This window comes from Haemaphysalis longicornis, unplaced genomic scaffold (genome assembly GCF_048455015.1).
Source record: "Haemaphysalis longicornis isolate Haplotype H1 unplaced genomic scaffold, Haemaphysalis longicornis Haplotype H1 scaffold_10, whole genome shotgun sequence".
Taxonomy (NCBI): domain Eukaryota; kingdom Metazoa; phylum Arthropoda; class Arachnida; order Ixodida; family Ixodidae; genus Haemaphysalis; species Haemaphysalis longicornis.
Window position 1 is genome coordinate 33,661,596 of NW_027526204.1, and position 72,089 is coordinate 33,733,684.

The 72,089-nt window shown below is 45.3% G+C and overlaps 1 protein-coding gene across 2 annotated transcripts; it reads left to right on the top strand.

The window, feature by feature from the left end:
• Positions 1-5,708: 5,708 nt before the first annotated feature.
• Positions 5,709-48,365, top strand: LOC144158366 (uncharacterized). 2 transcript variants are annotated; one of them, XM_077689216.1, is made up of 5 exons: positions 5,709-5,788; positions 32,353-32,535; positions 36,617-36,649; positions 46,035-46,121; positions 48,178-48,365. In XM_077689216.1, the coding sequence occupies exons 2-5, from the start codon at positions 32,440-32,442 to the stop codon at positions 48,262-48,264; spliced, it is 303 nt and encodes a 100-aa protein (XP_077545342.1). In that variant the 5' UTR covers positions 5,709-5,788; positions 32,353-32,439; the 3' UTR covers positions 48,265-48,365. The 2 variants fall into 2 exon arrangements, with proteins under 2 accessions (XP_077545342.1, XP_077545341.1); XM_077689215.1 differs by lacking the exons at positions 46,035-46,121; positions 48,178-48,365 and adding an exon at positions 40,076-40,915.
• Positions 48,366-72,089: the final 23,724 nt, after the last annotated feature.

The window sequence follows — 72,089 nt, forward strand, 5'->3', positions numbered from 1 at the left end:
TAATTACCAGGGGAGCATTTCTTTCATTAGGAGCACCAAAATAGAATATATTTATGCTAATAAACATTCAATGGAATGCAAATTACGGAAAAACAATGAATCAAGTAATCGTTGTCGGTTAAACGTATTCAGCCAGGAAATAGCGTTAGTACTTTGAACATAAAATTAGGGTTTCTCGCAGTTTTACATGCTGCGTAGTCTTTACAAATCATATTCCAAAAAAACATTGTCAACGTACAGTTGACACTTACCTTTATTATGTAATCATTGACGTCCACAGGCGTTCTTCACAGCTTCAAATGTCATTGGTACCTAAAAGATAACGGCCACATCAGCGTAAAAATACAAATATAGTTGAATAATTACAAACGCGCCATGAAAATACAAAAATACCATGGGAAACACTACAGGCGCAGTGATCTTCTAAAGTGAACGAAGTTTGTTTTACTACATTTTGACTAAATGCGGAAGGCATTCTTGCCCGTTTATGGACTTTGAATACTATTCTTGTCAAATTGGTGCGTAATTTTTAGGGGAATGCAACTAATCCTAAATAATGTTAGCAAAGAGCTTCTGCAATCTAGGATACTTTATTGAAATCACGGTGCAAAATTGAATATTGTGTAAGAGGCAATTAGATGAAGCCTGCATTTTTTTCTGGCACCTATTCCATACTAATTGCTTCTTCTTTTTGCAGCGGCAGGCAAATATAACAAGAATAACTTTTCTAAGCGTGTGATGCCCTGATTGGCTGAATTTGAACTAAAGAAGCGTTCATTTTTATGGTCGAGTTAGTATACAAGAATTTGATTTCGCCGGAATAGTTATGTACAACAATGAACATGTCCCGTTGAATCCTTAGAATTCATATTCATGCGGATGGCTGCGATGGATTTAGGGTCGCCACTTCACATCCTGGTTAATGTAAAAGAATCTGTGGTATTGAAGGTTTGTTAACCTAAAAGATTATATTTTTGGCTTTATAACATAAATGTAGCCACCGTACTATATGAAATGCTAACATTTGATCAAGCCAAGGCTATTGGGCACCCCCAAGCTACGGTTTTTGGGTCAATGCAGGAAGCTCATTCAGGATCGCTGGAAGAACCTACACCCTATGTTGAAAGTCACCGATCTCGAAATCACTTCTTGCGTCATATGAAACCTGTTATCAATCAGGAAAAGGGAACAAAGTTGAGATAAAAATTCAGTCCTGACGGTGCGGTTACAACTTTCAAAATATGGACTGGTTTATATCAGAGTAATCTGCATACAAACGGTATAAATAATCATCGGTAAATATTTCGGAACTCGTGAGCATCTCTTCTTTCTTCCCAGCATAAACTCCCGCCGCCTCTTTTGTGGGCGCACCTTGTTTTGGCTTTAAAAGTGCAAAATACAGGCTTCTTTCCCACCCCCTGCTCAGCGTGGATCCGAATCTATGCGTTCTAACCACTTCCGGGTGATGTTTCGGCAACCTAACAGAAAGACTACCTGGCTGTCGCTCCTTTTGTTGTCCATTAGTAAGTGTATTTTGCCACCGTTATAAACACGCCTTCATTTTTTGAGCGTACAAGAAACCCTTGAAATTCTGTCACACTCCAGTTTACAACGCCTACAAGTGGCTACAGGATGCCTCGTGAGGTAGAAGTAGGATGGCGTAGAGCAGGAAGTGGTGATAGACGTACAGCGCTTTGCTGTGACTAGGTCAGCAGTGGTATTAACTAAAAGGCACCGCAACTGATTCCACCACTTTCTTGGTGCTCGGCTGGACGTCCCCTTTTTCCGAACGCGCTGTCTCGTTTTCACTTCTCAGGCCCGCTTTCCTTCTGCGGATAACATCGTATGCTCCTCCCACACAAGAACAGGTGTGTGGTCAGCTGTACTTTGTCCTGATATCCTTACACGCAGCACTAACCTTGCGGAACATTCCCGGTATCAAATTCGTATATCCACCTCATCGGTTTTGTAGAAGATACGAACCTCTTTGTGATAGTGAAATAAATATATATTGAAATCTTCTTAATATTCGGCGCTTGTATGGAACGGGCTTAGCACTTTTAAACCAAGCTGATGCAAGGTTTTGACTAATAAAGATGGCAAGTTCTCGCATACCATTACCCTGTTTTCGTTAGCGTCGACGTGACCGCTGAAGTAGACTACGCATGCGAGCGCAGATTCCGTGAACTCTAACTTCATGACACAGGCGTAATAGCTAGGTGGCGGCTTAGCGTAGCCACCGCGCACTTGTGGATCCCTATTGTACCAGCGCGTCTGGACTTCCGCAAGCACAGTAGAACCTCGTTGATAACCTTTTAAAAAACGCGAACGAGAACCCTACTGCTGAGGAAAAGATACTATAGAGAAAGAAACTTACTACAGGGAATTTTTAGTGCTCACAATTAAGATTACAGTAACTGGAATATTGTATGAATCAAGAAAGTATCAACAGGGTCCTTCTGTACACTTCTCTCGACGTCTGGTGCCTTGCACAGAGCATATACTATTCTTATTTAAATTAGTTTATATTATTACTGCCGTAATCTGGTCTGGAAGGCACAAGAAACGACCAGCTTTCTCCGGTAAGGAAGCAACGTGCCCAGCCCTACTTGTGCTACGTCTCAGTTGCCTGAAACACTTCGGAAAGTTTAGTGGGTTGCCTTGTTGTCTAGGATTACCTGATTATTAAGCTTACTGCTGCTAAAACAATTGTCCAATCCAATCCAGTCGCGGTGGTGGCGGCTCCGCGGTACCAGCTGTGAGTCGTGCGACGTCACTGCTCCTCGCACTTGTGCAGCAAGGCTCTTCAGAAGCCACGCGAAACTGCTAAATCTCTTATAAATTTGTTGAGCACAGTAGAGAAAACACAAGACGAGGCATACAAGGACGAGCGCTCGTCCTGATATCCCTCATCCTGTGTTTTTTTTACTGCACTCAACAAAGTTATAACGAATTACCAACTCGCTCTTACCGACACGTTGCTCAATCTCGGCCAGTGTACCTCACGCTACAAAAACGCCTAGTTGTGATCAAGAAAGCTTTGTATCATTTACCGCAAAGCTCTCCGTCCCGGTGTCGCATCTTGCAATACGGCGGCCGGTGTGCATGAATAAGGCAACTGCAAGAGGTGGGCTAAAACGTGCCCTATCGTTTTCAGAGGTTACTGATAACTACGGCTTCATATAGCACAGTAAACGTGTACACTTGAAATATGATTTTAAACTCCCTGATGAGCTAATTATCCGACGCAAAACCGTTTTTTGTTGTACCACAAACGTCTTTGAATATACACAGAAGGCGGACGGCAGGTAGGCTGGTCAAGTTAAGAAAAAACAAATGAAAGAGAAATACCTGTGGAGTTGAGAACCAAAATTTAGGCATTGTTACGAAACGGGAACCGCAATCTAAAAGGCTGCCGGCGGGTCTATTAGCTACTCCGGCTCCTGCGTAGGGATACCGCATTTTTCGCTCACTCATGAAACGACTTTACCTTTAACAGCACCGGTGTTAATATTAGCGCAACCGTCTATGCTGTGTAGAGCCAGCGTTCGTCCGGCTCCTGCTGATAACGTTTAGCACAGTTACCGGGATCGGTTGCTCGGGTGACGGCCCAGGGCAACAAATAAATTCCTGCACTTACCTTTTCTGCTACTGGTGCGATTTCCGTGTCCTGCTTTTTGAATACAGAACCTAGATTTTTGGTTTGATGCAGTAGAGAGTGCCCAGCAAACATAAATTGTGCCACTTGGATTGCCACGTTTAGCAGGAGCTGGAGCTGGTAACCGCACAAAAATAGGACATTGCCGGAAAAACTGAGCAAATGACGAGAACATGTAACCTAAAATGATGCGCTTTTAATGCCGATAGGTTATATTTATTTTAAAAAAAAGCACAAAAAACTTACAACGCGTCAAATAAAGTTGCCGGCGACAATTAGCTCCATAAAAATCACACGTCACCAGCAAAAGAGCTCACTTAAGTCATCTTGATATCCGGGCCAGGGAAGGTTTCAAAGCTGGCTTCCTTTGGGAGAACTAAGCTACATTGAAAAAAAAACTCCATGTTTTAAGACTTCGGTACGAAAGTGCAACTTTCAAACACAGTCCCCTACAGCCTCAACTCCCGTCACTAACCCCGCGTTTTCTGACGCATGATGAGAAATGCCATAATGATGGCGATTGCTAATGTTGCCGATTTGTTTCATTGGGATTGTAAGTGCCATCTTACCTTCGTTTTATACGTTCTACTGTAGTAAAGTGCCTAAAGTACACGGCAGAAAGCTGGTTAGCCCATAAGCGTTTATTCCATGTCCCTAAAGATTATGCCATGAAATCGCGTGTTCGAAGAGCAATGGGTTGCGTGTTCGAAGAGCAAGGACAACCCTTTTATGAAATAACGAGAATAAGCACTTGAGGGAAGCACTTTGAGCTTGTTAGATCTCACTTTGACAACTAGCTACCATCTTTTCACCAACTGCTAAAAGCGGCTCTAGGTAAGACCGCTCTGTTCGACTGCATCACTTTCTTTGCACTTGGAACTACTATCGCCTTTGCCAGGGAGACTGCGACGTCAAACACTTTTTGTTGTGTCCTATTTCTCGCTGCACTTGCAGTGCTGATGTAGCAAAGATATGCCGCATTATGAACAAAAAGGTGAATAATATTTAAATACGCCTTGACTTTTTACAGGCCTCTGCGGACAGGTAGTAGAGGTTACTTTACTTACGGCCCCAAATAATGGCAGGGTGAAAAAATTTCTGGAGGTGGAAGCCCCATGAAGCAACCCACATGCCGGTTTTCAGACGAGCAGTCAGCCGATATGGGTGCTTAGTGTCGGTAACCACGCAATAGCATTCTAAAAACACAAAGAAATTATAAATGCTGTACAGATAATAACAGTAATACTCGGACGTTAAAAATGCTAAAACAATTTTCCAGCTTTGCAGGTCCTGGAATATGCCAGGAAAGCACGTTGCTTCTTCTGATGCAGGTATTCCAATCTCGCCTCAAGATAACACATTACCTTGATGAAGAAAACATTTGCGGGAATCTTTTGAAGGACATGTCACCTAAATAAGGATGCTTCGCTGGCTCGGCGCGGCCAGCTGTCGCGAAACATTGTTGGAATGAGAAACAGAGTAATATCTCAATATTTCTCTGACAGAAATGTCAGGCAAGCGTACAACCTTGTGGAAGGCTCGCAATCCGGAGCGTCCTTTCAGCCATCTTGATAACTGCAAATTGAGCTCACCTTCGTTTAAAACACAGCTAAGCCAATATTGGTCAAGGTGGAATGGATCTACGTAGTAACAAAACGCTTCCTTGTTACTGTGGGAAAATATTACTAAATAAATAGGAAGGATACCCTAAGCCCACACTAATCAAATCACTTCAGTAAAAAAATTCCAGTCCTTTGAACGATAAATAGTGTGCGCCAAATGAAGCCCATTTTGGGAGACAGATTAGAAGCATGTTTGACTGTGAACGTCGCAGTCGAGAGGGCAAGCATTGAAAGCCAGCAATGCTTAACGTACGCTTCATTGTTGTGCCTGTTTTTTTGGAATGCTATTTTGCGAATACCATATAGTACCTCTGAGGTCTCCAATATCCACGGGGGTGATAATTCGTGCTCTTGAACAAAGTATATTATTACCCAAACAACGATATTTCCTCAAGGTTATTTAGAATTTCTTTATTCTCTGTTCCTATGTTATGATTCTCCTGGTGGTCTCACCGAGTTGGTCCCACAGGAACATATTCAGAATAACCTGGATGCAATGAACGTCTATGTAGGAATACCTGAACTTACAGTTTTTCTTTTTCCCATTGCCACCCGCATTGAAGGCGAAATGTTGGCGACCTCTATGTAGCGAAACGTCACGGCGTTTAACCGTGATGTAAAGAAGTCGGGAGCTTATGACTCATTGTGTTTGGCACTTTTACTCAAACATAGACAGGAAAAACAACCTCATTTAGAGATCACCGGGAATATCATAAGGAGCCCGCTGCGATGAAAACGTCAGGAAACATCTCAACACGAAATTCGCCACGATGATCAATATGATGGACGAAAGGGCTAGCGCCATCCTTTGGCTACCGTTGCAGTCACTTCCGGTTTTGCTTGTTGAGCATGACACCTCAGCAGCTAGCAGGAGAAAGTACTGTTCAGGTTTTGTTCTGCGTCCATAACCGCAAACTACTGTGCGTTTCCACGTGTGAGTGAAATTTTCGTCCCAGACAAGTTTTGTGGTGCTATGCCGTCGTGACGGTGTGTAGCCGAGCGTCTCAAATTCTACCTGTGGTATGGGTTTATCGGTGATGAGGGGTGCTGCTAAAAAATGAAAAGTTGTGTCTCGTCGAAAAAAGCGCACAATTTTAAATGCCGTCACGGCTGCAGAGAAAGAAAAATGTTGCCTCCTGGGTAGTATGCCAGCTGGCGCCCTCTCAACAATATCCTGAGGACGCTAAAGAGCAGGAAGTTCTCGAAAAGACACCCTTTCAACATAAGTTCGGCTCTTCTAACGCGTTAAGATGCGTAAAATTTTCAAAAGGCAAAATGATGCTTAAGTTTCATTTGTAAACACGGGGGAGGCATCCTTGCTTTTTTTGGAGCGCAATGTATTGCCTATGCTCATGCAAAACCACGAGGCGCAACTCACGCAGTTTTTCGCTGTGAAATTAATACACGTTGTGAGAGTTAACTTTCACCAATGTGTAAAATTTCGGCTTTGCCTTTGTTTCTTAGTTTTGTCAACTTCGTTGCTACAGGTTTAACTGTATTAGTGAGCCTGTGCTTAAACCACATTGGTTTCACAAGCTAGGCGTCATGGTTGATCAGTGGCTAAGGTGTTGTGAAACTGAGGCCAAGGACACGAGTTCATTACCGGTGTCGGTGACTTTTGCCAAATCGTAGGTCGTGACCCATGTAAAGTCCGGGACGGGATCACGTTGTTCAGTGTTCTCTCCTCACCTCAGCTGACTAGGGTCGTTTACTATCTGCACGTCTTCCTCGTCAGCCTCCTTCAGCAGTTGTATTACTCGAACTTGCTAAGTGCGAAACCCTCAGTACTCTTGTTCGGCATTAAAATCACCAGCGAACACTGTTGGGGGAAGAGAATAAAAGGAGCGAAGGCGGCAAAACAAGGATACATTCTGGCGCATGGAATCATGTTGGGCCCATCGTCGTTCACGTAGGTGGGCGCAACCGAGAATTTCGGACGTCCAGCGTGAAGCCGAGCAGACACCAACTCATGGACGTCTGCACCAAAGCCGGCAGCTTACATCTTACAATGCGCTACTGTCGTAAGGACGTAAAGGATCGTCGGGCATTCTACCATAGTTAATTACGGCGCTCACCGGGATGAACGTGTTATGCTGGGCTCCGTGTAAGCGGTATCGCCATGTAAACTGAGGCAGCGGCCTCAGTTTATACCCTACTACCCTATACTGTGGTACCCTGCATTTCCTGAACCAAAATCGCCATTGGCTTGGTATTTATGCTTTTGATGCGCTCATTGTATTTCGCCAGCCGTACCACGGAAGCCCTGACAGTTCCACTGCAGCAGACGTTTATCGCTTTTGGACGTGGGTGTTGTTTCCGCTATGTGACTTCGAGCTGTGCACTGTTCTAAATGCAATTGATTCTTTTGGATCAGATATGACGTGTTCTCAAAATATGGATCTCACGGGAGTGGGAAGGTCAGTGCACGAAAAAGTTGAGGCTGTTTCACAGTGTGGCGTATGCGTTGGACAGGAAAAGCGGGCTCCTAACGACCGGCTCGTTTCATCTTCGTTCTCCAATTTATGCTAAGGAAGAGCTTGGTCAAGTTGCTTCTGAACAGATGCATAAAGGCGTCGCTGGGATGCGATCACTTGCTCTAATATGGTGGGGCTGTCTGGCAGGTGAGGTGCGTGGGCTGACGTGGCGACCTGTTGGACGGAAAAGCCTGCTTCCTCTAATCTGTGGTCTACGTAGATGCTGCCAACCTTTCACTCGTTTCCGCAGTAGGCTCTACCTTAATGCCACAGTGACAGGGGGGTTCTATTCCTTCGTGCACCAATGCTATCGACGTTATTTTACTTTCTAGCGGCGGAAATGCAGTCCAGCTAGCATTATCAGACGGTGGCATGTTCTTTGTTATAAGTTTGTTGCAGCTCCGCTGATTTTGTGCTCCATGCGCTCCCACACTTGCTTTAACGTTTTGATGTTTGCAGAGCATACGACAGCACGTGCCTTGTGTCCTTCCCTGTAAAATGTAAAAAAGGTTGCAGTATGGCGGCACTTTTAGGCAGGCCTCACTTTTATTTCCTTTCCCCTGGCTGCACTCACAGCTGCGCTGGGACCGTGTTTTGGGAGGCTCCTGTCCATGTAACATCAGCAACCAACCAATGGTCTCGGCAAATAAGGTTTAATGGCACCTTATTTGAAAACATTTCTCACGATTTCAGATATATAGCTAGTGTCAAATCTCCCGAAAGCACAGCTGGTCCTACCCAAGCGTTTAATGTGGAAAATTTTCGGACGATACACAAGTAGTATCAATTAGGAGGTCCTCATCTGTATAAGTCAGGACTACTCGCGTCACTGTGCTCGAGCAGCCGTGTGACCTAAGAACCTGGGCGTTGAACTCAATTGTGTGGCAATCAATGGGTGTCGAAGATATATCGCACTGGTTTGTCGTATAAGTGCCATTAAGTAACGTGACTGTCGGGCAGTTGCAGTGAAAGCCAACATGAGTCGATGCAGGCACGTTGAATAACCAATTCGGTGCTAATTTGGCCACGACCGCTGCCAGACAACGTCGCGAGATAGCGTAGATGCTGGCGTTGTTCTTAGGACGGAGCCGCACCATAAATTGTTCTTTTGACCTACGAGAGCAAGCTTCTTTTGTGTTGCATGGCAGCATTCTGGCGGGACAATTACTGTTGTCCTTGCGCCACTGTGATCATTTTTCTCCGGTGTCATCGGTGCTAAATGTGGTGTTTGGGGAGGGCTCTTGGAGCACTACATAACCGCTGTCACACAACTCCTGAAAACGCGCCTGATACGGAATTTTGAAATCACAGATTGCGACGCTTACAGTCAGCTTTGTAGCGGCGATTACACAACCTACGAGGATACAGCAAATCGGTTCACAAGATTCAAAGAGCACCTTGAAGCCGCGTCGAGATGCGTCAGACGTGCCTAGAGGTTAACCGCCTAGCCCAATTGGTCGAGGCAAAGGAATCCATCCTGGCTCGGTAAAAAACGCAGCGTTTAAACAGACGCCTACAAAAAAAGGTAGTTGAACTAAAGAGATAAGTCAACCGGCGGCACTCAGAGGAGCCTGCAGGAGAGCAGTGGACGGAAGTCTGCGCCTTACTGAATGGGAGAATGAGGGGAGGTGCCGATTGCGACCTCCTAAACCACCTCCTCAAAGTCTCCGGGTACCAATAGAACCAATAACTCGCAATTGACTGCATCATCCACAAGCAAAAATGACGCGTTTCGACGAAGCAGCTCTGGTACAGGATCAGGCTAATCGATATTGTGAAAGAAGTAGCTCTGCCTCTCTAGTGCCCCATAATCATCATCATGAGTTCACAGGATTAAAGGAATCATCAGGAGGGGTCTCAGCGGCTCGTCCCTTTGTCAACATATCTTTGGTGCCGAAACCCGGGACAAGGAACCTCGAGTGATGTGCCATAGTGAGCGGATTTTGCTTCTCTTCAGCCGCCCTTTCACCTCTTGGACGAAAGAACGAAGCCTCATATGGAAGTCGCCGATTCGAGAAACATCGGAGCAGCCTAAGAAGAAGAAGATCAAACAATCAGAGCCTTCGGAGATATCTGCACGATGCAAGACATGATGCTCCCATGCGGGGACGATAATAACACCGAGACGACGCCGACTTCTATCCCCGGAACCCGGTCGCCAGCCATTACGAGATTTGCGATGCTGGACCGGAATATGAAGGCCCTGCTCGAAAGGCGGCGCATCGTCCGACAATTGGTCGCGTCCATCCTCGGCAAGATTGAGGACCTCCTCCCAGTCGAAAGACCACGAATAAGTGAGTTGAAAGAACTGCTTGGTAATTTGATTCAATATTGTGACGCACTGAAAATGATTATTCGAGAAGTTCAAGACACCGTGGACATTGATAAATTAGAGGCCAAAGTTGAAGATGCGCTGAAGTTCGAAGAATTATTTTGCATGGCAAAGGGAAAGGCTGATTTTAAATTGGTTGAAGCGTAGAGAGCCAGAAAAAACCTAATTGCTTCTTACAGATGTCGAATCTACACAGAACTGAAGGAAGACCCACAAGATAAAGAAGAATACTTTGAGAACACCGATACTTTTGCTTCAGCTGTGAATAAAGGACCAAATATGAAGAAAACGAGCGTACTTTTGCAAGTTTCAACGTTAATAAATCCGGCTATCTCGTGTCTAATCCTAAAGAAACGAAATACGACGAGGTTATCGCCCACAAGAAAGTATCAGATGGAAGGTTACTTTTGGCTACTACGTTTGGACCAGCGCAAGCAAACGAGATAATTCACGACTCGACCATCAACCCCCTGACATCACCTGTAATACGCAAGAGCACGCGAAGTCCTGGAGCACTGAATGACCAAGAAAACCGCAAGAGTAGAGAGCCTAAGGCGCTTTCTAGCGGTTCGCCAATCGAAGACGGGAAGAGATCTTCGCTTCAACGTGACCTGCTTGGTGCTCTAGTGATAATATATATGGTTCCGAGAAAGAAGGTGTGCAAGCGAAGCCAAGAAATAACTGCCAAGAGAACACGTGCGGAGACGAAGGAGCTAAAAGTCGGTTCAAATGGCACTTCACCCTCACTTCAAGAAAATCGGCGCCGAAAACAACAGGTTGCGGAAGGGAAGCATATCAATGGGCGCCGGATGTTTTCAGCAAGAGGGCGTACAGGATTCCGCGAGCCAATGCAAAGAGCTGAATTTCACTCCAGGACACTCAATATATGCTGTGAAAACAAGCCTACTCCTAATATTCTCAATGTGCACGCGGATGCCACTAGGAAAAATGATGTGAGGCGGAAGCAGAAAGTAATACCTGCTATAAAGACGGAAAGAAGCTCAACTAGTATTCTCACTTGACTGCATCTAGTGGCCTCAGTGGCTTGGTTCATGGGTCCACAACGCCAAGACATCGTTACCATGGGTGGAGGTGGAACGTGCGAGGTGTCGAACTTTTTGGGCTCGCATAAACATGAAAGGAACCCTCCACGGACTAAAAAATTTTTTGGACGCGGAATATGCTTGTTCATTGTTGCGCGGGGGAGGATTTTGTAACAGATGTAGCTCTGCCTCTCGGGTGCGTTATAATCATCTTCATGGGTTCACAGTGTAAAAGGAATCATCACGAGGGGTGTCGGCGGCTCGTCCCTTTGTCAACAGATATATCCCCATGGACCCAGAATACGATGTAGATTACCCGGAATATGTGGTCACTGACATTACATACGTCGGCTCTCTTTTCAAGGAACAGGAGATATGGGCAGTCTTACAAGACATCTGGGATCACAATGCACACCACAGGGAGCAGTCATCTCGCCGCTGCGATTTAACATTGCAGTGAAGAGGCTGCCCGAGCAACTCGCACAGATTCCAGGGTGACCATGCCCTCTAATCCGACGACACTCCACTCTGAAGCACAGGCAGGTTCGATGCCTACCTCGAACAGAGGTTACCTCAAATACTTGAGGTCAAAGAGGGCTTCCTGGTAGAAACAGGACTAAACATCTCATCGTCCGAATCTGAGCTTCTTCTCTACCCATCCGCTCGAAAAGGCAGACGCGGCATGCCCCCATCGGAGCAAACGGACATGGACCTACATACAAAAAATGACCGACCCAACCCTAATCAGGAATGTATGTCCATCCTCGGACTCCTTATAAAGCACATTGCAGCAATATGAAAACCATCGAGAAGCTGCCCAGGCGGCAGAGAAAGTGTGTCCTAAGACCGGCTCGTCTATGGCCGCTTTCTGGCATGTCCGGCCAGAATCCAGGTTCTGGCAGCCACTGATGATACGATGAACGGCCAAAATTCGGCAACCAGCGCTTCGGTGTTTCTCCGACCGCCTGTGTTCAGACGCACAACGACACCTACCCGGCTGCCAGGTATTCAGTTCCCTTTCGGCTGCCCATGATGAGAAAGAAAACAGCCGAAGGACGGCTTTAGGACATCTGTTTTTACTTCGGGAAGCGGTGTTCAGCCGAAGCACGGCAAGCGACCGGCCACAGAATATCAGTATTCTTGTGGAAGTTGGTGTTCGATAGGAGACCGGCCGGAGCACGGCTGCCGTGCATTCGCTCTTTCAACGGTGAACCGCGCGTCCAGCGGCAGAATACGCGTTTTCTTCCGGCAGCCGGTGTTTTAATGAAGACCGGCTGATTTACGGCCCCAGAATGTACTTTTTTCAGTCGTTTAGCGATCCTCGGCCGAATTACGGCAAACGAACGGCCGCAGAACTTTCGGCGAACGGTGTTCAAGAGGAGACCAACCTTCGTAAGGTATCAGGGTATACGTCATTATGCGAATAACGGCGGGCGTCTAGGCGCCGAGAATTCATGCAAAGACGTCTTTGGTAGAGAGACCCGCCGATGTAGGACCGGTTTTTTCCTGGGTGAAGAAAGAGCCATTAGGGTGCCGAATGGCGCAGACGCGTTTTTCATCCGCTCGGTGTTTCTACGCTTTAAATGAACGAACTACGTTTGTCAAACAGTAATGAGGGTTCTAGGAGAACGGGAAAGGTGCAAGGACTCACTGGACATTACCAGGGAAAGGTTTAGGCCATCGAAATGCCATTTATTGCCACAAGATGACTGTGCAACACCTACGGGTGAGCTAAGCCTCGCCAGGCATAGCCGCTACAACGCCTCGCCCGTCAGCTTCGTCAACGCATCAGCTCGAGGCTATTCTCCCCCTCAAGAATGGATACTATTGGAGACATCGACGTGGCAGCGATGTCCGACCCGAGATGGCGGTGGTTCACCCAAATAAGTGGCCTTAAAGGGCGTTTAGCAAGCGGCGCCCCTGCAGGAGCTCAACTGGCGCCATGTCAAGGACTCCCCACCAAAGAAAGGCAAGGGCGCGCAAAAGCGCAAGCTTCCGGCAATTCTTCTTACAATAATACTGCGAAAAACAATGTTGCACTATATTGTTGGTGATAAACGTAGAAGAGGCTAAGCTCGTGCATTGGTAGGCTCATCTTCGTGCCCTGCACTGGGTTACTTCATGGGATTTTATGACTGCCTTTTTAGAAACAAGTGGTATTTTGAATTTGCCATAGCGACAGAGCCTTGTGAATGACGAAGCCTGGATATTAATTTAGTAGCGGTGTTTAAAATTGAGATTAGCTACACTTGGGGTATGACTGATTTGTTTAAACATAATCACCAGCAACCTAGAAAACGCGGTTTTCGTCAGGTTTTTCTTACTCAACGCAGCTTGTTGAGTTCACGCACGATTTGGCTTTAGCAATAGATAAGCTTAAAGTAACTGAGTATTTTCTTGTACGGCTAAAAAGCAGTTGACGTTGTTTCATATCACCTTCTTGTTAGTACATTGCGGGCAATAAACTGAATGAATCGGTTATTGCATGGATAGCCGAGTATACATCTCTAAGACAGCAGTTGGTCGCTCTCAATGATTGTTCGTCCGGATATATTCCCGCGACCTCAGGAATTCCCCAAGGCTCAGTTGCGGGCGGTCTTTTTTTTCTGTTATATATAAATGTTATTACTAGTGGCCTAAAATCTTTGTTCAGAATGTTCACGAATGACTGCAATTTACAGGACTGTAGCGAATGAACGTGATTCTGAATACTTGAAGCATCATTCAAATTTAATAACATCGTGGAGTGCTGATCCAGAAAAGTCATTGAATCTTAAAAAGTGTGTTAACGTCACCTTTACAAGAAAACCTTCATTCTATTTGAATACGTATACAGTAAATTACACTGCTTTAAGACCTACCGGGGAAAATAAATGACTAGGAGTTTATTTAACGAGTTTTTTAGAGAAATAAGCACGTTCACAACAAAAAAGTTAAGGATGCACGTGTTTTTGGCTTTCCGAGATAAAATTTGAGTGAATCCCCACTTAACCTAAAAGAAACCGTATTTTACTCATGTGCGCAAAATTTTGGAGTTCTCATGTGTTTTCTGGGATCTCTACACCAAAGCGCTGGTTCATACGCTCGAAAACATACGGAATAGGGCAGTGCAATTCCTATTAGGCAATTGGCACTGCCAACTTATCATGATGAAGAGTAAAAGTAAACTTGAATGGTAATACGGGAAAGATCAGAGACGAAACGTCGGATTGAATTTTTTTCGTAATATCTACTTTTTGAAAACTGGAATATAAGGGGAGAAGTATATCCAAGCGCCATTCAACAAATCCCGACGTGGGACCGCTAGCTTGAAATAATTAACTTTCCTTTAAAGGTGAAGCCTTGCGCGATTCATTTTATTTTAGATCAATGTGAGAGTGTAATTATCTTCCACGTATGATTTGTATCTACTGTTTATGATGACGGTTTTCACCACGCTTTGTAGAAATATTTTGTTATTTTGTCTCAAATTTGATGCTTAGTGTTATGTATCTCCCTGCTGTAACGTATGCAGGGGCAAGAAGGTATCAAATAAATAAATAAATAAATAAATAAATAAATAAATAAATAAGATCGCGGAGCCGCAAGCTCGCTTCCTACGGATTGAGAACCCTACGCATTAAAACTTGAGCAATAAATTATTTATTACTTTATTCTTTGCAGTAGGCAAGGTTTGCTGAATGAATACTACCATTGCTAAGTTGTTTGTTTGAAACAAAATATGAAACTCTAGTCTTACACCTTTCCTTGCGTGAACACAAAGGGATACAACTGCAGCCACCTGAAGCAGGGCGTCATTCGCAACACGTCTAGAATTTTGTTAACGTAGTACGACTTTAGAGAAAAATCAAGTTTTTTTTGACTATTAAGGGGTGTCCACGTAACTCACGAAAACAACATAACAAATATATTGAAAATGAAAGTACTTCTTTTATCTCTTTTATGGTCAGCCCTGTGAAAGATCGTCAGAAAAGTTGATCGAGTAGAACATTTCTTGCAAGAAAATTGGGAAAATACTGGACATACTTTTTGTGTGAAAGAAATCTTATTGAATGCTGCTGAGTGTTTTGTTTAGTACCGCACCGCTTCGTAGATCATTCGCACCGGTTTTATATGCAAAAAAACTGGTCAAGCAGCTGTTGTAAAAATAGTTGATTTAGTTAGAGCATGAAAGTATTGTATTAAAAGAAAGTGCCCTAAACCTAACAAAAAAGGCTTTTGTAGAAGTTGCCCAGCAATCATACCCCAGACCTTTCGCGATAGTAGCGGTGTACTTCGCACGGGACATTTTAACCGCAGTGGCCAGCAAAGCACCGCCCGCTGTCATAGCCAAGCAGGAGGTGATAGCTCAAGGAATGCAAGACTCGTCATGACCCTACGTATATAGGCACTCTCGCTTCGTGGCCAGGGTCTTTCTGTTGGGCAGGATTGCGACGGACGCACCCAAAATTCTCACCATACGCAATGAACAAGCCGTCCATAACATTACATGGTTCTCCGCGCACATGGGACACGCAGTACACCCACGAACTCCCAACGTCAATGAGTTAGCTAACAACCGTGCTCAAGGTTTCGTGTGCCGCGCTGGTCCCAATGCTACCCTTAGTGACGGGCTGGGTGATTACGGAGATTCTTTGCTCAGTTTCAACAAACTTACTTCATTCTATCAGCTTGAGCGCAGGATGCTCCCACGACTTAACCCGAAGGTGACACGATCACAATCCATAGGTTTCGGAATGTTAGAGGTGAATACGTTTCTCATTAGGAGCAGGTTCTGCCTTATCCTGCTTTCCATCGAACCTCGGTGTCTTAACTGCTCAGAGGCTTATTGCACTCTTAAACACATGCGTTGGAAATGTCCGCTGCTACGTATGGCCACCGACTACACCACCGAGCACCATTGCACGAAGGCTCTTTCGAGCGAAGAGCCTCACAGGCAACCCCTGGCTGTCCAGAGGGCATGTGAGAGTGCACGAGACCAGGGTCTTTGACCACCAACGCGGGTGTGACCCGAGACAACCTGATCAGAACCGTTAGCGGCTATCTAGGATAGTCTCACTGAATACTTAAAAAAGTTATTTGTCTGTCTGTCTGTCGGTTTGAGCTATATTAAATATTTCGGGATATTGATTAGTGAATATATTGGATCACGGCCGTTGGAGGCCCATTCAGAAAGCACCCCTTTTTAAGACGTTTCGGGAAAGGTATTTGCTTCGCAAAGTAGAGCGAGCGCGGGCCGTGGCCCGAAATATTGATCTCAAAACATAGGCACGCGATTCACTGGCTCACATGTTTTTTCGGCATGGTTTTCATGGATATCCTACAGCATGCAACACTACAGCAAAGGTAATACCCTGCACGGTGCGGCTATCCCCCTAACGTCATCTTACTTCTCCCTTGCTTTATTCTCCAAGAAGATAGGTATACATGCGTAATATATTTTATATGCGAAGCATCATATGCTCGGGGCTGTTTCCTCCCTTCCTTGTTGTTGTCCACCGTCCCCACTGTACTGCGCACGCGCGTCTTTTCAGCCCCGTCAGCGTTTGGGCTGATTTCAGCGCAGTGCACTATAAAAAGAAATAGTTAGGTGGCGCAGACTTTGATCCCACGACGCTCTTACCGCAACGGGAGGTACGTGGTGCTCTTCCTACTGCGCTAGAAACCGAGAAGGGAGCATCTGCTACGAACGCGCCTTATGTCCTGCCCTTATTGAAACTACGCCAAGAAGCTACTGATACAACGAAGGCACACAAAGCTGAGCGTCAACAGAAACGACGAACTGAAAAATTTAAATGATGATGTTGAATATCCTGCGGGAAACCACACGCCTTGCAGCTCAACCAGAGAAGAAGGCGATGAGGGCGGGCAGCGGGGTAGGAGCGCGAGCACACAACAAAAACGAGAAACAGTAGGTGTTCGATCAGGTAACACGGGTGTCGGTCTCTTCGCTGTGGCTACATTTCTCTACATTTCTCGGTCTCTACATGGGGGTTCACACTACGTTCCCGATCGGGCTCCGATACATGAAACAACATAACGGCAACACAATGGAACCTACACGGAACCCTCATGATGCTTGGCATCTTGCTCATGGTTCCCCACGGGAAGATGGTGTAATTTCTTCTACGGCAGTTGTAGCCCGTAGTGTTCATTTGGATCCATCAAATTTTTAGACGGGCGATTCACCATACATGTACTTAAGCTATTGGCCTCTTATGAGAACATTAAGCCTACTGTTTACTTTCTTGTGTATTGCATGACCCAGCCCTGGGTTTACAGTTTACGCAAGGGTTTTTAATAAAATATGTACTAACAAACGTCGTTTTATTTCGTCCTGCAAACACTAACTTAAAAAAAAACAGGCCACAAGAAGAAACAACCAAGCGCCGCTAAAACGTGATACCCTAGGTCCATGGGGTATCACACTTTTTGAAGAATATCGGAGTTAAGGCAGGAGTAATGACGGTTTTTTCAGAGCCCAACAAACTGGCGTCTTTGTGCGCCAAGGTCAACTGCAACGACAGCCCAAGAGCCGTATGTGAGAAGAAGCATAAAACCCAGTTTGTGAGTTGTGCCGACAAAGTGGTGTACGAAATCCCATTTTCATGCGGACGAGTTTATGTAGGTCAGACTGGTAGATGCCTGAATGATCGCCTTAGAGAACATGCCTACGACATGCGCACAGGAATGGGCAGCAATCTTGCGATACATTGCAAGAAATTCGAGAAAAGTGATTGCCACCCAAAGTAAAAGAAACGCGCCTTCTGAAACGCTATCGAGACGCTCGCTCACAGGAAATATTGGAGGCCTCCCTGATTTTATATTAAGGGGAACAATGCGTGAGCACGCCATCAATTGCCGTTTTGGAAAGAGAAGTGGCATATCTAACCAGGTGAACCTCACTTGTACCAGATAGCAAGCTTGACACCAAGTCTGATTGTTTTATCCTTAATGTAATCTTAAATTGCATACTTGGAGTGACATGTTATCCTTGAACGGACGCATGCTTGCAGTCACTGGTTTCAGCTGAAACGCATCTTATGCTCGCCCCTCTGCCCTTCCTGCGTCTGTCCGGCGTTGTCCGCACAGCTGCGCCTCTCCTGTCCTCTCTCCGATAGCGAACACTCTCTCCCAAACAGCTGCGGGTTGGCGCAGCGCGCTCTCACTCCGTTGCTAGGCGTCGGTGGGCGGCGCGGTGCTCGGCGCTGCGTGTGCTGCCCATGTGCAGTATTCTCTCTCTCCGCGCTCTCCTCTCCTTCGGGCGCTGTGTATATAAAGTGGCATGCCGCGCTCTGACGGTCTCAGTCGAAGGTCGTCCACATTACGCTTGCACTCTCTCGCAGTACTCGACGATTGCTTGATGCAATCGTTGAGCCCCTAACTGTGCACTTTACGGACCACAAGGCACTCATTCTCATCTGCAATTAAGACCGTACCTGAGCATACGTGTACTGCATGTGCATTGCATCGTGAAAATGGAAAATTACGCCCACCTCCCCTTCGTGTGAGAATCCCTGCTATAAGCGTAATCAATACGATGGGAAACGCCAATGGAACCCCCCATGAGATGCATTGCATCACACCAGGGTTCACGCAAGGGGAGGTGGGCGTAATTTTTTCGTGTATTGAGTGTCGTGTAATAAACCGCACTTAGTGTTTCGTCAGCTGTCAAGATTGTCACTTCTTCCGTCCACGTCCATGTGCTGTTTTTACTGCGAATAATGTGTAGCCAACTAGGCCAACGTCAAGCCTTAGTAAGAAAGGATGGCCCGAAGCCGCAGGGGAAGAGGAGGGCAGGAAGGACACCAAAAGAGGATTCGTGGCACTGCGGTTGTAACATGGGAGGCCGACAAATTTGCATAGAAGGCTCTTGATTCGTTGGCATTTTTTAGAAGATTCTGGATTAAATTTTCAAAGAATGCATGCGACGTAATTGTTGGAACTTTTAAACAACAGGCTGAATTTTTCACCCTGAGGAAGGTCTCAAGAATTGGTCTTCATGCCACTAGAAACATAGCAATTGTTGTCCAAGAAAGTCAAGTGCAAACACTTCTGCTACGTGGTATAAAAATAGGCTTAAAACTAATGTAGCAGAAACACGAAATAGGGACAACAAAACCATGTCTTCAATGGGATTTCGTCCTGAGACATGTGGCGCAAAATTGAAGTGAACGGCAGCAGGTGCAGATAACCTACAAGTGGAACGCCATTTAAAGAATCTTAATACCTATATGCCACCAACTTTAGGAGTACAGGTAAATATTGGGCGAACAGTACTCCGTATCTTTGATAGGGTGACAATAGATTATAGCGTGAAACTTCAGATTAGAAATTACAATTTTTACTGTACTCTTTTTATTTCACTTCTTTTGTTATCTTCTGCCCTTTGTCCAAAAACGTCGAACATGTACAACTTTGAAGGACGTTGCTACGCAACTGTTTCCTCTTTGAGCATTTCGCAAGGAGCTTGGCTGACAGCGCTCCATTCTGACGCTCAACTATAAAGTATTGATATGACGCCAGGTATTTTTACTTGTAAACAAAATAAATTTAGCGGTCAGCATATTGGAAGAGTTTTACCAAAATTAAAAGAGCGCTTTTTTGAAAATATGGCGTTGAACCTGTGATTCTTGTCAATTTTTCCCTCGGTATATAAATTTGGCGCAGATTGGTTGTTAGTGTGCAACATATAAATCAATGATTGAATCCATAGGGGGATCCTTTGCCTTGTGTACAAAGCATAGAATTTCTACAAACCTGACGGAAGTCGCAATCACAAGAGTACGTCGTTGACAGTCAAGGAAACAGGGCTCCTCTTTTGTGTTGTGCCCGCTACAGAAAAACAGTGATGCAACATGTTTTGGTGATAATGGAAGCACGTGGGAAGTCCCGCATCTGGCAAGACTTTCAGGAAAATTCAAGATGTTTTTTATAAGCGAGTGAACTTTGTGCATTGAAGTAATTTGTCAAACTGTCGTGCCTGTTGCATTTTTATCTTATTTTGCACACTTACAATTTACAGCGTTTTTTTTGAAGGATCACAGGTGAATAAAGTTTGAAGTTTGCTGCTCAAAAAATTTGAACTGTGAGACATGGTTAAATAGCGCCGTAAGGACGGGACAAACACAGAGACCACACAGGCCTAGCGCTAGATCTATACTTTTGTCCCCTCCTTACCGTGCAACTTAACCATGTTTCACAGCTGGAACCAACAAGCCCACATTTGCGCGCTAAAAAAATTTCTTTGCAATATTTAGGAACAATGTTAAAAAATTGCACTCTAAACCGAGTTTGACCTTTTGTTGCCAAAGATCTGTATTTCTTCTGAGCAACCAAACTTTTTTTTGAAAAGCACTCCAGTCTTGAATTGAGCAAAACTTTCCAAATTGCCCCTCCTAAATATTTTCTGGGATAGCCTTCGCTGGAGTTGGCTGAGGCGCACCGGCAGGCAGCGGCGGTGGTTCAAGTTGTCGCGTTTTCGAAAAATGTTACCGTAAGAATAAATTATTCCCGGCTAAAGTATTCATGAACTTGGACATCAACATAATCATTTAACAATAAAAAGTTGTAGCAAATTGAAGAGGCCCACCAGCAATTCCTTGGTCGATCTTATCTAAATCACTTCCACTGTTGACAGTTTTACACATTGTTACGATTTAAGGCATCCGATTCATTTTGGTGTTAATGAGACAGAGTAGCATCGCACGTTCGCCGGTAATGCGGTGATCTCTATTCTCTGCTCGTATATGCGTACAGGCCTGAAATGCGATCTGCAAGCCTATGACAGTAAACGGCAGCACTCTGGTTTCTAATCGTGTGGACTGGGGTCTTTTTTCTGCGGTACTTGATGTCCTTTAGACAAATTAGGAGCAAGATATTTCTGATTGAAACTTTGCTTCCACTAGGTAGATAGGTTATATGAGAATTTTACGTATTCAGTAAGGGGCTCTGGTGCGTGAGAACCAAGCATGAAGCATGAATAGAATTCAAGTCCGGTCTGCTATCCCGACGGTTATTTCAGATCTGGGCACTTTGCTGGCATTTGGGATATATGCGTTCATGTCACAAAATTTTTTCAATGATTTTGTTGAGAAAGTTATCTTAACCGGGGTATGCAACTCTTCTTCTGCTATATGTTCCGGTCTAGTAAAAGCTCATTAGGAAGGCTGTGTTAAGCTTGGCTTTATCTTCTGATTACCTATAAAGCGCAAAAATTACACAATCCACAAAGAAGGTCAAAAGAGACAAGCACTGATTCCAACCGACTTATATTTTTGAAAGCGATCACATATATTTACAAAATGTGCGCACCTCAGCACTAAATTACAATTGCAACGCATATATATATATATGTATTTCCCAGGCGATCACTGCTATTCCTTATACACTCAGATCACAATAGGCAGCCACCGATGACTATGTACCCCTGAGTTCTCAAATCTCCAAGAACACAACAAAACAGGAGCATTGAAAATGAATACTGATCCCCCAAAACAACACAATAACAGAGCAAGCCGCCGGTGGTCGATTTCCAATTTCTGAGGAGCAAGTGAGACAGTTTTCTTAGCCGACAATCCTAGCGATGGCAAGTTATTGCAAGCATCCGCTAGGCGCACCATTTCAGCCACCTACGATTACAGTCGCATTATTGCAAGGCGTGCATTTCCATCTCTCGCAATGTTGACCGAGCTGCCCTGTGTGCCCAGTCGTCACATTTCATACATACTCGCGAAATCGCACATTCAAACATCGTGAAAATTGTAAAGGGATGGCGGAGACCACATTTTCCGCGCACGCAGAAAACTTGTTTTTGTGGTTGATACTTCAGCTCTTTTTCCGTTTTTGCACGGGCGTTTTTAGAATAAATGTCAGTTGGAAGTAGCGCTTGTCTCTTTCGTTCTTCGTCTCTTGTGTTACGTTTTGCGCTTTATTCGTCAGCAATGCAATACCAACTTGTCCAGAAGTCCGCAATTTTCAGCTATGTTTTTAATTCACGGAGCAGTCAGAACATTACTTGGAAATTGTGTTATGGACCGCAGCCCTACAGTTTCTGCCTAATCAAGTAGCATGTAAATTGTGCAAAATGAGCTCTTCTTTCGTTTTCAACTTCCATGTTATACTTGGGACAAATTTCAGGGTTGTTCAAAATTCCCCTGCAAATGGCTGTAGCCCTGAATGACCGAGGACAAATGTTTTGGTTTGGGAAACACAGGTTTCTGATAGCTGCAGGTAGAACAATCTAAACAGTCGCCTGGAAAAGTCGAGACACCCTGGATATTTTATTGGGCTGGCCAGTGTATTAGTCTATACCACTTGCTACTAGTTAATTCTTCTACCTGGGTATAGGATGCAAAGTGTATGCACGAGTATTAAACTCGGCACATAGAATACTTTGCAAAATGCGCATTCGTGAAACAAAAGGCAACGTGAGTGGGCTTCTCTTTTTGGAGTGAAAGCTTTATTATCCCAGGAACAAACCCAGAAATCTCTTTCTTTATTTAGTATCTTGCAGTGTCAATCTGGCCCTCAAGTTCAGCCAAATGGAAACTAGCGTGTTTTATATTTTGACGGAGTGAGTCAAATCACTTGTTCGTTCCAAGGCGGTGTGCAGAGAGGGATACGGCGAGAGTGTGCGGCTGGCAGGAGATGTGCCATGGGAAAGTGACAGGAGGGAGTGGCTGCTTCGAAGGTCACTGCAAAATTCCATATAGATCGGTTGCTGCGCCAAGGAGCATTGCATTGCACTTGTTTAAACATTCCTGGGCGCACTTGAGAAAAGCTATGGCTACAAAAACTTCGTTTAACGTCCCTCATCCGAGGCAACTTTTTTCTATTTTGTATTGTAAAATTTATGCTTGCTGTCAACTTTTTATACCAATGTAGGAGAGCCACTAGGAACCAACAGGAGTGGCCCCTTCACTAGAGACACTGCACCCGACAGATTGTATTGCACGTTCAATGTGCAGTACACGCCAAAGTTTAGGCACAACTGCTTGTTTATGGAAATGTTACTTAGGCTCAAGCCAGGCGGCCAGGTGCCTACGGTTAAGAAGGCCACGACCAATATTTCGAAGTAATACGGTTTAATTTGCTTGTGTTTAATAGTTTATTGTGCCTTTTTTATCTCACCAGATCAACTTGTGTTTTAAAACTACAGGTAATAAAAAAACAGTGGGAATGTTTCATGCTGTTGGCTATGGTCCTCGTGTTTTTGTTTCAGTGTGTTTCTGTCCTATTTTTGTTATTGCCATTTTTTAAAATCATGGTGTTCGAAGATGAATTGCTTTAGTTTCAGATATTTGTTGAACTGCCTTTTTATTTGTAGATTGTTCTTCAATGTGTCCTAAATAAGAGATGCCTTTTCCTGAGACTCATGTGCATTAGGCCACTTTCTGGTATCTTTTTAGTCACAGTGAATAAAAGCGGAGAAAAACGCAGCACAAAAAACAACTGTACACGACGAGCGATTACACAAGAACGAGCGTAGTTGGTCTTTTTGTTCTTTGTTTTTCGGCGCGGTTCGTCAGTCTGACTTCATACAATCTTGCTCACTTATCGGGGCTCCTAATAATTTTGTGCGAAATTCTTGTGCGAAAATCTGTCTCTTATTCGTGTGTTAGTGCCATCTTAATGTCTGCTATTGTTCTAGTTTTATTGTTTTGCGTGGCCAATTCATATTTCTATGCATTGTTGCTTGTTAGGTTTTTCAAATGTGTCCTAAACAAGAGCTAGGTCTCTGTTCTGTGTAGGAGTGCAGCAAGGACTGTTTTTTTTTTATTTTGATATTTAGTGCCAAAAAATCTCTCTTCTGTGTGAAAGTGCAGAAGAAACAAATTTTGTCTTGCTATTGTCGTAGGAAAAAACGCCTGCGTTCATTTATCCTGCTTAGCACGTTTTAATACATCTTGGCCTTGCTGTTTTTACCGGTCACAAAAAGTGAAACTGCTTAGAAGCGCAAATGTTTCAAAGCATGATGCACAAACTTAGATCACTATCGAAATGGGCGGAAAAGTAGCCGCAGCCTCAGGGCACGCACGCTGCTTCGCTGGGAATAACGGAGTGAACTTGAGGCGCAACGCTAGAAAGTTTGAGTACTTTTCAGCTGTATCAGGTAAAGCCGCCGCATGTAGAGCTCACTCTCTCAAGGAGCGATGGAATACTGATTGCTTTGCAACTATTATACATCCGTGAGGTACTCCCTGTAGAAAGGAGTATTCAAACCCCGCAATGGGTATTTTGGCTCCCGCTATGCCGCAAGCCGCGCCACTGGCCGGATAGAAAGTGCGCTGCGTCGTGGAAGTGCCGCGGCTCTTCTGAAGGGAGTACGAATATTATGCGCATGAAAAAGGGCCTAATGCTTGAAAAAGAGTGAATCAGAGGACAAACGTTTTTACTCCTATACAGAAAGCCATGTGCACTATATGGCTTCTCAGAGTTTGTAGAAGAGGGCATGGGGGCAAAACTGCGATCTTGGAATAGGTTTCTTCACTACTACGGCTATGTTTAGCATCAAGATATGTATGTATTGCAACTGAAGGCCTTGAGACCTCGAGCGGTGAGGGGTTTAGTGAGGTTGGGATTTTCACTCACTGCTGGAGACTAGCATGGTATGGTTATTCTGATGTAGCACTTTTTCAAAATTTTGTTTAATCAGTTTGGTTCATCCGTTGGGTTGATCGGTCATGTTTCATCAGTTTCTTGACAATCAGCATTAGGTTATGTGCCCCCTCTTATTGAGGGCGACTTTTCAACATTTAAAACTAGCAGCATTGGCTTTAATCAATTTTTTCGGAGGCATTGATCTGATTGCGGAAGAAAAGATGGTAACACAGGTGACGCTGTGGTTGCTTTAGCTGGAATTCATTCGCTATTACTACGAATTAGGCCACTGAGGGTGAACCACTTGGCTTTTTTCAGTACGGGTCGATGACGCCACTGGTTGATTTTTCACTGTGTAATTCAGGCCCAAAGAGGGGACCATGTGTCCACAGGCCAAAGCAACGCCTGAAGAGCTTTTTCTCAGAGAAAACTTGTGAGTAGGCGTATTCTCCAAACATCACTCTTCCGTTGAAAGCGCAATTTCCGCTGAGCAGAGTGATGCCGTCAACGTCAATACATCCACCATGATTGGAAATCAGTAGTGTCGAATGAGAGGGCGAATCACTCCCCTGGAGATTAGTTGTGCACTGTAAAATATACTATCCCCGGGCGAAATAATCATCTTGTCATGCTCTGACGGGTGAAGAGTACGGGAGAACAGTAGAAAAAACCATTGAATTTTAACTGCCGCTTTGTGTAGGTGAATATTAAGAAGTACGACATGACATGTTTCGTTCCAGGATAGTGCATAAAGGTGAGTCATATCACTGGTTGTTTTTTTGACGCACTCCGTCAGACCACCTAATTTTGGAGAGTGAGCGGTTGCTGCCGATACCGAACTGCCTAAAATTCTGCTTATGATGAATTATGTATACACAATCACACCTTTCGTAAGAATTAGCGTAGCGCTGGTCCGAAGTAGACTATGTTGAGTTATCAAACCTGGAATTTCAATAGTATTTCAAGGGGGAAGAGCCTTTATTTCCAGACGTGAATTCGAATAGTCAGTTGTTTCTTTAATCCACCGTTAGTGAACGGCTTCCCATTAAACAGGCAGTAAAATACAGAATCACTGGTTGAAAAGTGGCCGTTGGTGTTCACGCTGGCTGGAAAAATGAGACGTTCTTTACTGGAACACTTTATGGCGCTACCGTTCCCGTGTGTTGTGGGGCAGTAAGAGCTAGATTTCAGAAGACGACGCGAATAGTAGTTCGTGCGCCCCCCCCTCTATGGTGTGTATATATAAAAGCTTTTTATTGATACGATGAGGTGGATGTTGCCATTCTCAGAAAGTTTGTTTTCAAAGTACGTTAGTTATGAAGCATAATGTTAATAAACGAGTGGCTGGAAGTTTAGAAGACACGTTTCGGTAGCCACAGCAGAAAATCATGTCGCCGTCGCACGGGTTTATCCGAGACATTATATACCACGGAAAAAATATGGTGAATGGTAGAGCACAATGCTTTGGCGGTTTGCATGCTGCTCAAACCAAGAAAAAGCGCTTACTGCATTTACAGCGTGAAATAGTGTGAGGGGGGAAATTATGTGGAAATGCCATCCCCTCCAACTGACCCACCCGGCTATGTTTAGAATAGCCGCAATCCAGCATAGCTCTTTGGTATCGTTAGTTACATTATGGCGTTTGCAAACCACAAAATAAAAATCTGATAAATACTGTATACCTAATACAAAAATACACGAAACTTCAATATACTCAAACAATTCACTAGCTCTGAAGGTCATAAAAGAATTCCAGGCGAGCATTATGATAACAATATTCCTTGACGAAGAAACATTTGCGAGATAAGTTTGAAAGACCTGCCAGAAAAATACGGCTGCATCGCATGCCAACGCTGCCAGCTGAATCGCAACGTGGTTTCAAAGAAGAACAAGGTAATATCTCAATCGTACCCCGACAGAAACGTCCGTAAAGCACGAAACCTAGCGGAATGCTTGACATTCGTAACGTCCTTTCATCCATCAAGATAACGTCAAACTTGGGTCTTAGGTCTTGCAATAAAAAAGTCAAACATTGGTCAATGTTGAATGCATGCAGCAGCAAAACGCTTCCTTGTTAAATTACAAAATATAATTGCTAAGTAAATATATCGGTATCTTCAGGCTGCTGTCGTAAAAATCGCCTAAAGTAAAGAAGTCCTGTCTGGTCTACAATAGAGGGTAGGCACCAATGCATGCAGTAATTTAGTGAAAAACATTGATGTACATCGAACCACGAATGTCGCATTCGAGATGGTGACCACTGAAAACCATCAATGCTTAAAGCATATTTCGGTTGGGTGGCTTGTTTATTGGTATGCTAGTTTGCTAACCAACTATAATGTCAAACGCACTATGATACTGGTGGTGTTGGAAGAAACTTCACCATTGCGGAAACAAAAAGATTTTATGAAAGTTTTTCGCATTTTTAATGCAATGCTGCGCTATGGTTACGATCATGCTAACATAAATCTCTGTTGTCGCTATGAGGTCGGAACAATCGAACATATAGTAGTGACGCTGTACTTAAACCATACTGAATTCCCCAGTTACCCGCTGAAGTTTGTCAGTGGTTAAAGTTACCCGCATATTTACTGAGTAATTATATTTTGTAATCTAACGAGGAACCGTTTTGCTGCTGCATGCATTCAACATTGACCAATGGTTGGCTTTTTATTGCAAGACCTACCTCAGTTTGACGTTATCTTGATGGATGAAAGGACGTTACAGATTTCAAGCATTCCGCTAGGTTGCATGTTTTACGGACGTTTCTGTCGGTGTACGAGCGAGATATTACCTAGTTTTTCTTTGAAACCACATTGCGATTGAGCTGCGAGCGTCGGCATGCGATGCAGCCGTAAACATAAACATACTCATAAACATAGATGTGCATCAAACCACGAATGTGGCATTCGAGATGGCGACCACTGAAAACCATCAATGTTAAAGCATATTTTTGTTGGTTGTCTTGCTTAATGGCATGCTAGTTGGCTAACCAAGTATAATGTCAAACACACGAATGATATTGGTGTTGTTGGAAGAAACTTCACCATTGCGGAAATAAAAATATTTTATGAACGTTTTTTGTATATATAATGCAGTTCTGCGCAAAGGTTGTGATCATGCCTACATGAATCTCTGTTGTCGCTATGAGGTCGGAACGAACGAACATATAGTAGTGACGCTGTACTTAAACCATACTGAGAATCCTCGTTACACGCTGAAGTTGGTCAGTGGGTAAGGTGTTACTCAGATGAGCCGAAGAATATTGGCTCGATACCGCCTTTCATGCTTTGTGTGGATGCGAAGAAGAAAAACGCCCTTTTGTAGGGATTTCAACACAAGATAACCACTACCAGGTGGTACAAATAAGTTAGTTTACCTGCACTTCGGCCCGCATCGTCACCCAGCTGGAGCGTTGGCACGTTATAGCCTTCTTCAACCAACTTTTTCGTGCAAGCGCGTAAAAGTGCTTATATGTTTCCAGAAATATGTAATTAAACGTTTTCGTCCTGCCGATCTGCAAGCAAACACTACTTATCTTTTTGGGCGGCTTCAAAGCAGCAGGTGAAAGCGAATACAAAATATTATAAGTACAACATCCGTCAAGTAACTCTCAAGTGATTTGTAATTATCGTGGCCTTATTTGCCAAAAATGAAGCTTGCATTACTAAGTGAAGGTGCAGAACCCTCAGGGTTCGTAAACGGGAACTTGTTGATTAGAAAAAAGTACCTCGAAAGTGGTATCCTACTCACGGCATTATCCTTGCCGATTTCCTATAACGTTTCTCTTGCGCTCACTGAAACGGTTGTGATCTACTGCGCCCACTGCGCGGATCGCTTGCCCAACGCCGGACTTTCGGTCGGCCTGTCCGCGAAGGATCGTTGCACTTGGTTTGGTGAGTTGAAAATTAATCCGCCTCCACAATATGAGCTACAGAACATTGGTGCTTACGTCGTTAGTAATTTATGGACAAATGTTTTCCCGCACATTGTTAATAACAGAATATGTAAGGAATCAACACATGTGTTGTATATTAGCTGTGATGATTAGTTGATATTTAAAACAGAAGAATTTTAAAATTATTATTGGAGAGCAGCAGGTTTAATAGCCTAGCATGTCAGGAGCCGTAGCATCCTAAGAAAATATAATCCAGCTTTAAGCAGAATTTTTCAACTTTAAATTTAGAAGCCAAATAAACCCTTTTTTCAAGACTTACATTCTGCTTAATTTCAAGTGCGGCATAATTAGATTGATGGGATGTACTTAGGCAAAAAGTCTAGCCTTGATGTTCGAGGATGGAGAGGGTAAATATGTTGTTGTTGGAAAGCTTTATTTTGGGATTGGGAGACAATATGTTGCCCAAAATGTTTCCCAAACTGTGTCACCTCGTCGGCTCTGTTAGATAGTAATGTCGAGTATATAGACAGTACCTTGTTTTCCTTTCAAGCCACATTGCGATTCAGCTGGCAAAGTCGGCATGGGATGCAGTCGTATTTATCTAGCAGGTCCTTTGAACTTTTCTCGACAATTTTTCTCGTCAAGGGAAATTGTTATCTTTAGGCTCACCAGGAATTCTTTTATGTCCTTAACAGCTCTAGTTAAGTGTTTGAGCATATTGAAGTTTCGTGCATTTCTGTTATTATGTGTAAAGTATTTATGAGATTTTTATTTTGTGGTTTCCAAAACTCCATAACATAATTTCCGACACCAAAAAGCTAAGTTGGCTTGCGGCTATTGCGTGGTTGATTCCACGTGGACACGCATTATTCTCTAGCCAATTGTAAGATATCTTACTACGAGCAATGTAGTTCGACACGCATTACGCCTGCAAGACGGTGCCAATAGCCCTCTTTGGGCACCCGCAAGAGCGGCTGACTGTATCTAGAATTTTTTTTGACATACTGGTGCTGCTTTTCTTGTTTACAGGAAGTTTTTTTAATATATATCACTTCAGATATACAGTGGTAGAAAAGGAGAGCTGGAAGTTTAAAAAACACAAGGCGTGAGCTTTTCTAGTGAGGAAACAATTTACACTCAGCAGAATCAAGTATCCCTCGTGCAGGCTTGTCTGAGATTCGGCGTATTACAATGAAAACGTGGTTAATAACACTGAAATTCAGATTAAGCTCTTAACATGTCACTAGAGAGGTGTAGCAGAGTTTACTGTTTTTACAGCCTAATTCAGGGTATAATGGAAAAAATCTGTAGAATGGAAGCCCCCCCCCCCCTCCAAGCAAGCTGCGAGGCTGTGTTTAGGATAGCAGCATGACAACACAGCCGTTTGGTATCGGTGACCACATAATAGGGCTATAGAAAACACAACATCTAAACTTGACTACATCCGGATCATAAAAACGTTACACATAAAGCTTTAAAAGCTGGAAACAAGTCACTAGCTTTACAAGTTCTCACGGATGCTAGGGAGGCGAGTTTGTGCTTGTCATGGAGGTTGTCAAGGCTAGTTTAAAGATAACAGATTACCTGAACAAATACATTACTGCGGATATCTTTTCAAGATAACTTCAAGCTAAATATTACTGCATCGCATGTCGACGCTGCACGCTGATGCGCAATGTTGTTCGAAAGAAAATCAAACTGATCTCTCAGTCATTCCACGAGCCAAAAGTTAGTAATAATGCGACCCAGTAGAGCACTTAGCCGAGCGAAGTGTCGTTAGAAAAACAAAGTGTTTATTGAATCATGCCACTCATACCACGATAGTAGCGTAATGCTAGCATGTCACATACTCAAATTCTTACCTGAAGGTAAATGTCGTTAAAAAAAACAAAGTAATCTCTCCAACAAAATGTCGCTAGAAAGATAAAAAGTAAGCAATCTCTCACTCATACCATGAGAGAAACGTAACGCAAGCGTGCCACCTAGTGGAATACTTAGCTAAGGGTAAATGGCGTTACAAAGAAAAAATAAGAATCTCTTATTCACACCATGATAGAAACGTAATGCAAGCATGTCGCCTAGAGAAATGCTTCACTGAAGCGAAATGTCGTTAGAAAGAAAAACAGTCATCTCTTACTCATACTTCGACAGGAACATCATGCAAGCATGCTACATAGTGGCATGCTTGTAATTTGTTACGTCTTTACACTCATCACACCTTCTGAAGTCGTGTGCGTTGGTAAAAAATACGCCAATATATGGCAATATTGAATGTATGTAGCAAGATAGCGCATCCTCGCTAGCTTGAGCCAATTGCAAAAAAAGGAGCTACCTTAAGGCTAATGCCGTAAAAGTAATTTACAGTAAAGTACTGCCCTGGGTACCGTACAGAGTATGCATCAATAGATGCTGCATATTTTTGGATAAAGGGTAAACCTGTGTAGAACTTCGAATGTCGCAGCGGAAAAAGGCAGAACTGAAAGTTTGAAATGCTTAAATCCGATCAAAGTTTTTTGCTGCTTTCAGGACATGCTGCTACCTGAAGACAGAATATCCCGCAGAACTGCTACGCGTAGTTGATTTTTGCTGCTCTGGAACAACCTCCCCTATTACCCAAAAAAAGATGTTCTGATTGTTATCACATTTTTTTTTATTTTACCATTAGTATGATCACGGTTGCCTCTGAGTACGGCACGAAGCAACTTGCAGTGAGTCTGTGCTTAAACCACATTGGATTCTTCAGCTACCCTCCATGGTGGCTCCACTAAAAGCTGTTTTGGAGTTGAGCCGAAACACACGGGATAAACTTTGGCCGCAGTGGCTTCTTTTTTGTTGAGGCGAAAGCGGGAAACCCTCTGTGTGGAGATTTCATCGCATGGTAACTATGCCCGGGTGGGTAAATTTATTGGTAACGTTGGTTGGCAACGTTTGTGTAAATAGGCTTGCATTAAAAAAGGTCTTCATCAGGCTACAGTTACGAGATTTTGCTTCCGAAATTCATGTAACTGTACTCTGATGAAGGCACGTCCCATTGCCACTACGTAAGTAAACCTTTATGATTATTGTTCTTGATGTGTATCCGACTCTTTGCTTATAGTAATTCTGGGCCATTTGAGAGTTCTCCGTTATATATATACATATTGAATCAGAATAGGACATTAGGGGCTCATTGAATCAAGACAAAAAACAGTAGGAAGTCAAGAAAAGCTCGGAAAGCAAAAGGGAGAATGTGGTAGGTTATTGAAACGCATCAAGAATTTAGAAAGACAGAATAAATGGGCAGAAAAAATGCCCGCAAGGTGGGATCCGAACCCAGGACTTCCAGAATTTTTAAAGTTTCCATAACGTTCAACATTCTTTCAAAGGTTTCCTTAACTGCCATCCCTTATTTCTGCTTATATATATATATATATAAGCCAAGTAGATATAGAGACACGCGAGAAAAACATAAAAAAAGAAATAAAAGTTTACTCACGTTTTAAGAAGATCACTTCCTTTCTTCTCTCCTTCTCTTCCTGAAACGTTAGTAAACATTCATTTTGATTTTTTTTATGTTTTTTCGTGTGCCTCTGTCTCTACTTACCTTATATAAATATATATATATACGATATAACGTTTCAACGTTTCTGCGGTTTTACAGCCTCCCCTTTACGTTGGGGCAAAATTGGTGAACTTCCCAAACGTTCAGTCGCATCGAAGTCGCATGAACTCATTTACCCGTAGGTGACCGTTCAACCAAGCCACACGAATGCACATGGTGCGTTCCACAGCCACGGTGGACGCTGAACTTGCAACAGGCTGTGGCAGGACATGCCGCCAGACCTTTTCACCCCCGGCAATGGCAGAACGCGCAAGGACAGCCGCGGGCCCCGCCAGATGGACAACAGTCAGAGGCCCCTCGCAAGGGTAAACGCAGCATCCGAGACGTGAGTTCCCCTTACAAGGGGAACAGCGCAGCAACCTTTAAACCTCTTTATGGCGCAGCAACCTTTAAACCTCAACTTCATCATCATCATCAACAATTTCGATAATCTCAAGCTCTATAACCTGCATTTAAACTTGAAGTCTCGAAGGGACCGGAAATACATAGAATTGTACTTATTCCATAAATTCAACTTGTGGTTGGGCTGGTTGAACTGTGGTGCTATTGCTACAGAGGCACTGTTAGGAGTGTCGGCCCCCAGTGAATTAGGCGTAAGTTCATAGGTTGACTCGTTTCTCCAATGTACTCCTTTAGAGAGAATGAGCATTCTAGCATATACACAATGTTAGAAGAAATGCACGTGAAGCTTGAATTATTCTTGTGAACGTATTGGCTGGCTGTGCTATTGACAATGTGCAATCCGTCTGCAGATGTTTGCAGGTCTTGCATCTAGGGCGGAGGCAAGGGCTGATGACTGGTTCGTGGGAAGCGCGAATTTTGGCATGAACTAAAATGTCTTCGAAGTTCCTATTTATTCAGTAGGTAGCTCTTGGGGCTTCCGGGAACGTCTTTTTAAGTCGTCATTACTTGCTAGAATGGGGTAGTATTTCCGCAGGATGTTGTTTATGTTTGGAAGCGCGTTTCAGAATTCCGTTATTAAGGCTGGTTGTCGGGCGTTTTGGTTTCTGCATTGCTGCTTGAGCACTTACTCTGTTTTTTATTTGGATGCTCTTTCGTAAGCCATATCCAGCGAGCTGACCGGGTGATTACTGCTTGCCAGGGTGGACTTTACTTCATTACGGGCTTTGTATAGTCGGTGTTATTACTGCATACTCTTCTTAGTCTGGTAGCCTGTACTCTAAAGATACTTTGCAGAGTCGTGGGTGATGACTAGTGTAGTCTAGGTACTGTTGCCTTTTCGTTGGTTTCCTATAAAGCATGGTTTTCCGTTTACCATTGTCAACAACAACAGTGGTGTCTAGGAAGTTCACTTGTTTATCCCATTGCTGGCATGAGAACTTATTGGTCGGGTGCAAACAATTAAGATGCGAAACAAAAATTTTAGGGTTGTGCGGCCATGCTCCAAAAATATGAAATGTCATCTATGTATCGAAGGTAAACCTTTGGGTTGAAGGGATAAAGACTTCAAGGGAAACTTCAAGTTGTCCCATAGAAAGGTTGGCGTATCTGGGTGCGAAAGGAGTTCCCATGCTGGTTCCGAAAACTTGCAAGTAGGTAGATGAGTCGAAGCCGAGATAACTGAGAGTTAGAACTAATTTTAGTAAAGTAATGTAGACTTCCAATGCATGTTGGTGCCGGTTTTCTTTTAAGGCCTTTGATGTAGATGCTATCGCTTTGGTGATGGGAGTGTTCGTATAGAGGGCGGATACGTCGAGCGTGACCAGAAGGGCGTCATTAGGTATTTGCCCACCATAGTTTATTGCTTAAAATATGCGGAAGAAGTGTGGGGTGTCCTGAACAAATGAAAGGTGAAAAGTCGGAAGGTCTGCCAAATGGTGATCCAGAAACACAGACAATGCTTACGTAGGGGTGTTGCTGGTACAAATTCTAGGATGTGCTAGGTATATTAAAGGAAATACTAGGATTGGCTAGGTTAAATGGGTAAATGAATGTGTGGAGCTCCGCGTCACCGTGCTGCCAGATCTTGAACAGTGGCTTATATTTTGAGAGCCAGGAAAGTTTGATTCGAGGTGAGACATAAAGATATTGCCGCAGTTGGGCCCGATTTCAGTTCCCATTGGGTGTTCCGCGGACTTGCACCGAATATACCCCGTCAAACTAAAAAGTGTTAAGTTCAATCGACAGAATACCCCATAGACAGAAAAGACTAGCCAATAGACAGAAAAAAAGAAGCAGGTCGTTGAAGATTCAACGAAACGCTAGCAAATTCCTCCCTGATACCAATAGTTCGCGACCGACATTTGTAGTGAAATAACCTACAAAAGGGTACGGCCAGTACTTATTTAAATTCGGAAGGAGACGATATGACGCATTCTATGTCCTTGCCGCACGCTGTGTAGGGCAAGAAACAGCTATTTGGTACTGAACAAGGTTTGGTTGACTCTTGCAAACAAACAAGTTTTATCCCTATGTTTCAGTAGCCCATGCTAAGCTACCATCGACTACTTCTGCTCGCTTGCTAATTTGGCAAGGGCATACGGTTACCTAGAAAGGTGCAGAATCGGAATAAAGAAATCTGGTTTTGCATTAAAGGAAGATTATGGGCGGGATACAGTCTAGACGGGGCCCTTAATGACACCAATATACTCCGTCCAGGCTTTTCCAATCCCGATGACAAAACGTGTTTAGCTGGAGCTGGCATTGCAAAAACAGAGCTCCCTCACCGGCCCAACCATGAACACACCAGTGATGGCATGTTGACGTCGTATGTGAGTCAGTGTGAGCTAAAATTTCTCGACTTGCTTTTATACAGAATGTGGGTTTTATTGAAATAAGGGTCATTTCTTGATGATTGTCGCAAACTACTAAGTTTTCTCATTCCAACTGTATGGAACCAAACTTTTGAACAAATAATTTTTTGATCAGCTCGGCTTGTATTGTATCCCGATGTGGGTCTACAATTCTATAAAAGCAAAAATAAATTTTTGCGTGAGTGCACGGGCCGTGGTTCGATCTCAAAAAACATTGGCAATATGTAGGGGGTGATTTCCGATATAACGAATTCCTTGCGCTGTGTATTTTGAAGTCCCTACCTTATAAGGTGTATTTCAAGTGGGAAATAAATTACGCTTCGATTTTGTTGTTCTGTTGTGTATAATAGCGTCCCGACTGCATGTTCAAACCTGTGCCTTCGTCAATAACGCTCTGTTGAAACTGACAGCTTGTACTCGCATCAGCCTTCTGTGCTTGTCCCTTTATCGGACAACAAAAAGTAGGATATTACGCCCACCAAATGCCGGGAACTCAAACTAAGAGAAGTAAAATGAAAAGTTATCGTGACAGCCTTAAAAGCAGTGTTGTAGCGTTTGAAGGACGCGTCAGTTTATTCCCGGTGTACTGCGACGCCAAAAGGCGACGCCAGCAACAATCCACGTGACTGCTTTTTGTGTCTCTGATTGGTCGAATCAGCCTTAAAAGAGCCCTGAAAATTTCCTCGCGGCATTTCCGGCCGCTCAGTTGTTCAACTTTCAGATCACAGAGTGAGCGAAACAGCGTTGTGGTAAGCACGCTCAAATTTCTTCTCAGTGCTTGTGGGAAAGTTCATAGGGCAAAGTGTTTTGCGAAGGTTAAAGCAGCCATGGCTGCTGATCCTGCAACTGCTGTTAAAGTGCAACCATACGCGTGTAAAACTTATGCACCAACTATATACTTTTTTTCAAGTTCGACTTTTAACATAGCCTAAATTAGTTTAAATAGCCGTAATGCGTTCATATTTTTTGTAGAATGGTTTGAAGAAATTGGTTCATGTTTGCTACATTGAATAAAAATGCCTCCTAAAACTAACAGCAGGGAGCCGAAGTTCAATCACTGTCGAGGTTTTTGCAAGATACTCACACGAAATGAATATAAATAAAATAGTAAATATTTTTTCTGTCCTGCCTTGGTTGCTCAGTGGCTAAGGCGTTGTTCTGATGCGCCCAAGGATGTGGGTTCGCATCCCGCTGCGGCTGTATTTTTTGTGAAAAGGGTGAAAGGCGAAAACTCCCTTGTGTCCGAGATTTCGTCGCATCTTAAAGATATTCAGTTCGTGGAATGCGAACCGGAGCCCTCCACTACAGCGCGCCTTATCAACTGTGGAGCACCGGGGCCTTAAGCACCACAATCAATCGATCAATCAATCAATCAATCAATAAATCAATCAATCAATCAATCAATCAATCAATCAATTGTTCAATTATCAACCATTCAATCATGTATTCGAATAATCAATCAATCAATCAACCAACTTTTCCTGCTTCATATCGTTAGCAAAGAATAAATAAATGCCCTGTTATATTTTCGTACACACTCTAATTGTTGTGTACCTTTGTGTACTCGCACTATTGTATTTTAACTCAGTAATTCATGCTTTGTTATTTGCAGACTTTTAAATTCACCATGGCCTTTCCCGCAATGGTAAGAGAGTCTTAAAAAAATATTTCACTTTATATGGGCGTTTCCCTTATGTTGCTCTTACTGCGACAATGATTGCAGTAAACGAACCTAATGTCTGTTAGACGCATCATGTCGGAACATTTAATGAGAAACATATCGGTAGATATAACAGCGTGGTCCTCTGAGCAGGAAAATACCATTAAGGAAGTTTAAAATAGTGCGTTTTAACTTTGGACAGTTATCGGCATATGGCGGCTTTTAGTGATACTGTGTTAGTCCGCAAGGCGAGCGCAACGCTCCTGAACCACAGTGCACTCTCCCACTTTGCCACTAGAAGACAGCTTTACATCTCTAGGATTCTTACATGCCTCACAGGTGGCGATGCCTATCGCGAGCGCTTTTTGTCAAGCCCCCCGTTTTTGGCATATATTCAGGACTAAGACCCTCTTTAGTTACACAATTCTTCACACAGTACGGTAGCCTAAATGGTTTAGAGTCATTTCTTGGCAATAATAAAAGACGAAGCCTATTTTGTCTCATGTTCATAGATGGCTAAAAAAAACCACCCGTTGCAAAAATCGTGTTTGTGAGTGACTGTGCATATTCGTAGCGTTTTCAACATACAGCTCGCTCTAGGCTGTACTCGCGTGTTTCTTAAAGGGGCACTGACACAAAAATTTAGCATCTTGTTTTTTTCGTTGCGATAAGTAGCTAGTGACCTACTTATAACCTGTAGAAACCTCATTTGCATCAGCGTGCGACGGTTGTTTAATTAGAGGGATTTTAAATGCTGCCAGTCGCAGTTTCGGTTTCAGCGAGTGCCGCGAAACGATGGATTTTGTGGATTTTGTGTGAACAAAGCTGACCACGTGACCGTCGGAGAAATATCACAGAGCAGAGCCGCCGTAGCACTGTCGAATCCGCATCGACGGCAGTTTCTGCGAATGCCCCCACGTACTGATCTCGTGAGGCGCTTAATTAAAAAGCGACCGTGGATGTGACGCAGGCGCTGCGAGTGCAAATGCTACCGCGGCTAAAGAACGACGCGCGACGCTCGAGACGGTGGGTGGCAAGACGCGCGCTGGGAGCAGCCGGCCGTCTGCCTACAGGTCCGCCTACAGATGTGTTCGGCTCAGCACTGCGGCGGATATTCGAGTGCCGCTCTCGTAAGCGGTGCAGATGACAATTTTTAATGCAACCCGCCATCGCATCATTAACTCCTTTCTCATGTAAGCCACTATGGTCGGGACTTGGGGACAATTTCGTGCAGCGGTAACAAGCTATCACTCGAGCTACCTGAGCCGGCCTGGGCCACTTCGCGGCCGTGGCCGCCGCCTGCACAGCGACCGTGCGGCTAGCTCAGTGAGCTTTTCGTGCCTCCGGCGCGTTTTCGCATCCAGTGGTAATAAACAGTAATAGAAACAGAGTGCCTAGAATCGCTGTAGAACTTTGGTCGCGGCCAGCTGCCCGATGAGCTGACGAAATCACGGCGCCTCCGCCGCCAACACGACCGGCTTGGCCGCCAACGACCGGGTCACGCGACCGGGTCGTTCGTTCTCGAGAGCAGAAGCTCCGCCCTCCGGCCCTCCGATTGGAGCGGCGAGCCCGGCGAGCCCGCGTAAAACGCCGGTAGTGCGGAAGCGGCAAACACAAACTCGTGACGTGTTTGGATGTTGTTTTTTACAATTGCGCGTGGTCCTCTGCTGGCTGCTCGGTTGCGTTTCGCACACTTCAAAATTGATTTTAAATATGTTCTAGGCTGTATTCGCCGCTGATATTTTGCAGATGATGTATATGTGTTCCCACCAATCTATCTCCGACGTTATCTCGCCTTCAAAATTTTGTGTCAGTGCCCCTTTAAATTTGTTAAAGTGTATAGTCAAAACAAGCCAACTGAGCGCTCCCTAGCTATTACAAAAGCAACGTTTTCAACTGTCACAATAATGGGCAGTGCAAAACAGCCATCGAAGGGTTTTGTATACGGAGCGGATAGCAACATGGAGTTCACCTTGAATACGTAGAAATAAGCTATTCACGGGTAATACGTGCTTTATAATTGCAATTTCCAATCGAAAAAGCTGATTGCTGCCAAAGAAGTATAACCTACGTTTGCGTGATTATGAAAACTGGCAGGTTTTATGCTTGAACCGCGTGTTTTTAAAATGGTCGTTTCACCGGGAGATTTTTCGTGTATCCGGTAGGTGTTAAACGTTTATGCAGAAATCATCAACGGTCCTTTATTCGCAGGTAATTTTTTGAAAAGGCGTTCCTTGTTTTTCTTCGCGGGGCTTACGAAGTTGTGCTATTGTTGTGGGAATCGTTGAAGGTAGGAGACGTCGTTGAGACACAAACACTTATTTATTTAACGGTTGTAAGGAGCTACAATAACCGTGCCTCTTGTTAGGCTTCCGTACGTGCCATCTTTTCTTTTTCTCTCTCTCTCTCGTCTTTTCCTCTTCTCTTGGCTTGGATTCTGTCGGTGGCGTGTCGCTATCTAGCCGAACCAAGCTCTTCGTTTTGAGTTTCGGTTTCGTTTTTCCACACATTCCCCCCCAAAATGACGTAAGTCTTTCTTTTACTGCTACGTAATTTTCAATGGGTACACTAGCTGTATCGGTCGCTTGAGCGTTGACCCTCCGGGCATTCTCAGGAGGCACGATCGAATCTTTCCATCTCGTCCTGGGAACACCTTTTGGATTCTTACAAGGCTCCATTGCTGCCGGGGTAGTTGCGAGTCTCCAAGGAGAACCAAGTCCCCAACCGCAAGGATTTTCCCTTGGCGTCGTTTTTGTTGTGGAGATTTCGCAACTCTGTCAAGTATTCCTTGGTCCATATACGCCAGAATGCTTTGATGGCCAGCTGTCGACGGGTCCAAAGCTTGTGCAGGCTGTCGTCAATATTGTCATCCTTAATCCCCACACTTGGTAGCGTTGTCAGTCGTTTGCCCGTCAAGAACAGGGAAAGACATAGTGATACCGGTTCCCCCACCTCGTCATAGAGTTTAGTTAATGGTCTGGAGTTCAATACTGCCTCTACTTCTGAAAGCACGGTTGCAAGCTCATCAAATGACAAATATCTTGAGCCAATTACTTTCTTAATTGCAAGCTTGGTGGATCCAACGAGGCGTTCGTACAACCCACCCCACCATGGAGCACGCTCAACTATGAACTTCCATTCAATGCGTGCGTTTGAGATGAAGTCAAGTGTTGCAGGGTCGCGCAATGACTTCCAGAGCTTCGAAAGTTCTTTTTTTGCTCTTTTAAAAGACATGGCGTTGTCGCTGTATATGACTCGAAGGATTCCTCTCCTGGATATGGATCTCCTGAGTGCCATCATGAACGATTCAGTGGACATGTCTCTTACGAGCTCTAAATGAACAGCTCTGGTTACGGCACAAGTGAACAATGTAACATACGACTTGTGCATTGCGCTCTCTCCTTTGACCAGAAGCGGTCCCGCAAAGTCGACTCCCGTGACTTCAAACGGTTGTGCCTCGGGGACTCGGTCTCGCGGAAGCGGTGCGATTACCTCGGTGGCTGGATGAGCATTGAACTTCTGAGAGGTCATGCACCCCTTAATTATTCTTTTCACCAGCTGGCGTGCACGCACCACGTAGAATTTCTCTCTCAGCTGTACGAGTGTGTCCCGCACTCCCCCGTGCAACACTTGAAGGTGACTGCGGCGAGCGATCAGCTCGGCTAACCGGTGGCCGCTTGTTAACGCGATGGGATGTTGTTCGTTGTACGGCTTCGCACTTTGCTGGAGTCTTCCCATGATTCGGAGCACACCGCCATTGTCCATGAACACGGGAAAATCTCGGAGTGGTGAGTCTGCGGGAAAACGTTCGCCCGTTTCTGTGCATTCGATCTCTCGCTGCAGATCTTCACGCTGTGCTAGCCTTATCCAGTGTTTCTCGGCTTCGCCCAGTTCGCGTGTCGTTAACGAGCCAGATTCATTGCTGGTATGGCGCAACCTATGAACGTATCTCATAATCCATGCTGTTACACGGAGAAGTCTCGCTGCTTCACTGTATCGTGTTATGTCCAGCACTGTCTGTGACGTGGAGCTTGTAGCCTGGAGAACTGCCGGAACCCTCTTTTCATCTGTTGCCGCCGCGGTGTTGCTGGGTGGCCAGTGATTCGGCCAGACGTTCTCGGGCAACCCCATCCACTCAGGTCCTTTCCACCAGAGCGAACTTTCCACAAGCTGCTGACCGCTGAACCCTCGGGTCATGCAGTGTGCCGGATTTCCAGATCCAGGACAGTGTTTCCAAAACGCAGGGTTCGTGATGCGTTATATCTCGGTGACTCGATTCTACACGAACTGCTTCCATTGGGATGGTTCGCCTGTCACCCAGTGCAGGGCCACAGTCGACTCTGTCCAGAAGTATATTTCCTGCGGTCGTTCCTTCAAGTTATTCGTTATGTATCGGCCCAATCTAGCTGCCAACAAACAAGCCATCAGCTCCAGCCTCGGCAGTGTCAGCTGCTTGAGCGGTGCGATCTTTGACTTGCCCATGAGGATACTAGACGTAGTATTGCCTTCTGCATCTGTAACACAAATGTACGCCACTGCCCCGTAGGCCACAGGGCTAGCATCGGCGAACACATGTAGCAACGTTTTCTGCGGAAGTCCAGTCGTGGCAGCACGGTAGCAACGTTGCACATGCACTCTTTGCAGTTCGTTCAGTTCACAACACCACTGCCCCCACTTAGTGTCTAAGTCCTGCGGTAACACTTCGTCCCACTCCACGTTTCGTTGCCAGAGTTCCTGGAATTGAGCTTTGGCTCTAACGGTGAATGGTGTCAGCCATCCAAGTGGATCATACAGACGAGCTGTAGTTTTCAGCACAGTTCTTTTCGTGCTTGTTCCAGGATCGGGCGGTGCGCTCGTGGTCGGCGTGAATGTGAGCTCGTCGCTGATGGGGTTCCATGTTAATCCCAGCACCTTGAGAACACCCGAAAGGTAACCTAGATGCCTGGATTCTTGACCGTCGCTGATGTGTTCACTCACTTCCTTGCTGTTCGTTGCCCATTTGTGCAGTTTTATGGAGGCAGCATTGAAGATTGCATTAGCTTCCGGGTAAATCTTCAAGGCTTCTTCCCCATTTTCTGCTCCAGTTAGGAGGTCGTCCACGTGCAAGCAGTCCGCTAGAATTCTTGCAGTGACGGGATACTCTCCCTCCATACTTCTGAGGTGGTTCTGTAGCGTTGCTGTAAGTAGGAAGGGACTTGCTGTTGTTCCGAACGGGACCCTCGTCAATCGCCACGCCTGCACTTTCGGCTTCAATTCAGTCGTTTCTGGTGCGGTCTCGAACCAAAAGAACCTCAAGGCGTCTCGGTCTTCTTCTCGTATTCCGATTTGCAGAAATGCCTTTTCGATGTCTGCCACTAACACAATTCTGTGGCTTCGAAAGTTAAGCAGTAGTCCAACGAGGTCAGTTGTCAGGTTTGGGCCACTTTCAAGGTTTTGGTTGAGCGACTTTGCGTGGTTTCCATGTGATGGCGCGTCGAATACCACTCGGACTCTCGTTGTGTCACATGCCTCCCGTATCACCGGTTGGTGTGGCATGTAGTATATCGGTCCGTTGCTCACATCCTCTTCAACCCCAGCCTCAGCCACGCCCTCCGTACAGTACTGTCGGATGACGTCATCGTAAGTTTGCAGCAGGTCAGGGCCTTTCTTGAGGCGGTTCGTTAGCTGCACCAAGCGTTTTAAGTGTGAATGCACTTTATAAGCGACCCTGAATTCCGTTGACCGCCGTCCGTCCACATAGCAACAGCTGCGGGTGCACGCGCTCCTCGTCTTCCTTGGCAACGGGGTGAGATGGGAGACATGGCACATACCCACGTGGGGATTGGCCAGGAATCTCCTCGTCTTCCTTGGCAACGGGGGGAGATGGGCGCGCGCTGCCTGGCCGCTGACATGGCACATACCCACGTGGGGGATTGGCCAGGAATCGGGCGTGAGAAGGGCTAATGCACCCGCTTAAAGGAGTACTGACACGAAATTTCAAAGCTGAGATCCGCTCTAGCAATCAAGTACAACGACAACACAATAGAAAACTATTCTGTCCAACTTGCTGAGAGTCAATGGCACGAAATTTGCAATAACATGAAAGGCAACCTTGGCATGAGGAGAACGTGGTCCCTCTTAAGACACCTCTTAGACCCCGCTCGCGCAAAAACAGAACAGGGCCATCGGCTCACAGCCATCGTACAAAAGTTCCCGGGTACTAATCAGCAACTAATCAATAGAGTTTGCTCCTTATATCTTCCTTCAGGAGACGCTCAGCAGCTTCCATCATATCAAGGCGCACCAAATAATGATCTAGATGCCGCCATCACGGAGGCAGAAGTGCGCAGTGCTCTTCTGGCTATCCGCCCAGGATCCGCACCGGGTCCGGATGGAGTGACCAATAAAATGCTCCGAAACCTTGATGATCCTTCAATCTAGGCTCTTACGGAATACTTCAATTATTTTGGGGAACGCGGTACACTCCCTTCCGAAGGGAAACACGCTAAGGTCACGCTCATCCCGAAACCTAGAAAGCCCCTTACCATTGATCATCTCCGACCCATTTCTCTCACATCATGCATTGGTAAGGTCCTAGAGCACATTATTCTCGCCCGCCTAACGCTCCATCTCAATTCCACTAACGTTCTTCCACACTTGATGATTGGTTCCCGCCCCGGACTCTGCACTCAGGACGTCCTTCTGCAACTTTCCCGCGAGATTATCACACCTCCATCCCGACTCGACACTGCTGCTATTCTGGCGCTGGATCTCACCAAGGCATTCGACCGGGTTACCCACGCCGCCATCCTGCGTGGCGTAGAATTAATATCTCCTGGAGAGCGTATGTACAACTACGTGCGTAGCTTCCTAACATCTCGTACAGCGTTCATTCAAATAGGGGACCTTCAATCTGATACACTAACTCTTCCTTCCATAGGGACTCCACAAGGGGCCGTTTTATCACCTCTATTATTCAATTTGGCTCTCCTCAATATCCCAAAGAAACTTGAGACAACTCCGCACCTTCACTATAGCCTATACGCGGACGATATTACGCTGTGGGTCACTGGTGGTAGCGATGCACTCATTGAAGAAACATTACAGCCAGGTGCACGCCTCGTGAATGAGGAAGAACATTTGGTGGGCCTGGAGTGCTCTCCCGCAAAATCGGAGCTTCTCCTCTTACCAGCCAAATCGACCTCTCAAAATTCTCCTGACATCAAAATTTACCTGAATGAACATTTGATCCCAGAGGTGCGCACCCTCAAGGTCCTTGGTCTCGTCATTCAGCATAATCGTAGTAATACTTATATATATCGCAGTTAAGCTCCAATGTTAATCAAACAATTGGGCTCATCCGACGAATTACCGGACGCCACCACGGTCTTAAGGAGATGGAGAGAATCAGGCCTATCCAGGCCTTCATCATCAGTCGTGTGACATATTCTCTCCCATACCTGCGTGTATCGAATGCAGAAATGACCAAAATTAACTGTCTTATCAGAAAGGCCTACAAAGCTGCGCTACAAATTCCTCTGAGTACATCCACTACCAGATTTGAGCGTCCCGGGGTTCATAATACCGCCCAAGAATTGGTCGAGGTGCATCATATCAGTCAGCTCCGTCGTCTCTCAACTACTCCCACTGGACAACATATACTGATGCGTCTTGGTATCGGGGCCCCAGTCTGTTCTGGATTAGCTATCCCCATCCCGCGGTCTATCCGTGACTGCCTCCGTGTCCGTCCTATTCCGAGGAACATGCACCCCACCTACCACAGAGGTAGAAGGGAGCAACGGGCGCGGGTGCTCACCAAGAAACTCCCCATTAAACCCGACATACTATATGTTGATCCGGCAGAATACCACCACCTCGACGCATTTGCCCTCGCAGTAGTTAACAGCCCGAATGACCCCCCAGCTAACTCCCTAACTGTCCGCACCACTATCCCGGCAGCGGCAGAGGAGGCGGCAATAGCGCTCGCACTAACGACTCGGCCGTCACCCACAATTATAATCATGGATTCGAAAGCGGCCATTCAAAACTTCGCCCGTGGGTACATATCGCCCGTGGCGGCCAAAATTCTCCTTCAAAATCCCCCGACCTCCCTGGTAGACATCGTCTGAACCCCGGCGCACACCGGCTTGGGTGGAAATGATGCAGCACACAACACAGCACGATGACTTACTATCCGTGCCGGTGCCAGCCTCGTTCCCTACCACGGCGCCAGGTCAGCATGATACCATGATATCACTGCGCATTACCGCCTCGCTCGCCGTCAATACCCTCCTGCCCACCCTGAGCTGACCAACGATCAGGAGCGCTTCTGGCGACTCCTGCAGACGCACTCTTTGGCCTGCCGAGCACTTCTGCACCGAATTCACCCCTCGCAATTCCCATCGCCAAATTGTCCACTCTGCGGGGACCTAGCCACGTTGGTTCATTCCATGTGGGCCTGTCCTCAAGACCCCTTTCCACCCGTAGTTAATGAAGAGGAGTGGGAGGGAGCGCTGGGCAGCTCGGACCCAGAGGTCCAGATACTTCTGGTCACCCGTGCTGCCAACGTCGCTGCCGGCCTCAAACCGGCGGCCACACCGCTTCCGTAAACCAGCCTAAGGCTCAATAAAGTGATTCCTCCTTCTCCTCCTCCATGGCTCCTGTGGTCGTCACCGTTGAATCCGCGGAGCTGGGCTGGTAGCGTTCTTCCCTGGCGGTTCTTTGTTCTTACGTTAGGTGACGAGATGAAGTGTCCTGGTCTCCCACCTTCCCGGGTTTCGGCACCAACTTTTTCTTTTGTGGGAATCGTTGAAGGTAGGAGACGTCGTTTAGTCACAAACACTTATTTATTTAATGGTTGTAAGGAGCTACAATAACCGTGCCTCTTGTTAGGCTTCCGTACGCGCCATCTTTTCTTTTTCTCTCTCTCTCTCGTCTTCTCCTCTTCTCTTGGCTTGGATTCTTTCGGTGGCGTGTCGCTATCTAGCCGAACCAAGCTCTTCGTTTTGAGTTTCGGTTTCGTTTTTCCACAATTGTAGTTTTTAGAACAAGTGCAATATTACGGCTTCTATTCATGCAGTACGACTGAATGTGTAGTATGTTCACAAACTGTTCTCCAAAAAGTTACCCTTGACATTTGAATCAGCCGAAGTCAGTTTTAAAATTTCTAGAGTGCAGCATATATAGTGATGAACATATTGTGCTGCATTATTCGGGTGCGGATAAAAAATAGTCTACAAGAAAGTTCTGATAGGCATATCCTATTATCTTTATTGGTTATGCAAAAATGAATACTTCGGTGGAGCCATAAGTTCTGCTTAAGCACTTGTTAAGACTCTATTATTTAAGGATTGTGGGGGGAATCAGAAGGCTAATTTGGGTTTCGCTATAGATTTTCAGATACCTCATGGTGACGATGATTCTTTTTGTGGCACTAATGGCACAAGTGGTTGTAGCAAACGGATGCCTCGGCCGAGAGGTAAGATTTGAAGAAAGTTTACATGCGTATATACAATTTTACACACCTATTTGCAGACACAAATAAACATACAAAATGACACACAAACACGCACTCGCAATGCCCCCCGCCCCACCCACACACCACACGCACCTACACATACGCACGCCCACATATAGGCACACAAACACGACACGCACACACACACGCAGAAGCTTACACACACACACGGACACAGCCGCACTCGCACAGACACACAAACACACTCATACAACAACACGCAAGCGCACACTGACGCACACGCATACGCGCAGAAACACAGACATGAACACACATGCAAACGGGCGCCCATGAATACCTACAAAATACATTTCTTCTCTTGGTAACGGCGGGTCCAGAAGCCGTGTGATAAGTACATTATATTTGGTTTTCCTATGTGTACGTCTCGTTACTAATTTCAGCTTTACGGGAATGTCTGCGAATGTTTTACAATACATTCCGCGTCTAATATGTGCTGTAGGTTATAACTACAAAACCATGTTCATAGTACAAGCATGTGTATCAGCCAATTACCAGTTCAAATTGAGCTTTACCCTCTGTTTTGCCCTCCACGTGGTCCTAAGAAGGCTGAAGAAGGGTATTCAGTTTTGCAAAAACTTGTCCTGCGACATTCTGAATTCTGCAACAGCCTCAAGGGGGTACCTGGAGACTGCAAAAGAAAAACGCAATGTTCACGCATGCTGGAGGAGATAGGCTTAAGGGGTCACTTTTTGCAGCAATAAATCTTAACCGTAGGGATGTGAATAAAAAAAATAAATAAAGAAATTTAAATAAAAAAGATAAAATAAATCAATAAATTTGGGAGATTTCGAGTCGTACTAAAAAAAGATAACCTTGTATCTAAGAGCTTTGAAAAAAATACATTACCATTCATATACAAGTCTTGAATGTTGCGTCATGCAAACATTTTTTACAGCTTCAGGATCATATACGCCCTACACAAGACAACAGCAGGGATGTGACACGCAGGGAGGGAAACACTACATGATTTGAACGCTTTCCAAAATAGTAACGCTAAAAACGACGCTGCACCTAATTATAAAACGTGCAGCAGCTACAAAAAAATAAAACTTATGCAAACAAAACTTGGTGAAACGGTGAACTTGTGAACGGTAATCGGTGAGCGAAACGTGCATCAATACCATCAGGAGTAAAAAAAACGATTACTACAACGGCTAAAAATGAAGATCAGCGCCGCTACTACTTGGTTTAGAATTAATGCTGTAGAAACGTTACTCTCGTCCACTGTGTTTCAGAGTATTGTGAAGGAGTAGAAAAAAAAACTGGCAACAAGGGTTGATGGAAAGAAGGGCAATTGCGAATGACAGTGGCGTACACAGTAAGCTGGATCACGACGAACCAGCTGAAACATGCGCAGAAAATGGGACTGTAATTGGGGACTGCAGGAGTCCTGATCTTTGAAAACAGGATGAACGTATAGAGTGATGTCACCTTTGGCATAAAACTAAAATTTTTTGGACGTAGCACCAACGTGTATAAGTCTGAATCCGAAATAGGAAGCGTACATTCAGGCTTTTCCCTGTAGCGGGGCACGCCCACCGGAGTGGATGGCGGGAAAATCTTAAAGACCAACCGCCTTTCTTCAGCATGCTTTTTAGTCTCGATACATTACTTGGCTTACGTTTACGGCTTGATTAGAATGAGTGTCGTGGTGGTGTGGTTGTATGTGCATCGTCATGTTCCATGCTATTTTAATTAGGGCGCTACAGTCTAGGAGACGAAATAAAGGAAGGCAGGTGCAACGGATGTTAAGTCATAGTAATAAAGCTATTTCTTTCAGCAATATACAATTTTGTTGCAGAACTTTGAAACAAAACCTTTGAAGCAAAAGTTATCAGTTTGGTTTTGAAAGAATTGTTTTAGCTTTACCAAAATTAAAGACATTTTATCGGCGCGCTGATCTTTCCTTATGAGCATATAAAAGACATTTTCGATGTGTTCAATGAGCTATCCTAAATGCAATAGGGTCTCAGAAACATTTGTATGCTTTCTTCAGTGCTCCCTTGAAAAGGATGACTGCTGCGACATGTTCTTCTGCACGCCAACCTTTTCCGAAGAGGTGGGCATCTGCCGTGCCTTTTAAGAAGAGAGTGCGGAGGCTGAAGTGGCTCTGAGAGGTGCCTGATTCACAACAGCGGTACAAAAATGTCAGAGCAATAAAGAAACAGCCTCGACGTGACTCCATATCAGTGCTAATATGAATTGCTTGTGGGCGTGAGCATTTTTCAGTCAGCTAAACACTCGCAAAGGGATGGTGCCAGAGCTAAAATATTTTGCCTGATGGGCACTTTGGTCATATAAAAAACCGCTGAATAAATATTACCAACGTAAACAAACAGAGGGTTTTCGGTGTTGCAATGCGTTGTAGGGGCGTTCTGATCAGCTGCTCCGACCAAAGGCATGCGCTTTTGTAGCAACGTCCTTGTTGGCCCAAGCATGAGTAACGGGTATATTTTGGCGCTGTTGCGAAGACTCCCGCTGAAGCTTTCTGGATCCCTCTTTACACGTTAACACCGGCAGTTTAAAGCACTCTTGTTCAAAAATTCCTTCAGGGATAATATCTGGCAGCTAACAAAATGTCTACCCTTAACACTTTCAGAGGTATCTGCGTTACACAGGCAGAATTTATAAAGTTTCTTGTCACCTGACACCCCAAAACACCATGTTAACCGCCATGGTGCAAATCACACCTCCAGAAACTTGCCAGCACTGGCAAAAAAATTGGGTGAAACAATAAAGTTTGTTGGAATTGAACGAAACAAATGATGGCCGTAGAACCTTTAATTTGAATTCGAAAGGTCCGCAGAGTGGTTCCTGAACCGAAAAGAATGCGCTTTATGCTGCAAGTCTCAGTCGCACTGCGACAAACCATTGTTGCTTCCATCCACTATCCCGTGTCGGCGATTCCGTCCATGATAGCTGTTTTTAGGACCGAAGCAAGCAAAACTAGCTGGGTGGTAAATATTGGAGTGATTCAACACCTACCAGAAGCCTACAGTACAGTAAATGGCTTTTCGCACTTTTAACCCTTTTTTGGACAGCGGGACATGTACGTCCAACTTTCTGTTTGGTGAGCCGCAAGCAATGGCTCGCACCATTGTTAAGGGTCACTAGTTTCACCTTGCAACTGTAGCCTAACATTCCATAAGGACTTTCGTAACATTGCCCCTCACTGGAAGCACGCTCCAAGGTAAGCAGATTGCTTTAGTCTCTCACAAACAATTTTTAATTATTTGTGTTTTTGTGAGCTATTACTAAACAGGAAAAAAATTTCTGGTGCGCAAATATTGTTTCTTTCACTACAGTAACAACGTACAAACAACCAATAGCTATTGTTTGTAATATATACTTTTAAATGGGTATTTAAAAAAATCTCGCTATCTCCACGAAGTGAATATTGATGAGGGGACGAAGCTAAAATGTCTATCGGCAAACCGTGAAACATTTGCCCACACAGCATATAAAGACTCGACACGTTGTTATAGGTCTTCTTAACCGCACGCACCATCTGAATGAGTGAAGGACATCAGGAGCGTTCGTAGCTAGGCTCGCGTCTCGGTTTGTAGCGCAGTGGGAAGAGCACCACGTACCCCTTGTCGCCGTTAGAGTCGTAGGAATGAAACCTTGCGTTGCCGCGTCAAGACTACTACTCCGCGCTCGAAAACTTGAGACTTCCCTCTGCTCCGTTGACAAGCCCGTCGACGACGACAATGTTTGCGGTGATCATGTAGGCTTGTTTGAGATGATGAGAATCTGCATGGGTAAGTTGGGAAATTCGGTGTGTGACATTTTAACCCCCTTGGCCGTCGCCTTCTGCAGAGCGTCTTTTGTCGCGTACTCCCGGTAGGTGTCTTGAGGTCGCAGACGACGAACGACAACCTCTTCTTCTTCCTCTCCTTCTTGTTGGGTAGCAACGAACGCTTTGAACATTTTGACCTCTTCGTCCAATCTTTGTGTGGCCAATCCCTAGGGGCATCTTGCCACAATCATCATCAGCGGCTTGTACACGGCGCTACGAGGCACGGGACAGGGCCCGAGCAAGAGGAGAGCAAATCAAGAAACTCCGACAAAGCTTCTAATCCTAGTTTTTGATCGCACAACGGCTCCAGAAAAGGTCAAGGTGGGTTTTCTTATCTGGAACGTACGGCCATATGTTCTAAATTCGAGGCGCTGCTTTCAGTGCCAACGATACGGCCATGGAACCCAATCATGCACAGGGGAGTTTACATGTGCCAACTGTGCTGAGACAGGTCACTCCTCAGAAGCTTTTAGAAGCACTACTCAGAAGTGCCCGAATCGCAGCGGACCACATGGTGCTTATTCGCGTGCGTGTACACAATTCAAGGCCGAAAAGGAAATAATTCCTATAAAAGTAAATGAAGACATCACCTATCCAAAAGCGCGCTAAAAGCACAAGCTGCTTTCGGACACATCGTACGCAGACGCCGCCCGCCGGGGGTTCAGGCGGCGTTTGGTCACCACGGCAGCACAGCGCAGCCTCCTTGCTGACGTGTTGCTGTTCCAACCCGCAGCTGAGCAGCCACCTGCTGCCTCTACAACACCGGTGGAGGCTGCTGGGGGGCCTCGTGTCTTTCCGGGCTGAATTCGGTAGTCCAGAGTAGTCAGGAATTGCCCAGTGTGCGACTCCAGCGAATGTGGCGATTGGGATCGCCGCTGAAAGCTCTGCCGCTCTCATTGTTTCCTCTCCACCGACTCTAGGGACACCTGAGGTCACGGAGGAGATGGACACGGGAGGGTCCACATAAGCGCCCATCCTAGCCCCGCCCCCTGCCCCGCCCGCGTCCTTGCGGCTGGAACCAAAGGCACCCGAAAGTGCGCCAAGTCCAGGGGGCCTGGTCCGCCGGACACACCTCGAACATCTGATGAGGAAGTGGACGTCGGACCGTTCGTGTCTGCATTTCTGCGCAAGGATTGGAATGCGGCGTCCAAACCAACAGAAAAGCCAAAGAAACCCGCTACAAGAATACAAGTCCCGATAGATAAAACATGAACCCACATACACATTCCAGTAGCTCCTAAAGGTATCTTATGGGAATAGAAAATATCGTTCAGTGGAACTGCAGAGACCTCCTTAAAAATCTTGATGATGTCTACGAAATATTGCATTCCAATCAGCCAAGTGTGATGTGTCTACAAAAAACACAATTAAACTCCAAACACACAAATCTCTTGAATAGTTACATGGTATTTAGGAAGGACAGGAATCGTGGTGGTACATCTTCAGATGGTGTGGCTATCATTGCCCGAAAATGATTGGCATGCCACAATATCCAATTACAGACTGTCCTCCAGGCTAACGCCATTAAAACCACAATTTTCAATAGGCTAATAACAGTGTGCTCCATCTACATCCCTCCTGATTTCTAGCTTTCAAGCTCAGATTGCGAGGGCCTTGTAGATCAGCTACCAGAACCTTTCCTTATTAAAGGCGACCTCAATGCACAGAACACTCTCAGGTGCTCCCCCCGACGGATGCTCGAGGTCGCCTAATCGAAAAACTTCCAATATCTTCAGAAGCATGCCTTTTTTAACAAAAACAAGCCTACATACCATAATATAGCACACAACACTTATTCACACCTCGACTTGGCGATTGGTTCTGCAGTTCTCTTTTCATCACTTCAGTGGGATGTTGGCACTAACCCATATGGCAGTGACCACTTCCCTACCTCACTAACATACATAGTTAAAGGCCTTAACAGTTCCCCTTCCCATTGCAAGTTTATAGAAGCAAGAGCAAACTGGAACACATTCAAAGAGACATCTCAACCACACAACACAGACATAACACACTTACCTGTAGAGAATACAACCCAGCTCGTCACGGAGCACATTCTCGCCGCCGCCAAAAAGTCAATACCCCAAGCCTCTGAGGTCCCGCGCAACCCGAGAAAGCCCTGGTAGAATGACGACTGCAAGCGTGCGATGGAGGCCGGAAACAAGGCGTGGGGCATGCTCCGTAGACACCCCACAAGTTTTAACCTAATTTCTTTGAGAAGAGCAGAAGCATTAGTTAAGCGTGTGGGCCGTGAGTCAAAAAGGGAGAGCTGGCGCGCCTTTCTCACATCCTTAAATTCATACACGGACACCTACAAGGTATGGACCCAAATACGTAAACTAAAAGGACAACCCACACATAGCCTGCCCCTGGTTAGCACGACAGGGGACACTCTGGAGGATCAGGCTAACACACTTGCACAACACTTCCAACACGTGTCTAGATCTGCACACTATACAAACACTTTTATGCAACACAAAACATCTGCCGTAAAGAAGCTTATATGCGACAAGAACGCGTCAAAGTCTGCATACAAATGTGAATTTACACTCCATGAGCTGAAGATTGTTCTTGCCACTAGTAAACCTTCTGCTCCAGGTGCAGACAACATTACATACACTATGAATCAACACCTACACGCAGACACCCTTGAGACACTCCTGCACCTATACAACCTAATATGGCTATCGGAGCACCTTCCAAGGCTTTGGAGGGAAGCCATATTTGTGGATTTTCTGAAAGAAGGGAAGGACCCTTCTCCCGCAAGCTATAGGCCTATTGCCCTGACGAGATGCCTGTGCAAGCTCTCCGAGAAGATGATTAACCGAAGGCTCATGTACTTTCTTGAGTACAATGATCTTCTCGAGATCTTCCAGGCGGGCTTCCGGGCAGGGCGATCCACAAATGATCAACTTTTTGCACTAGAATCATTCATTAGAGATGCCTTTATACACAAAAAGTATTGCATGACCACATTTTTTGGCACCGAAAAAGCGTACGATACCGCATGGCGTTACGGCATCCTTGCAGACTTAAAATCCTTAGGTGTAACAGGTAATATGTCCAACCTACTTGTCCAAACGAACATTTCTTCTGAGAGTCCGGTCGGCACTGTCAAGAGTTCACATTCTCGAAAATTGCGTGCCTCAAGGCGGAGTTTTGAGCTGCACGCTGTTTATAGTCAAGATGAATTCGCTTCGGAAAGCATTGCCTCCATGAATCTCCTATTTAGTGTCGATGGATGATGTACAAATATCTTTTAAATTATGTAACATATCTATATGTGAACGTCAATTCCAGCTTGGGGTAAAGAAACTCCCTCGCCGGGCAGACGAAAACGGTTTCAAACTAATTCCTACAAAAAGTACCTGTGTAGTATTCTCAAGGACACGTGGAGTAAGGCCTGATCCTGAAAAAAACCTCAATATTGACCCAATCCCTGTAAAAAAGGAACACAAGTCTTTGGGTGTGGTGGTGGTTGAAAAGCTCACATTCACCTCTCACATCAAACAACTCAAACAAAAATGGCTAAAAACAAAGAATATTTTGAAAGTCCTGTCTCACCAATCATACGGTGCAGATAAACATCTCCTGCTGCTCCTTCATACCACTTTGGTAGGGTCTAGTTTGGATTACGGTAGTGTTTTCCACGAGTCGGCTACAAAAACAGCGCTAAAAATGCTCGACCCAGTGCTGCAGCTGGGGCTTCGCCTCTCGTGTGGTGCTTTCCGTACAAGCCCTCTTCGAAGCCTGTATGTGGAATGCGACAAATGGTGCCTGGAGTACCAGCGAATTTATGTTGATTTTTTATATGCTTAAAATATCATCAATCGGCAACCATCCTTTTAAACCTGTTTTTATGGATACATCCACGTCACAGCTGTTTTTAAATCACCCATCCGTTTCTGTTTCCTTCTCACAAAGAGTGACAGAGGAGGCGCCTTTACCTATTGTCTCCTTTTGAAACATCTTGAAATCATCTTGCATTGATTTTATATCACCATGGCACCTTTGCACTGTGTCATGTGACTAATCTTTCATCCAACTCAATAAAAATAGTGTACCCAGAAATGCCATCGTGCAGCACTTTCTGGCACTGCAGGAGAAGTACCAGTGTACAGAATTTTATAGCGATGCCTCCAAAACTGCCTCCGCCGTGTCATATGCTGCGCACGGACCCAATTTTAAAGCTTCTGAATCTATGAATGTAGAGTGTAGCATCTTCACAGCAGAGGCTTATGGAATCTTTCTTGCTGTGAATCACATTGTCCAATGTCATATCCCAAAATCTGACATTTACACTGATTCATTAAGTGTGGTACGGTCGTTATCATCCCGAACGAAATGCAGAAATTACAACATCAGTGTTATTCTTAGGACAATTATGTTGGCTTATGGCGCCAAACTTGAGGTAACTGTTTGTTGGGTCCTGCGTCACAGGGGAATCGCTGCTGGACCGCAGATAAAATGGCTGCTGCTGCGCTCACAAACACGGTGCACATAACAACAGTACCCAACCCACTTGAAAACACACATTAAAACAAAAGCTACGTAAAACATGGCAAAAACGTTGAAATGAACAGACAGACAACCAACTCTACATTGTAAAACCACACTTAGGACGATACGCAAGTGATTCCCACAACAGACACACAGAAGTTGCCTTGGCAAGGTTACGGATAGGACACACACATGTAACACACTCCCACCTGCCCACTGGATCCCCAAGACCCATGTACAGCGGGTGTGGAGAAAGCCTATCCGTAATCCACATACTCATTCAATGTAAGGCACTTGACATAACATGACGCAAACACTTCCCACAGCTGTACACACGACGTATTCCACAACACCCGTCATACTTCTTAGGAGACGAGCCCATATTTTCAGTCAAGCGTGTTTTAAGTTTCTTACCGAACATAAAATATTACAGCTCATTTTTTATCATGCACCTTGACCAGCTGGAACTTTACAACAGCCATCTTCATTACGTTGCGTTTTACTTGATTTTTCCTGAAATCTTCTACTTTTACTTCAATGTCCCTCTCATGTAATCATTATTGTTTAGCGCTCTTTGCCCTTAGTTGGTCTTGCGCCAGTAAACTACAAACATCATCATCATCATGCATTGCCTTACGCCTTAAAATATGCACTGAAGAGATGCATAAGACACTTATTTCTAAAAAAAACGTTTCGTCCGTCAAACACTTTTTCAAAATACTCTTCAAATGTGTAGAAGGCTATCTAGCCGTGTTAGGACGCTTGCCTCAAAAATTTGGTAATTTCAATGTATATTTGAAAATTTCTGGAGTCGTACAAACAGCCTTTCTGAGCATGTTGCCTTTCTTGAGCGATCCTAATCTCTTGATGTTATTATTTGTCTGTATTGTTGTGTCGTTATGCAATCGCCCCATTTCTGTTCCCCTCTGGCGCTGGTAAAAACCAGATCACTCAACATAACGGACAAACAATCGAACAACACGGAACCGCCACGATGCTCCGCATCCTCATCAGGGTTCCCCACGGGAAGATGGTGTAATTTGTTTGTTTCCTCTCCTCCTTGTTGGGTAGCAACGAACGCGTTCAACGTTTTGACCTCTTCGTACAATCTTTGGTTGGCCAATCCCTAGAGACACCCCGCCACAATCATCATTAGCGGTATGTACAGGGCGCTACAAGGGACGGGACAGGGCCCAAGGAAGAGGAGCTTCGCCTCTAAAAATCGGCACATATTTAAACACTGTTTAGTTTGAACCTTCGTTTTAGAGTGTAGTTTGAGATTGTTATTTCGTTACCGACTAGCCAGCATTGATTGTTTGGAAACCTATTGAGATCAACCCAGTCCTTTAGTTCACCTAATACACGGAAACAGATCGCGGACAGCAGCGTAAAGGAACGCAGTAACAAAATGCACGGCTTTGAATAACAACTGCGCAGGCGGTTGTATCCGCAATTGTTCCCACAATTTTCACATTGATCCTCCGCGTGCTCTCCGAAAAGTTTGCTCCAAACATATAGAGTCGCATTCTCGATTTTAAACGCATACGAAAATTCAACTCTACTTGCAACGCAACGGTTGAGCTTTTAACGCGCTTTTGTTACCAAAATATTACTTTATTTATGAACAAAAAGCGAAAAATCACTGCTCACCTGCATTGCCTTACGCCTTAAAATATGCACTGCAGAGGTGCTATAAGACATTCTTTTCCAAAAAAACGTTTAGGTCGTCAAACACTTTTTCAAAATCCTCTTCAAATGTGTGTACGGCTATCTAGCCACGTTTGAACGCTTGCCTGAAGAATTTGGTAATTCAATATATGTTTGGAAATTGCTCGGGTTTCACTAGCAGACTTTCTGACCACGTTATTTTTCTTGAACGATCGTCACCTCTCGAGGTTAATACTTGTCTGTATTGTTGTGTCGTTATAAAATTGCCCCATTTCTGTTCCCCTATACGCGACGGCGGAGCAAGCGATTGTGGGGTTGATCAAGAATATTGCCGAAGGGGGCAATGCCGCAGTACTTTATTGTGCAGGCCCATTATCCCCCGTCCGGGTATGCGTCATAGTGACGGTAAGAAAAGGACTGAAAGGAATACGAGGAAGAGAGAGAGAACATTTATTGAAAGCCTAAAATTAGGAGCGAGCCCTGTAGGGCCGAGCCTGATCGAGACGCGTTCTGCCTGTTTGCCAGCCCAACTGCATCGCGGCCTATTGTCGTTTCTGCCAGTGTATGTACGGCATTAAGCTCTCCTATTCACATTTTTCCGTGGCCGTATAACCAGTGCAATCTTGTATTTAGCAAATTCATCGTCACTGGTCCAGTAGTTTTATGAGATAATTCAACGGTTATGTTCAGCTCTTGGTGCCGGTGTGCCACCACAAACAATGATTATTTTGGTTTTCCCGTCGTTTAAACAGGACACGCACGTCTCCGTTCGAAGTTATTTCCGTATATGTAAAGTCTATGGTGCCTCTATTTACCCCGTTGGAAGACTACACCGTTGGTTTGCGTGCCTACTTTTTAGACCTAAACGTTCTTTTTCAATGCATAAAAATTAAGACTCTATTGATTAGCAAGGAAACGGTTCACGACCGAGGGGTCTTGGGACAATCTTTTCGGATGGTGTTGGGCGCCTTCACTTCACTGAGAATATATAATTAGTGGGTAGCATTCATGGGCGGCAAATGTTATACCTACGTATTAATAAAGGCGTTGCTTATGTTCTGCCTGCTTGTTTTGCCAACATTCAGAACCTTACTCATCAGCACGTTTTCTTCTGAATGCTCACAAAAAATACCGAAGATTAGATTGCGCTCTGTTCAGTTGACTGCACGTTCATCGGTAGTGATGGACGAGAAGAAGCGGAAGCTTTGCTGGAAGTTTCTTTCCGTTTGGCGGCACTCTAAGAAGTTTTACACTGAATGCTACTGTCAATTCAGCAAGTTTCAAATCTTTCGCCAGATGACTTATGTTCCTTATGTGATTTAGCGTTGGCTGTTGCAGCAGACTGTACATTTAGGGTGGTGCATTGTACTGTTTCTTTTAAAGCAAAGGACCGCTGTTCATTTTACTGCAGATTATGTATTTGTTCTGAGTAGGTGTTCATTCCTCCTTATTCTAAAACGTACCACTGTGTTGGTGCAGATTTGTTCCCTACAACAAATTGTTATTACGTTGCAAGAGCTGAACCCCTGCATATATATAGTCATTAGTTTGCTTTCTATCGATTGGCGATTCGGCTTTATTCTAATTCATACCGGTATATGATTTTGAATAAATCCAACACCGGTGCTTCTATGGCAGCATCAGGCTGATGGGTTTTAACAAGATTGATATTATGTTTCTCGAAGGAAGGCATGTATGACACTTCCAGTTTGATGAGACATAATCTTAAGATAGACTCAGTATTATGCCAGATTGCAGGCACAGTCTCAATAAAAACATCTCAGATCAGATTCGAGCGGCTCTCAGGTAGACTCGCTAAAAAACAAAATACAGGGCGAGTTCACCATTACACGCGTAGATAAACATACTCTAGAAACGACAAATGTAACGCTGGCGAAGGAATTTATTGTGGTAGCGAAGATTAGGACAAGAACAAAGCTAAACAGAAGACGAACCACTCGCTGGAACTTCGACTCAGTTTATTCCAGATAAACAGAAAAACACCAATTATACACGATATTTCAAGGAGTTACCATAAAAACGCTGTGAAACGATATTGCGCATATGAAGGGCAACATTACAGCACCGGCTCATATCACATAGCGGAAATTAACCCGAAACGTGCGAACAGCCTTGATCCATCGCCCATACTGAACCACCTTTCCTTCTCCAAACAATTGAATTCCTTTGTGGTTAGCGTCAAGGATGGTGCACTGACACATCCTTCCCCCTCTCTTGCTGTCAAAAAAGCTTCCAAAATTACTCGGTCGGTTTGGGCGGACGACCTGTACATGATGCGTGTCTGGAATAAATCTAGTGTGCTACCCATGCACTTACGGCAATGATCAGCCAGGGGGTCAGTCACCATCTGCGCATTGACAGCCGCATGGTGCTCTCTCAGCCTAACATTAAGCGACTTGCTGTTTGGCCAATGTAGCACTTTTTGCAGGACTGGGGGATTATGAAGACCACCCCTGGCACACAATTCACAAACGTGCTTGGGCGCTTTACGCTACAGCTGGGCTTGGTGCAGGGGTTAGTCCCTTACGCACCACCTTTGATAACCTCATAGGTGCCGAAAACACTACCTCTACACCACACTTCCCACCAACGTTTTCAGGTGGTGGTACAATTGGTGTGGCAAGGCAAGGCAATTGGTGTGGCAAGGCAAGGCTACCACAGAAAACTTCTGCATTTGGCGTTCGGAACCGGGCGCGAGGTCTGTTTTGAGATTATTTACGAGGCTCTCTGCTAGAGATGCCACTGTTTCAGGTGGAAAAGCATCGGCTTCTCCGTCTTTCCGCTTGCTCCAGCAAGCTAGCCTGCATATTATGCTGGCAAGACCTAGTAAGCGGTGCCCTTAGAATGTTCTTTGCAATGGCCCGTTTCACAAGCTTTGAATGGGCTGACTGGTGGGGTAGGATGCCCGTTTTACTACGAAGAGCGTACTGCCAACAACGCTGATCACCCCCCAGGTGCAGGCGCACACCCAGAAACTGGCGGCCGCGCCCATAATACGCACAAAATGTTTAAAAGAAAGCGAGCAAAAATCTTAAAATGTAGAGACACTGGTTGCTTCATCCTTTCATCTTTTACCTGAACCTCAGTGAAATGCAATCTGTCCTTCTGGTTGTTGCACTTTATTCGGCTTGCGATAGCGATGGCGTTTTACAGGAAGACTGCTTAGAAAACGCTAGATTTGGCATGGTCTGGCAGCCATATCCCCCGTATCGATTTCACTTTACACGCGCCCTCCTTTGGAATCGGTATATTTGAGACAGCGTTGGGTTAGGTGGCGTACTTAAGCAATTCGCACGACTGTGCAGAAGCGCTAGATAAAAATAATAGACAAAGCGTGCCACAGCGCTACTGAGCCCCTGCAGGAGTTTTGAAGCTTAACGTTTTAGATAGCGGAATCCGTGAACTCACAATAATTTTAACGCAAGCCAGCAACATCTCTTAACAATTACTTCAGAGCAGCCAACGGATGCTTTTTTGGTTTAATGAACTATGGCCAAACGAATGTTCTTTTTGTGGCGGGCATTAACGCGGTGTAGTAGATTTGCTGTTTTCAAGTCAATTGTTTGGTGCTCCAAAACGTGTAGATATTTATTTCTTAGGACCTTTTAATCAACCGAAATTCACATTTAGAAACCTGTTTCGACGGTCTCAGAAGGTTGTTGATTTGATTGATTGTAGGGTTCAACACGCCGACGCAATTCAGGCAATGTGGCAGGCCGCAGTGAAGGGCTCCGGACTAATGTTGACCACCTGGGGATGTATAACGTGTGGCAGTGTTCACATTTTATCAAGCCGAGGCTATGGGGCACCCCCAAGCTACGATTTTATGTCATGACACAAGCTCATTCAGGATCGCTGGAAGAAATTGTACCCTATGGTGACGGTCATGCATCTCAAAATCACTTGTTGAGCATACGGTACCTGTTATCAAGCAGGAAAAGGGAACAAAGTTAATATAAAATACAGTCCAGACGGCGCGGTTACTACTTTTAAAATATCGACTGGTTTATATCAGAGTAATCTGCATACACGCGCTTTTAAATATTCATCAGTAAATCTGTTGGAACGCGTGAGCACCTCAAAATTCTTCCCAGCATACACTCCCGCCGCCCCTTTTATGGGCGCACCTTGTTTTGGCTTTAGAAGTGCGAGATACCGCGCTTTTATCCCGCCTCCTGCTCAGCGTGCACCCGAATCTATGCGTTCTGTCCACTTCCGGGTAATGTTTCGGCCATCTAACAGAAATACTGCCTGCCGGTCGCCCTTTGAGTTATGTATTAGTAAGAGTATTTTGTCGCCGTTATTAACACACCTTTGCTTCTTGAGCGCAAAGAAACTCAAAAATTTGCATAAAACTCCATTTTACAACGCCTACACGTGGCTACAGGGCGCCTCTCGAGGTAGAAGTGGGATGGCGTATAGGGTAGAAAGAAGTGATGGACTTACAGCGCTTTGCTGTGACTAGTTCAGCAGCGGTATGAACGAAACGGCACCGCAACTGATTCCACCACTTTCTTGGTGCTACGCTGGAAGTCCCCTCTATCCGAACGTGCTGTCTCGTTCTCACTTCTCAGGCCCGCATTCCTTCTGCCGATAACATCGTATGCTCCTCGCACACAAGAACAGGTGTGTCGTCAGCTGTACTTTGTCTTGACATCCTTACGCGCAGCACAAATCTTGCCGAACTTTCTGGGGATGAGCTTCGTCTTTCCACCTCGTCGTTCCTATAGAAGAAACGAACCTCGTTGTGATAGTGTAATAAATTTATGTTGATATCTTCCTAATATTTGGCGCTTGTATGGAATAGGGTTAGCACTGGAAAACCAAGCCGATCCAAGGTTCTGCTTAATAACGATGGTAAACTCTCGCACACCGTTACTCTGTTTGTGTTAGCATAGATGTGACCGCTGGAGTCGACAGCGGATGCGGAAGCAAATTCCGTGAACTCTACGTTCACGGCACAGGCGTAATAGCTTGGTGGCGACTTATCGTCGTCACCGCGCCCTTGTGGACACCTATTGTACCTGCTCGTCGGGTTTTCCGCAAACGCAGTAGAACCTCGTTGATACGCTCTCAAAAAACGCGAGCGAGAACCCTACTACTCTGGAAAAGGTATCATAGGGTAATAAACGTACTACAGGGAATTTTTAGTGTTCACAATCAAAGCAGAGTAACTTGAAAATTGTATGAATCAAGAACGTATTACAGGGTTCTTCTGTACACTTCTCTCGACCCCTGGTGCCTAGTACAGAGTGTAAATTATTCTTATTTAAATTAGTTTATGTCATTACTGTCGTAATCTGGGGCCGGAAGGCACAAGAAACGACCAGTTTTCTCCGATGAGGAAGCAACGCGCCCAGCCCTACTTGTGCTAGGTCTCACTTGCCTGAGACACTTCGGAAAATTTAGTGGGTTGCCTCGTTGTCTAGGATTAGCTTATTATTATGCTTACATCTGCTAAAACAATTTTCCAATCCAATTCAGTCCTCTCGTGGTGGTGGCGGCTCCTCGGTGCCAGCTGTGAGTCGTGAGCGTGCTCAGCACGGCTCTTCAGGAGCCACGCGAAACTGCTCAGTCTCTTATAACTTTGTTGAGCGCAGTAGAGAAAACACAAGACGAGGCATACAAGGACGACCACTCGTCCTGGTATCCCTCGTCCTGTGTTTTCTTTACTGCGCTCAACAAAGTTATAATGGATTACCAACTCGCTCTTACCGACACGTTGCTCAATCTCGGCCAGTGTACCTCACGCTTTAAAAACGCCTAGTTGTGAGCAACAAAGCTTTGTAGCATTTACCACAAAGCTCTCCGTCCCGGTGTCGCATCTTGCATTACGGCGGTCGGTGTGCAGGAATACGGCAACCGCAAGAGGTGGGCTAAAACGTGTCCTATCGTTTTCAGAGGTTACAGGAAACTACGGCTTCATAAAGCACAGTAAGCGTATACACTTGAAATATGCTTTAAAACGCCCTGATGAGCTTATTATCCGACAGAAAACCGAATCGGTAATTATTTTTTTCATTACAATGGGTGACAGGTGCCCAGCGTGCCCATGTAAGCGACTCAAATACACTCTAATCAGAAAATTTACAAATGAGCTAAATATTCGTCTGGAGTTAAGTATGCCTTTTCGAAATATTGGTCTTCTTCCTATGCAGCTTTTTTTGAGATCAGGGGCGCAATATGTATGTGCGAAATGTTACAGCAAGTATTTTATTGTAATTACAGAGACAAACGCCAAGGAGTACCTGAATAGCAATTATTTCGCAATCGAAATGTGCATCTGGGCCAATTTTGTTTTGTTTCAAGGCAAAGACAAAGCGCCCAAAACGAGGCTTCAAAAACGTAAGCTTGCAAACACAGTCAACCATCAAACCTGGCCGTAGGCTATATACCTAAATTTGTTTGGCGTCTATAGCATTGAAAGGAGCTCAAACGCTTGGGTATTAACGGGTGCGGTAACACGCTGAATACAGAAAACTGCAATAGGACAAATGAGCAGACACGATGAACGGTGTTATATTTTTTTAATTTATGTGAAGCAAGTTTATACCAAAATGCAAAAATATAAATAAGCATTGTGTAAAATACCCTGCATTGTCTGGAAAAGCCCAACCCTTATGGTGCTTCATAATACTATGAAGCACTGCTATGATCTTTGTGGAGAGTGGAAGTATTGTAAATAAATAAAGGAATAAATAAAAAAATCACGCACGAACGTGGAATTCCGTGTCACCTAGACAATGCTGTCAACGAAGCAAGTGGGAAGGCTAGTGGTTTATTAGAGCTTTTCGACACACCGCCTTTGTAAATATGAATAAGTAGCTTGGGTATTCGCGTTGAGAATAGCTTCTACAGAGTATTTTATCTGCAAGTGCCTGTTTTCAAATACCTATTGTCAGTCCACAGTAAAGTCAGAGACACGTGAAATACGTTATTTCCAGCTCAAATGTCATACATGAAGTCTTCTTTTTTCTTGTGCCTGCCACGGGCAATCTCGATGGTTTTTTACTGAATTGAATTGGTATTGTCATAACTGATATTTGGCATGCTTTGCAGTTCGAGACACTTCAATTATTACCACCAACCTCATTTGTGAACCTCACATTTTGTCAACCTCATAAGTCACGTGTTTGAAATATGTGGATGTAAGGATTGTGCTGTAGGAACTCCAGCTTCAGTTTTTTGTTGTACCATGAACGTCTTTGAAAATATTCAGCAGGCGGACGGCAGGTAGGCTGGTGAAGTTAAGAAAAAACAAATGAAAAAGAAATACCGGCGGACTATAGAACGAAAAAATTAATCATTGTTACACAACGTGTGAAATCTTCAGTAACCGTAGAGCTGTGATTCTATTGCGTCGGCTCGAAAGTCAACGAGTTCTTGCACCTCAACGACAACACCGTCACGGCACCAAAGTTACGGTTCTCTCACAGGAATCGGCAGCTGAATGTCAGCGGCGGGAAACTCCCTTCCGTAGCAGGATTAAGAAGAACCTACCAACGTAAGGCCACTGCGGCCTGTAGCGGTTAATGTGGGAATCGCAATCTCAAAGGCTGCCGGTGGGTCTACTAAGCTACTCCTGCACCTGCGTAAGGATACCGCCTATATCGCTCACCTATGAAACGACTTTACCTCTAACAGCACCGCTGTTAATTTTAGCGCAACAGTCTATGTTGTTTAGAGCCGGCGTTCATCCGGCTGCTGCTGATAAGGTTTAACAGAGTTACCGGGATCGGTTGGTCGGGTGACTGTCCAGGGCAACGAAAAAATTCCTGCACTTACCTTTGCTGCTACTGCTGCGATTTCCGTATCCTGATTTTTGAATGCCGAACCTGGGTTTTCGGTTGGACGCAGTAGAGAGTGCTCAGCAACTATGTATGGTGCCACTGGGAATGGCACGTTTAGCTAGAGCTGAAACTGGTAACCGCACAAAAATAGGACATTGCCGGAAACACTAAGCAAATGACGAGTACATGTAACTTAAAAAGGTGCGGATTTGATGCCGCTGCGTTTTAGTTATTTAAAAAGCACAGAAACTTACAACGTGCTAAATGAAGTTGCCGGTGACGATTAGCGCCACAAGAATCGCACGTCACTAGCAAAAGAGCTCACTTAACTCGTCGTGATGTCTAGGCCAGGGGAGTTTTCAGCCCTGGCTTGCTTTGGGAGAATTACGCTATGTCGAAAAAAAACTCAATGATCTAAGACTTCGGTAGGAAAGTGCAACTTTCAAACACAGTCCCCTACAGCCTGCACTCCCATCACTAACACCGCTTTTTGTGACGCATGATGAGAAATGCGATTATGATGGTGATTGCTAATGTTGCCGATTTGTTTCATGGGGAGTGGAAGTGCCATCTCGCCTTCGTATTATACGTTCTCCTGTAATAAAGGGGCTAAAGTAAACTGTATAAAGCTGATTAGCCCCAGAGCGTTTATTCCATGTGTCTAAATAATATGTCATGGTATATAAATCCTCTTAGCAATGGGTCGGGTGGTCGAAGAGCAAGAACAACTCTTTCTTGAGTTAAGGAGAATTAGAACTTGAAGGAAGCACTTTGGGCAATTTAGATCCCACTTTGACAACTACCCACTATCTTTTCACCGGCTGCCGAAAGCGGCTCTCGGCTCTACCGCTCTGTTCGACCGTATCACTTTCTTTCTGCTTGGTACTTCTAACGTCTTTGCCAGGGAGACTGAGACGTCAAACACTTTTTCTTATGTCACATTTCTTGCTACACTTGCAATGCTGATGGACCACAGATCTGCCGCATTATGAACAAAATTAGGTGAATAATATTTATATACGTCTTGGCTTTTTACAGGCCTCTCCGGACAGGTAGTAGAGCTTGCTTTATTTACGGCCCCAAATAATGGCAAGGTGAAAACATTTCTGGAGATGGAAACCCCATGCAGCGACCCACTGGGCGGTTTTCAGAAGAGCAGTCAGCCAATGTGGCTATTTGGTGTCGGTAACCACACCGTAGCATTTAAAAAAAACACAAAATAAAAAAATAAACGCTCTACTCATAATAACAGTAATATTCGTACGTTAAAAATGCTAAGACAATTTGCTAGCTTTGCAGGTCCTGGTATATTGCAGGAAAGCACGTTGCTTCTTCTGATGAAGGTATTCCAATCTCGCTTAAAGATAAAACATTACCTTGATGAAGAAAACATTTGCGGAAATCTTTTGAAGGACATGTCCCCTAAATAAGGATGCCTCGCTGGGTCGGCGCTGCCAGCTGTCGCGAAATGTTGTTCGAATAAAAAACAGAGTTATCTCTCAATATTTCCCTGACACAAACGTCAGGAAAGCGTACAGCCTCGTGGAAGGCTCGCAGTTCAGAGCGTCCTTTCAGCCATCATGATAACTTCAAATTGAGATCGCATTCGTTAAAATGCAACTAAGCCAATGTTGGTCAAGGTGGAATGCATGTAGTAACAAAACGCTGCCTTGCTACTGTGTGCAAAAATATTACAAATAACTAGGAAGGATGCCTGTAGCCCACACTAACAAAATAACTTCTAGTAAAAAAATCACGCCATATCCACGGAATGAATGATGATAAGTGAGGCGAAGCTCGAGAGGGGGAGATCATCGGTAGCCGTAACTCTCCGGTGAAAGTTCCCCCATTGCATCATTAAGAAAGACGTGAGACTGTGTGCGTACATTGTACAAATCAACGTTTATTTTGTTCTTTTATTTTGTTCTTGTTCGTTTGTTGTTGTTGTTGTAGGGTTCGTCAGGCTGCAAGCAAGCGCTCGTATCGGCAGGCAAACCCCGATGCAGTGAGAGCTCGCGAGGCGGCTGCAAAACGCATCAAGCGAGCTCAGCCCGAAGCTGCCGACGCGCGGTTTAAGCGCGACTTTCTAGACGATATGCTTCGGCCTCTCTTTCGCGCACGGCGGGATCCTGTCGGCGAGCGCGCGCTGCCGCCGCCCTGCGCGCCCTCCGCTCCGCAGCCTTGTCAACCATGGAGGAAAAAAAAAGTTAGGAGACGGCATGACGTCACGCAGCTAGCCTTCGCAAGCCCAGGTCCGTTGAAGCCGCTCCCTCCGCCGTTTCTCTTTCTCAAGCCGCCGCAGTCGGCCCTCCAAGGTCGGGTGGGCCGGCGGCGGCGGCGGCGGCGGTCTCCGACTCAGGGGCATCTCTCGTGTTTCGTTGGCGGTAGCTGTTCCCCGTCCTTCCAGCATTTGTCTGCTCGGCGATCTCATGCCCGTGTGCGGGCAGGAGTGCCGCGTACGTGCGTAAGACAAAAGCCGTGGGAAAAAAACCAAAATATAGCAGGCTTCGCGACAACGGGCCGCAGAGCAGTTTCGAGCAGACGAAATTGAAGAGCGCGGCGGCCCATACAGAGGCGGTGCGGTGGGGTCACGTGGTGCAGTGACGCCTGGGCCGACTTCGATTTTACTTTTTATGTATAGGCTTCACGTTTCTCCGGCGGCGCCGTCTCCTAACTTTTTCTTCCTCCATGTTGTCAACAACCACCTCCTCCATCCGGTGACTCGTTGCCAAAGAGGAAGCGCGTCAACAGCGATTGCCTTTTACAGTGTCAGTCACGTGCGAGTGACGTCATCGTGACGTCACTCACACCAGCGCCACCTGCGAATGAGTCATCGAACTAGGCGGTCACGTAGCGCCACCTTCGAGTGAAGCATCGAACTAGGCGGTCACGTAGCGCCACCTGCGAGTGAGTCATCGAACTAGGCGGTCACGTACCACGAGACACAAGGGATGGACAGACCCATGCCTTTAGGAGCTTCGCCCCTAAAAGTCCTCTCCTTGGAACAATGAAAAGTGTGCGCCAATTGAAGCCCATTTTGGGACAAAGATTAGAAGCATCTTTAACTGTGAACGTCGCAGTCGAGAGGGAATTGAAAGCCAGGAATGCTTAAAAAGGGCTTCATTGTTGGTGCCCTGTTTCATGGAATGCTATATTATTTTCCGAATACCATATAGTACCTCCGAAGTATCCAATAATCACGGCGGTGATATTGCGTGCTCATGAACAAACTACATCAGTCTCCCAAACAACGATATTTCCTCAAGGTTATTTACAATTTTTTTATTCTCTTCGCCATGGTTAGGATCCTGGTGGTCATTGTACCCGACGAAACATATGCAGTTAAACCTTGATGTAAAAAACCTATATGTAAGGGATTCCTGAATATGACGAAGGTTTTCAATTTCCCAATGCCACCCCTACTCAACGTGATGCGTTGGCGACGTCTATGTATCGAAATGTCGTGACGGGTAACCGTGACGTCAGGAAGTCGGCGAGCTTATGACTCGTTGTTGTTTGCACTTTACTGAAAAATCCACAGAAAACTGAGTCGTTTAGACATCACTGCCAATATCGGAAGGAGCGCACAGCAATGAAAACGCCTGAAAACACCACAACCCCAAAATACGCCGTGATGATGATGATGGACGAAAGGGCTAGCGCAATCTCTTGGCTACCATAGCAGCCACTTCTGGTTTTGCTTGTGTAGCGTGAGACGTCGCCAGCTAGCAGGAGAAAGCACCGTTCACTTTTTTTTCTTCGTCCGTAACGGCAAACTACCGTGCGGTTCCACGTGTGAGTGAAATTTCCGTTCTAAAGAAGTTTTTAGGTGCTATTCCGTCGGTGTCGGCTTGTAGCGGCGCGTCTCCGCTTCTGCCTTTGGTATGAATTGATCAGTAATGTGTACTGCTGCTAAAAAACAAAAAGTTGTGTCTCTTCGAAAAAAGAGCACAATTTTGAATGCCGTTACGGCTGGAGAGGAAACGAATGTTGCCTCGTGGGTGGCGCCCTCTCAACAATATCTTGAGGGCGCTAAAGAGCAGTAAGTTCACAAAAAGACACCCTTTCAACATGAGTTTGGTTCTTCTAACGCGTAAAGATGCCTGAAATTGTCAAAAGGCAAACTTTTTTGGGGCGCCCGGCATTGCTTACTCTCGTGCGAAAACACGAGGTGCCACTGAACAGTTTTTCGCTTAAAACTAAGTCCATGTTGGGCGAGTACAGCTTCACTGATGTCTAGAATTCGGCTATGTTTTTGCTTTATTCCTGCCACTCTTAACTCGAAAGCTTAATCTAACAGAAACCTGGGTGTAACATAAAATTGCTACCTTTTGTGAACTTCGTTGCTACAGGTTCATCTGCGCGAGAATCGAGCGAGTAACCCTGCGCTTAAACCACACTAAAGCTGTGTCACGCTACAGGTTTAACTGCTAGAGAACTGCGGGAGTGAGCCTCTGCTTAAACCACATTTGTTCCTTAAATTAGGCGTCGGGGTGGCTGAGTGGCTGACGTGTTGTGAAACTGAGCCCGACGACACGGGTCATTACCAGTGCCGGTGACTGTTGCCAAATCGTCGGTCGTGAACCTTGTAAATTCCGGGACGGTGTCACGTTGTACCGTGTTTCCTCCTTAAGTCGGCTGAGTGAGGCCGTTTACAAGCTGCAGCTCTGCCTCGTCAGCCTCTTTCACCAGTTGTAGTACATGAACGTGCTAAGTGCGGAACCCCCAGTCCTCTTGTACGCCATTGAAATCACCAGAGAACACTGCTGCGCCTTGAGAATAAAAGGAGCGAAGGAGACACATCAAGGAGAAATTCTTGCGCAGGGAATCATGTTGGGCCCTTTGTGGGTTCACGTTTGCGGTCGCAATGATAAATATCAGACGTCCAGCGTGACGCCGAGCAGACAGAACCTCTGGGATGGCTGCACCGAAACCGGCAATTGACATCTTGCAATGGCCTTCTGTCGTAAGGACGTAAAGGATCGTCGGGCATTCTACCAAGTTTGTAAAAGGTCTCACCTGGATGAACGTGTTATGCTGGCCTCCATGCAAGCTCTGTCGTCATATAAACTGAAGCAGTGGCCTAAGTTTATACCCTGCTACACTGTACCCTGGTACCCTGCATTTCCTGGAGATAAACCACCAATGGCTTGTTATTCATGATTTTGGTGCGCTCAATTTATTGCGCCTGCCATCCCGTGGAAGCCATGACAGTTTCACTTCAGCAGCAGAGGTTTATCAATTTTGGACGTGGGTGTTCTTTCCGCTATGTGACTTAGAGCCGTGCACCGTTTTAAATGCAATTGATTCTTTTTGATAAGATATACCACATGTTCTTAAAATATAGATCTCACGTGAGTGGAAGAGTCAGTGCACGAAAATGTAGAGGCTGTTTCACAGTGTGGGTGAGTTGAAAGAGCTGCTTGGTAATTTCATTGAATATCGTGACGCACTGAAAATGATCAACCGAGAAGTTCAAGACACCGTGGTCATTGATACATTAGAGGCCGAGGTTGAAGATGCGCTTAGGTTCGAAGAATGTGTTTGCATAGCAAAGACCAAGGCTGAATTTATATTGGTTGAAGCGCAGAGAGCCAGACAAAACCTAATTGCTTCTTACAAATGTCGAATCTACACAGAACTGCAGAAACACCTACAAGATACAGAAGAATACTCTGAGAATACCGCTACTTTAGACACGGATCGGAATGCTTCAGCAGTGAATAAGGGCCAAGTTTTGAAGAAAAGGAACTATCATTTGCAAGGTGCAACGCTACTAAAAACGGCCATATGTTTGGACCAGTGCAAACAAACGAAATAATTTACGACTCGACCATAAACATCCTGACCACACCTGTAATACCCAAGAGCACCCCAAGCCCTGGAGCACTGAATGACGAAGGAAACTGCAAGAGTAGAGAGCCCAAGGTGCTTTGGAGCCATTCGCCGATCGAAGACGGGAAGAGATCTTTGTTTCAACGTGACCAACTTGGTGCTCTAGTGTTAATATATATGGTCCCGAGAATGAAGGTGTGCAAGCGAAGCAAAGAAATGACTGCCAAGAGGAAACGTCCGTAGACGAAGGAGCTAAAAGTCGGTTGATATGGCACTTTACGCCCACTTCAAGAAAATTGGCGCCGCAATATACAGTTTGCGGAAAGGAAGCATATCTATGGGCGCCGGCCGTTTTCAGCGAAAGGGCATACAGGATTCTGCGAGCTAATGGAAAGAGCTCAATTTGCCTCCACGTCCCTCATTATATGCTGCGAAAACAAGCCTACTTTTTATACGCTCAATGTGCACCCGGCTGCCACTAGGAAAAAGGATATGAGGTGGAAACAGAAACTAATGCCCGCTACAAAGATGGAAAGAAAAAGCTCAACTAGAGTCCTCAAAAGACTGCATCTAGTGGCCGCAGTCACGTGGTCCATGGGTCCACCAACGCCAAGGCATCGCCACCATCGGTGGAAATGGAAGGTGCAAGGTTTCGAAATCTCTTGGCTCGCATGGACATGGAAGGAACGGTCTAGAGAATAAAGAATTTTTTGGGCACAGAATAAGCTCGTTCATTGTTGCGCGGGGTAGGATGTTGTAAAAGAAGTAGCTCTGCCTCTGGCGCCCTTATAATCACCATCATGAGTTCACAAGAATAAAGGAATCATCCGGAGGGGTCTCGGTGGCTCCTCCCTTTATCAACAGATATCTCCCAATGGGCACAGCATATCATGTACATTACCCAGAATATGTGGGCACTGACAACACATTGGACGAGTCTTTTTAAATGGAACAGGAGACATGGGCAGTCTTACAAGAACTCTGGCAGTACAAGGCACACCATAGGGGATGGTCATCTCGCCGCTGCGATTTAACATTGCAGTGAAGAAGCTGCCCGAGCAACTCGCACATATTCCAGGGTTACCATGCGCTCTAACCCGACATCACCCTAAAAAGCACAGGCAGGTCCGGTGCCGACTCGAACATAGGTTACATAAAGTGCTTGAGGTCACAGAGAGCTTCCTGCTAGGAAAAGGACTAAACCTCTCACCGTCCAAATCTGAGGTTCTTGTCTACCTACGCGCTCGAAACGGCCGACGCGGCATGCCCCCACCAGAGCAAACGGACATCGGCCTACATACAGAGATTGGCCGACCCATATCTAACCGCGAATGTATGTATATCCTCGGACTACTTATAAAAGCACATTGCAGCAATATAACAACCATCGAGAGGCTGATTACTAAAGCAGAGAACATTACACTCACAGACCGCATATCAAACCGACGTGGAGGCCTAAGGGATAGCAATCTACTTAGATCATACCTTGATTTCCTCATGAGCCACATAAACTATGTGGCAGCAGCACTTGACTGGTCCAAACGGGGGGAAACAAAATAAACACACTTACCGCAAGATCATTGCCATGGTCCTGGGCATCCCAATCACGACTACTACTAAAAAGCTGGAACTTGTCGGCGTGCACAATACCCTAGATAAAGTTATCGAAGCACAGGACGCGCCACAGGCACAACACCTTCCCACAACGATGACGCGTCACCAGATCCCGTGCACCCTGGCCTAAAGAGTGGACGACAGGAAGACACGTACTGTCTAGCTTCCCGACACACGTTCAGCCTATCCCACCAGACGTGCAACAGCAGCACATTGTGGTAAGACGTACAGCGAGAAAACCAGCCTTCCTACTACATGCTGCGCGGAACCTTACAAAAAAGGCTGTTGTAGTAGTTGCCCACCACGTATCCCCCAGACTTTTAGCGATGGTAGCGGTGTACTTCGAAGGGGACGTTTTAACCACGGTGGCCAGCAAAGCACCGACCGCTGTCATAGCGAAGCAGGCGGGGATACCTCAAGCAATGCAACGCTCGTCACGACCCAGCGTATATAGGACTCTCACTCCGCGGGCAGGGTTTCTCTGTTGGGCAGGAGTACGACGGACGCAGCCGAAATTCTCCCCATACGCAACAAAAAAGCCTTCCACAACATTATATGGTTCTCCGCACACATGAGACACGCAGTACACCCAGAAATTCCCAATGTCAAGGAGTTAGCTAACAACCATACGCAAGCTTTCGCGACCCGCGCTGGGCCCAATGTTATCCCTAGTGAAAGGCT

Bases quoted from the DNA above. Each gene is read 5' to 3' on its own strand.
- LOC144158366 (XM_077689215.1), top strand. From the start codon at position 32,440: ATGCCGCCAGACCTTTTCACCCCCGGCAATGGCAGAACGCGCAAGGAC. The intron at 32,536-36,616 runs GTAAACGCAGCA...TGTTATTTGCAG, and splicing joins GTCAGAGGCCCCTCGCAAGG to ACTTTTAAATTCACCATGGC. The intron at 36,650-40,075 runs GTAAGAGAGTCT...TCCTTTGACCAG, and splicing joins CCATGGCCTTTCCCGCAATG to AAGCGGTCCCGCAAAGTCGA.